Source organism: Sceloporus occidentalis, unplaced genomic scaffold (assembly GCF_023333645.1).
Source record: "Sceloporus occidentalis isolate IW3139 unplaced genomic scaffold, rSceOcc1.0.p SCAF_2, whole genome shotgun sequence".
NCBI classification, from domain to species: Eukaryota; Metazoa; Chordata; class Lepidosauria; order Squamata; family Phrynosomatidae; genus Sceloporus; species Sceloporus occidentalis.
The window spans coordinates 226123413-226193338 of NW_028316982.1; the positions used below are offsets into that span (position 1 = coordinate 226123413).

At 41.0% G+C, this 69926-nt stretch overlaps 2 protein-coding genes across 2 annotated transcripts; one reads left to right on the forward strand and one right to left on the reverse strand.

The window, feature by feature from the left end:
• Positions 1 to 17465: 17465 nt before the first annotated feature.
• CUNH3orf38 (chromosome unknown C3orf38 homolog) lies at positions 17466 to 26632 on the reverse strand. The gene is made up of 3 exons (XM_089512288.1): positions 26408 to 26632; positions 24209 to 24429; positions 17466 to 21944 (listed from the first exon to the last, which is right to left on the reverse strand). Exons 1-3 carry the CDS (start codon positions 26544 to 26546, stop codon positions 21354 to 21356), a joined length of 951 nt encoding a protein of 316 aa, XP_089368414.1. The 5' UTR covers positions 26547 to 26632; the 3' UTR covers positions 17466 to 21353.
• A 4874-nt stretch (positions 26633 to 31506) lies between these two features.
• On the forward strand, positions 31507 to 47165 carry BTLA (B and T lymphocyte associated). Its single transcript, XM_089508152.1, has 5 exons — positions 31507 to 31699; positions 42303 to 42629; positions 44001 to 44168; positions 44524 to 44570; positions 46502 to 47165. The coding sequence occupies exons 1-5, from the start codon at positions 31630 to 31632 to the stop codon at positions 46724 to 46726; spliced, it is 837 nt and encodes a 278-aa protein (XP_089364278.1). The 5' UTR covers positions 31507 to 31629; the 3' UTR covers positions 46727 to 47165.
• The last annotated feature ends 22761 nt before the right edge of the window (positions 47166 to 69926 follow it).

Sequence of the window (69926 nt, forward strand, 5' to 3'; positions counted from 1 at the left end):
GCCGGTCCTACAGTGCTCGCGGGCCGCATCCGGCCCGCGGGCCATAGGTTGCCGACCCCTGCACTAGATGGCTGTCTACACACACATCCCACAGGCAGGTATAGGGCAGATTCAATACGAAATTTGCTTTCTTCATGGAGACAGTCTACGTTTGAACTGGGGATTTGGCCCTGCATCATGGTGACAGGTCATGGTGAGGATTGGGGGAAACTCATGTAAATGACTCTTATAGACATGACCGGAGAGGACTGCAAGCAGGTTGGAGAAAAAAAACTTAATTTTTGTAAATTCCCAGGTTCTACCTCAATAACTAGTGAATGCAAGCATATGGGGGAAAGAGGGGAATACACATTAAGTACAAGTGCTGAGAAAAAATGGGCAACACTAGGCTAATCCATACAAAATCTGTTAATACTATGTCCTACACTGCAGCCTTGATCTAAGTCTCCATATGTTTCCCTAAAATGGAAATTAACCACTCTAGTGTGAAATTGTTGAAAAATCTATCTGCCTGCCTATTGTTGAAAGCTGAGAAATCTATCTTATTCTGCTTATCAGAATATATTCCTTCCCCACTATACAGAGAGTAGCAATCTTGCAGAAAATGACTGGAATTTAGGAAGCAGTGAAATACCTACCACTTCTATTAAGGGTCTTTCTTTAACCCTATGCTAGACAAAGCCTAGAAGTTGTTTAATAATCCCTGTATTGCTATTATGTATTACTTCTGCTACCTGTCAGCCAAGCTCTGTGTGTGTGTGTGTGTGTGTGTGTGTGTGTATTTTAATGCACATATATATCTAGATCATAAGAGGTCCACTATCTGGAGCTTCAGTGGCACCCTAAATATATTGATCAGTTATTCCTTAGAGACAAGGTTTTACATACCACTCCTTTCAGACTATTACTACGCTTGAATTAGAAACTATGCTTCTATTAAAGCAGGCTAAAATAGCATTCCCTTTCTTTGCTACAGCATAATACTGCTGGCTCATATTCAATTTATGATCAACACTAATCTCAAGATCCTTTTTGGCTATTGAGCCATGTATTTGCCATTCTGTATCTGTGCATTTGGTTTTTGGTTTTTGGCCTAAATGTAGAATTTTGTATTTGCCCCTGTTGAATTTAATTTTATTAATTTCTGCACAAATTTTTCAGCAGTACCACAGTACTGAATTCTGTTCCTATCTTCCAATGTATTAGCCACCCCTTCCAGTTTTGTTTCATCTGCAAACTTGATAAGGATTCCCTCCACCCTATCATCCAAGCCACTAATAAAAATGTTGAAAAGTAATGGCCCTAGGACAGAGCTCTGAGGCACACCATTCGAGACCTCCTTCTGGTTTCAAGCACACACATTGATGACAACACTTTGAGCATGGCTTCCCAAACAATTATGGATCCATCTAATGGTGTTCCCATCAATCCCACATTTAATCAGCTAATCAAATATGATGGGAACCGTATCAAATGCTTTGCTGGAATCCAGATAAATGGCATCCTCAGCACTCCCACCATCTACTAAACTAGAGACCTGGTTGAAAAAAAGATATGAGATTAATTTGGCAGAATTTGTTCTTGACAAACCCAAACTGGCTTCTATTGATTATTTCATTATCATCAAGATACCTGTATACAGACTCGGTAGGGCTTACATCTGATTTGACCAGCATGGAACAGCAGTGTGAAAGCATTATTGAAATGTTAAATTTAGATGGGTACAGATAATCTGTTGAATCAAAAGTATATCCATTTCATTTTTACATTTTTATTCATAAATACCACCTGTCCCTTTTAGAAAAAATATATTGGTGTGAACTCATTTTATTTATACTAAGTGGTAGCTTGACATTGCCATCTCCTTTAAAAATAAATTATCACTGTGCCCAGATGGTCCAGACCATTTTAGATTGTTATCCATCCTTCCCATTTCAGGAAGTTAATCAAATGATTAGTAACAGAGCAATTTCAATCCTTTCTAGATGGGAACTTTTTCTTTAACAGTTTTGAGTCTGTAATGATCTTTTCACCTGCAGGTACAGTACTACAATCTTACGCTCCAAAGGTTGGGAAACTCTGTCCCTTCAGATGTTGTAGCTTACAACTCCCATCATGGGATTATGGCAATCACAGTGTACTCTATATCTGCCTATTCAAGATTGAACTCAATCAGCATCATGGAGCAGTGTATAAACTAACAGCATTAGATTATTAGAGACAACATAATTTGCAATTGGAAGCTGTAGGGTGATGAAAATGCCTCTCTGTTGATTCTATTAGTTCTTTCTTCAGCTTTTTGACATCCAGCATTCATTCTTTTAGTCCAGCTCTGGCATGACTCTCCAGTGATTTAGATAACATGTTTTTGATAGTCACTTTTCCCTATGGGGTGCATGTCCTCCAACATTTCACAGATGAACCCCAGGACATATGTAGCCAAGCGACATGAGTGAGTGGCTGAGAGGACAGGAGTTATTAATGAGGAAGAACAGACAAGCTAGAAGAAGCTGTAGCAGTTTGCATTTGCCTAGTCTATAGGGAAGGGGAACCTTCTCCCCTTCTCCCTGCTGAATTGAGTACAACCTACTTTTGCACTTGGAACTCAGGGGCTGTACAGACCACCCCTTTTAGCACCAGACTGGGGCTCCAGCAACCACACACTGCAGCCTCGATCTCACCTTTCCACACTGCAAAAAGAGGCTCCTTTCTGCGTTGTGGAAAGAGCACTGTAGCTACTGGCGCTGTGGCTTTTCGGTGGTCCTTTAGTGCTGCATCATCTAGATGTAACACCAGAGGATCATTGTGATGCCACACGCCATGTGGTGCAGCACGCGGCATCACACTGGCCTGGGGGTAAAGTCAGGGTGGGTCTATAGCATTGAAGTAAGATGAAGAAGGAAAGTGGAAAGAGGAGAAAAAACTGGGACCTTTTAAAGCAGCTGAAAGTGGGATGATAGGAGATTAATTGAGACTGCTACAGTAAAATTCAGATAGTTGGAGGATATGTGGATGTTCATTAGAAGAATCTGATTTCATTACCTCTAGGAACCACAATAGTTCAATAGCAAAACATTCTAGATCCAGGATTTCACTCCTGTGCAGACAAATAACTTGTTTCTGTGGTTACATCCACACTGCAGAAATAATCCTGCATGACCCCACTTTAAGTGCCATAGCTCAATGCTATGGAATTCTGGGAACTGTAGTTTGTTGAGGCACCAGAGCTTGCTTTTGATGATTTCACATTTGTCACTGTTTTATTTTGTTTGTTGCTGTGCCATGATTCTGATATATTCATAAATAAAGAAGAATAACTTCTATTATGAATGGATCCTAATAGATTAATCCAGTTCTTGGTATCAGCTACACAGAGTCTCCTGGTAATGTGGCATGAATCTGAGGTTGATTTCAAAGCTGTTCAGATCCAGACTTAATATTGAGTTTGGTGGAGCCCTTTATGTACAAAATTGTTCTATATGATATTTGCCATCTGCTATTTTTAGGTGCATATTGGAAACAAACCTATTTATGCAAACCTTCCTGATGTTTAGCCTACTATGTATTTTATTTTTATGGATCATGCTGACCTTGTGTGTTGGTGCAGTTTTGTTTTAAACTGTATGTTTCATTCTTTGTGTACACAACTTTGAAATCAATTGTTGTAAATGCTTTATAAATACTCACAAACATGTAAATGTCCCAATGTCAGACTAATCTGGACACAATCTCTAATATATAATGTCTTTTTAAAACTACAGCAAGCAACACTGTTATTATATTTGTGTGTGTGTGTTATGAGTCATTTTTTCAGGAAGATGAAGATCATAAAGATAAATCCATAAGGAATACAGACATTGGAGTTTCTAGTTAGATAAAAAGACAAGGCTGAAAAATAAATTAGTACAGCGACATTTACAAATTAATTTCACACACTTTGTAAAAAGATGTTAAATCTTCTTCAGGGAGAGAAAAGGAAAATGATATATTGTATTAAAATGATATATACAATCCCCCTTCAGCTCGCGAACACTATCAAAGTAACTCCATGCATGTTTACATGAGTTCAATTGTATTCATGGCTTTCTTTCAGTGTGCAGCTTCTATATAATAAATTTGGTTTCACCAGAGATGTTGGCTCAAATAGGAAGACACAGGGAAAGCTTTTTAGAACAGGATACAGTATAAAATTGGCAGAAAAATCACTTTAGACAATGACAGTTCGACTGATCCTTCAGCACACTTTAATTCAGTTGCCTAGATGGGATTATGCTGCAACATCTCCACACAGTGGTTACTGTGGGAATTCCATAAAAACTCTGAAGGGTATAGCAACATTTCTCTTTCAGAAAAAGGGTTGTTTTGTCTTAAATGCATAAGACAGGCTGATTGGAACAGACATCTGATAGTGGGTCTGAATTATTAATAAGATATATGAGCAAATAATAACAAGGGACATTATTGGATTTTTGAGACTGTCTTCTTATGTGTATTTGCTATTTGTTTTAAAACAGATCATAATTCAGTAGTAATTTGATTCAAGTTTTGAAAAGGATCAGAAAACTGGTGAGAGAAAATACCTGATATATACTAGTCTAGACGTAGTCAGCTTCTTTCTTATCATGGTCAGCTGAAGACAACTTGCTGATTGACGCAAAACACAAAATTTGCATCAATACTGCTCTCTCAAACACTCCATATAATGAAACTTACTGGATTTGCAGCTAAATCTTAATTCAGTACTGGAAAGTTAGCAGACTAATTCAAGTTGAGCTGGTCAGGGTGTCCTCCAAGAGAGTAGAATGGATGAAGATTTCAGAAGAAATAGCTAGGGCTCTTCCTCTGCAATCCCCAGGATATATATTACTTGAGGCAGTTGTCTCATTCTCCATAATAGGCCAACCACATCAGTGATCCAGGGCAGGAGAGCCTAATATCTTTGTGTGCTCTTGGGGAAAAGCTTGATGTTCAATAATTAGCAAATAAAGCTTTTCATGAAACTGAGCTAAATATTTATTTCCTCATAATTGCTGATTATGTGCCTAGGTGCTCTCTTTCTGACTAAATCTGCTTAGCTTCAACAGGATAACTGCCTCCTCATCTAACTTCAAAACATTCACTCAGTGATAGGCATTTGGAAGTACTCATTTAGCCCTGAATTGTTGTTGGTTGCAGTACCAAAACACATCCTGTCTGAAAATTTAAGCAACCAACCAACCAGAGGGCACATTCAGACTGATTAAAAAATACCAGAAACTCCCAGATTTTGTTCCTCTTCTTTCCAGTTTTATTTTGGAAATCCATATATGTTTTGTTTATCCCAGAATATTTTCTGTCATCTCCTGATACCATCAACAACTTTGCATACCAGCTCCCCAGATCAGTTTATTTTTAACCCAGTATGAAATTGGGAAAAAACAGTAACAGAATTTGTGACTTTTCAATCAGTCTGGATTTGCTCAAGACATTTTGCTGAGGTACAGTAGCAAATAGCATCCACCACTCAAGTCAAGTTGTAGAATACCCAAAGGTGTTTTGGGACACAGTGAAGAAAATTCCATAGGCACACCTACAGTACCTGTTCTTAACAGTAAAAATATAATACAAATTAAATGACTATTCGCTGTCCTGGGGCAACCTAATGGCTAACTACATGTTAATCCAAATGTTACAGGCATACTAGACATACTGGCAGTAGACAAATCAGTCCATCATGCCAGAACTTTTGTGTATAAAATCTAGCGAGTGACATGGATGGGAGTGTGCATGTCAATCACTCCCACATATTTAGTCTTTGATTTCCAGTCTGCATACTGGATCAAGGAAGTAAAGTTTCAGAAAAGACCAGCATTGTAGAACTTGCTCCTTGAGACTCACCAGAATTCAAGTCAAGAATTCCCTAAGCTTCCAGAAATCTGTCCTCTATGACCTGTTTTAGATTGGCTACTATAAATCTGTACAAGATTCTACAACTGGTACATCTTGGTTTGACTCAGTACCAAACCATTAGCATTCATCCATTCATTTATTTTTAGAATATTATTGGATCATTCCTCCACACACTGAGAGCCTGAGGCAATATTCAAAATCAAAACTATAAAATATACAAACCTTAAAGAGATGAACACTTTTTGCACAATAAAATCTAGAATGGATACTAAAAACAGATGTAGTTTTCATCAATCAGCTCTAACACAAGGTGAATATGGCCCAGCTTTTCTGACAAATGAGTCCCAAAAGGGTGTTAACTGTGCAAAAGGCTCTCTCTCAGGTACCTACCAAACTCACCTCTGTAGTCAGGGGAATGCCCAACTTGCAGGCCAATGTGCATGCCTCAATCCCTTTGCTGTGGCCTTGATACTCCCAAAGCTTCGTGACTGTGGCGATAAGGCAGATTGGAATGTTGGCAACATTTAATCAGCATCAGCCAAAGGGAGTTTAGCCAAGAAAAGGTGGCAGCTACTCTCAGGAGCAGATACAAATAGGCTGAGTGAGGCATGTGTGAGGTAGATAGGGACCAAATAGGGACAGAGTTAGGGGTTTTAACCATCAAGGTGGCTGAGATACACTGCTGAAAAGGGCAGTTGGAAGGGGTTTGCGTACCCAGGTTGGCCCAAAAAGAGGACAAGTATGGAAATTGAATAGGTGTGGCTGGTAAACTCGTAAAATAGCAACAAAGTTTTGAAGCTCAGAGTCTAATCAAATGTCTTATGTGAAACTGTAACCTAGAGACCACTTACAGAATAACAGATACTGTAAATCTTTGTAACTGTTTAAGCAAATAACACTATATCAATTCTGAATACCAACCATAAGAAAGATACTGTAACCAACTATTTTGTAAATAAAGGTGTGGGTTTTTTGGGGTTTTTTTTGGCTCAACATGTGGTCACTTGAGGTATTTTAAGAAACTATTAATCAAATGATACCAGGGATTAATAATACTTTTATTGCTGAAAACACTCAAACTAGTGAGTATTCTGTCTTCCTACAGAGTGGCCCAGAGGCAAAGAAAAGTGTGGGAGCCACTCAAGCAACGGATTCGAGTTCAAGGGTCTTGTCATGCAATTTGGTGCCAAGCAGTGGGATGAAATAAGAAAAAAAAACTAACAAGAGTGAAAATCTCACAGGGCACACCATTAGTTATTGGTGGTAGCTAGGGAGGTAGCCGTCACATATTGGTGGCAGCAGTGGGATCAAAAAGACCCATTGTGCTGCCATCAGAGAAAAATCGTTGGGTGAGTGAGACTCACCGTGGCACCGACCATAATTTTTTTTATTGGCTTGGCAAATTTAGCTCAAAGGGTAAACCAATATTCCTGGAATGGCAGTTTATTCTTTAAACCAACCTGGCACTCCCAACCAAATTAGCCAAAGCCAAAGAAATACAAACCAAAATTAGACTTTTGGTAACTTCTGGAATTCAATTTCAGCTGAAAATATGTTGGTGCAAAATTGCACCCAACTTGCCCACAATGCCTTTAGAAGGTGGAAGATGTAACCTCCAAAGAGAAATGCATAATTCAGGCAGTATCAGACAGGTTATATTGATCTCAAGTCACAGAGGAGCCCATATGTAAGAACTAAAACACTGAACTGGGCGGAAAAGTACATTTAAAGTCAATCAAGATGTTTCAAAATTAGTGTTTGTCTATAAAGCATTTAGGGGAATAAGATACTGAAGAAGATCCATAGGTACAGTTCGTCTAGTGTATACATGATGACACTGAGTGAGATCCCTAGTCCTGTAAGATTTTGTTTCAGGAATTTATAAATTATAGTCATTGCTATTTGATTATAGTGACCTGCCCCAGAGTCACATGTGGTTTAGAGTGGGGTATAGATTTTATAACTAAAGCACTTTTTAGGCATACAAATGCATACATTCACTTCCCCCATTGCAATTACTGGGACTTTAGAATTTATGTGTGTGTCCCTTCAAGTCACCTATTGACTTATGGTGACCCATGAATTTCATAGAGGTTTCTTAGGCAAGGAAAACTCAAAGGTAGTTTTGCCAGCCAGTTCATTGTTCTGAAATATAGCCTACAGCACGTGGTATTCACCAGTGGTCTCCCACCCATGTAGTAAACAGAGCTGATCCTTCTTAGCTTCCAAGGTCAGACTAGATCTGTTCCTCTTGGAGTATTTAGGCTGTGAACTTTATAAAGTTTTCAGCTTCAGTTGTATTGTGTCCTTTATCTGCTTCTGAATTTGTTTAGAATCCCCATGGGTAGTCTTTACATTTTCTACTTCCCAATATTCTCCAGTTTTAAAGTATGTTTAGTGACAAAATCTGATAGGGCATGAGCAAATGTGAGATCTACTGCATCAGTCTCCTGTTTGCCCTCTGCTTCCTTTTACCAAGACTGGAATGCTGCAAAGGAATTATTAGTAGGCCAGCCAGCATTTATTTAAATAAATACATTTAAAATTATTACTGCATAAAAAAAATCATAAGACAGAAACCCATTGTTTGTATTCACAGCACACATTGACTTTTGCATTTGTGTTCCTTTAATGCAAATGGTTTTTGCACTGTTTTGATTAGATTTTAATGGAAAGTCACCATTATGATCTAATTATTTTATTGCTATTGCACTGTTTAATTACCAGAGCGCATTAAGCATGTGCCAGCCTAGGTTTGTTGTTTTTAATTCATCTGCTATAAATATTGCATTCAGCTGAAGTAATTGCCCTCTCATTAGCTACTTCCCTGTATCTTCCTTTCAAAGACCACCAACAACAAGATCATCTAGTAATAGTGCATAGAATTTTAGACAAGGGTGTCTAAACTACTTGGAACCATTTGCGTTACTTAGCTCAAATCTGAGGCAAATTTAACTGCTAGTATAAATGCTTAAGCAGAATGGGAAATCTGAGGATATGCGTAGCCATCTTAGTCTGTAGCAGCAAAACCAACCAAGAGCTTTGGGGTATTCATGTTGTTTAAGCAGGGTGAATATCACTTTTCATAATAACTGGCATATAATATTTTGCATTGTGTGTATTGTACATAATTACAAACACCAAGTGTTACTTTTATCTGGGGTTGCAGGTCCATGCCACATACTTGTAAACAGTCCCAGATTCAGCTCTCTAGTAATAAGGAATGTGACCTATCTCCTTCTGAGAACAGAGCTTGAGAAAGTTTCTTTTTGGATTATAACTCTCCAAATCCCAGCTGGGGCAATTCTGGTCAAAACAGTAACTTTTTCAAGCTCTGTCTGAGATCCTGGACAATGCTGTCAATCAGAGCAAATGATAATGAACAAGATGAAAAAATAGTATGACTCAGAAGGCAGGTTATCTTCACCACCTTAGTTTAGATCAGCATTTCCCAAACGAATGAACTTCCGATGGCCATAAAGGCTGGGGATAATGGGAGGTCCAAAAGAGACAATCTTGGAAAAGGCAGGTCTTGAATGTTTTGGCTCAGAAAAACATTCAGATATCCAGTGGACCCTCTACTGAGGACCTATGCACCTGTGTGTGTATTTCTACATGTGTGCAAAACCTATAAAAATCTTGGCATCTGGTTTAAGTGCAAGGGCTAATTCATAGCATATGTAAGGTAACTGATGTTAAAGCAGAGCTGGGCAACTATAAACAAAGAAGGGGACATTTACCCTTCCTGTGCCCTCAGTGGGCCACAGCAGTGCATTTCAGCATGCCCAAACTGTCTTGATGATACTTCCAGCCACTATTTTATCTATTCTTTTCTATTTTGTAGAGGTTTTCAGGCCTGGGAAAGGAAGGAGAAATGTATTGCCTTTTTAGGAAGCTTTGGGAGATTTGCGGTGGTTTGGGGGTAAAACAATTGGCCTCAAATCAGCCTGAATTTTAAAAAAATGGGTTTTTTAAGGGCTTTCATGGGTGGTTCCACAGGCCACACTTCAGGGGCCCCAAACCACACTTTGCCCACCCATGTTAGAGAATATTTAGCATCTTTCCCTTACTACCAAGTAGAGATGTATGTGTGTGTGTCCATGTGTTGTATCTCTGTGTGTGTCTGTCTCTCTGTGTGTATATCTACAGCTATAACTATACAGTGTACCTTGGAATCCACAGAGCATCAATTCTGAGGCAGGGGGGAACCCATGCATACCAAAATCTATGGATGTTGAAGCCCATGTTGTCCCCAATGGCAGCAAGTGCATGCAGCCATGCTGCCTTTAGGAACAATGGGATTTCAGATGACATCCCATTGTCACTAATGGCAGTGTGGCTGCATGCATGCACTGCCACTGGGGACAATGGGGGCTGTCCCTAATGGCAGTGTGGCAACATGCATGTGCTGCCACTGGGGACAACCAGTGCTTGCTATCCGCAGATGCTCTGTATATATCAGACAAACTGCCTAGACTGAATTGTCAAAAAAATGAGATAAGCTATAAAATGTTTAAATAAAACATTAAATAAAAAATAGATATTTGGATTTAGGTCCTGAAGCCTTGAACCATTCTGGCTAGAGCTGATGACAGCTGTAGTCCAACACAGTTAGGACATTATTACATTATAAAAACAAAGACAAGAGACAGAAACATAGAAGTGGTTTTACGCTTACCTTCCTGCATGCCCACAAAGCACTTCCGCTTTACTGCTAAGGAAAATGATTGCAAAGGTGTGCCTTTTGTCCTGCTCTAAAAATCTATTTGGCAAAAGCCATGCGTTTATGACCAGCACCCTCTGGAGGGAATGTATAAGTACTATGAGGTATTGCGGGAAGGTAAGCATAAAGCTGCTTTTATATCACTCTCTCTCAACATTCTTTTGTAATGCAATAAGGCCCTTAGAAGACACTACTTGGATAGGCTGCTATATATTCTTCAACTGACTCTCTATTTCTTTGATTTTTTGAACTGGATATATATATATATATATATATATATATATATATATATATATATATTAGTCTCACTGTCTTCCCCAGGGAATCTCAGTGATGTGAATCCCAGGCAAATATAGTGAAGAACCAGGCATCAAGACACAGAAAATTTGGACTCATTACAGCTAAAGAATTGCATTGGTTACCTCATTGTATATTTTTATTTAAATCATCTATCAGAGAAAGCTGACACCAACTCACCTTTGGAATTACAAGACTTCAGACAAAAGTCAGATAATTGCCAGACATTATGCCATATCTTGAGCATAAGACAGAAAGTCTCATTCTAGGTTGATGCATTATGAAAACAAGACCAAAAATAAATAAATAAATAAATAAATAAATAAAAAATAAAAAAAAATCAAAGCTATTAGAGAGGATCTTAAACATTCAAGGCAATGCATAAATGTAAACCTCCAGGACAGACTTTTCTCATCATTCCTCTCATTAGAAATTTGAGGCATCATGTAACTGCGATATACCTTTCCCTTTAATGACTACAAATGATGTTACATGAGGAGCAAGTATACACAGAGCATTTAAATTAATGAAAAAATTATCAGAATACTAGAAAAATGTTTATTGATAAATTGCACTGAAGACTACATGAAAAATTGGCACAATGACACTTCACTCCTTGTGGTGCTGCCAGTGGGAAGTAGGTTGCTCAAGGTAAGACTGGGAGGGTGAACTATGTAGGGAAATAAAGAAGGTAATACATTTTCTTAAACAAAGGTTTTCCTAATGCATAATGAGGACCAAAGTGATAGAACAATTAAACAAATTACGTTTTGGGACAGAATATTAAGGACATAAAAGCACTGCAGTTTATTTAATGCAATTATTTCTCACAGTCAAGGATAGTCACTTGAATGGAGAATCATATCAGCATGTTCCCCCAGAACGGAAATAAACTGTGTATGTTTGAATGTTCATGTTGATAAGGCATGAGATCCTTTGTTTTTAAGGAAATGTGAGGATAAGTAAATGGGAGAGGAGGGTTTTCCCCAGAATCACAAACACTTCATTAGATCTGACTTAAGATTTAAAATAATGTTCCCGTTTTCCTCTAGCTGATTTACAGTTCTGAGGATTAACTTCTCAAATGTACCAGGTACACTTTAGTCACTGATTGTCTACTCATTCTGGTCTTTTCATAGAATCATAGAATTGTAGTTGGAAGAGACTGCAAGCGCCATCCAGTCCAACCCCCTGCCAAGCAGGAACTCTCAATCAAAGCATCCCTGACAGATGGCCATCCAGCCTCTGCTTAAAGACCTCCAAAGAGGGTGACTCCACCACTCTTCGAGGGAGTGTGTTCCACTGTCGAACAGCCCTTACTGTCAGGAAGTTCCTCCTAATGTTCAGGTGGAATTTCTTTTCCTGTAGCTTGCATCCATTGTTCCGGGTCCTAGTTTCTGGAGCAGCAGAAAACAAGCTTGTTCCCTCCTCAATATGACATCCCTTCAAATATTTAAACAGGGCTATCATATCCCCTCTTAACCTTCTCTTCTCCAAGCTAAACATCCCCAGCTCCCTAAGTTGTTCCTCATAGGACATGGTTTCCAGACCCTTCACCATTTTAACTGAGGTACTTGGTAGGCTGCTGACATGGTCAGGCAGAAAGCAACTCCTTCACATAAAGTTTTCTCCTGTGATGAGAAAGAATACAGAACTAGAGCTGAGTTTGGATGTGGTCACAAATGAACTACTATTGTGGGAAAACACTACTAAGGTCAGGCCAAAATGTCAAGATTAGTTCAGAAGGGTTTTGTCATTGCCTTCTTCTGAAGCTGAGAGTGTGACTTGCCCAAGGTCACCCAGTTTTCATGGCTGAAGAGATTTGAAACCTGGTCTCAAGAGGCTGCTGTAGTTCAGCACTCAAACGATTCCACCATCACCACTCCACAGTAAATATATTTATATATTTACACAGAAACCTTTCTAAAGATTAAGAAAATGGAATTATAAGGTTAAAATCCAAATTTCCCCTTAAATGCATGTGCTTTGCATAAACCAATTGCTCTTACAGCGTAAACTACCAATTGTTAGGAGAAAAAGGTTGCCTTTACATATAAGCCAAGAGTCTTTCCGTGGGCCAGCAAGGCCATCCCATCATCCTAAGAAAGCAACCAGAAATAACCAATTAGTGTATACCTTTTGTCTGAATGGTTGTTTATGTAAAGTGGGTAATTCTGCCTGTCAAATTCTCATCTTAAAGTCTTGTTTCTTCACTTCAGAAGTCAGAAACATTAACCAGTCCAGGGCACCCACAGCAAGGTGTGGGGGTAAAATTAAAAACCCCACACCTTGATCTATGATTCTATAAAACTGCCAAGTTTCACAGCTCATTAGACTTTATTGAAGCATCAAGAAGCCAATATCTTGTATGACTTCATCATATCCCTCTGTGTGCATGTGGCAGAAGCTTTGCACTGACAACGAGTGGGGAGATAGGGCATGAAAACACCCTGCTGTAGGAGCATTTCAGTGACTGAACATTACATGTTTCCGCACCAAAAGCACACTCACTGAGCACACAAAAAAAGTTCAGTAGAAATGCTCTACTGAACTTCTATATTCATAGCATGATAGAAGCATTCATTTTTGGATTATTTTTGTAAGCAAAATGAAACACTTTTACAATTGTCTCCTATTCCATAATGATGGAACTGCAGCCAAAGGCACTGTGATTCTGACACTATTCCAGTTTACAGCCTCTGTACAATAAGCCTCTCTAACTGTGCTCCATTAAGCATTTATTTGTATTTTGCATGTACTGTTTTCATTTATGAAGCCTTACTGTGATGCACACCATTCCCCAAAGCAGCTAATGTGTATGTCTTGACACGTTTGGGAGCACTCTATGTGGATATGATCTACTGAGTCCAATTTGCCCAAGACACACTATTACCAAAGTTACAAGTTCGCCAATAGTCAGGTATACTGACAGCATGTATGAATTCATTCATGTGCTCTGACAGTATACCTGGTAACACCCCAGAACTGTTTCAAAGGTTTAAGTAGGGAGGCTCAAGATTAGCGCATTATCATTCAAGTATCCTTAAATATGAACTCTGTTACAAGCACAATGTGCATGCAGAACTACTGTAGCATAAGAGGAAAGTACACATAAAATACATTGCAGGCTGTTTTTATTATTCCTAGAAGGGCTCAGTGACAATCACTGTCATTTTAGTGCTTTATCATTTAATTCACTTCTGATTGATAATGCAAGAGGAGGTTCAACTACGCAAGTCTTACTGATCCATTTTTGTCAGATTCTTTGGAAAGCGGGGGGGGGGGGGGGAGCTCAGCCCTTTCAGCCTATTCTGGGAGAGGCTTGATCTCCCTTCTACTCCCTCCAAACCAGGATGCATGAAAGACTATCAAGGGTCTATCTTTTAAGGAAGTTAAATCAAATTTCCATTTTTGCAGAACCCACCTTGTGAATTCATATTGTAGGTGGGCAAACAGCCTTAACATACAGAATAATTCTGTTTTTATTTTTCTGCTATACATCATTTTAGAGGAATAGATGTTAACTACCCTGTAATTGCTAGCCTCCACCATCCTCCTCTTCAAAGTCAACCTTAAACCACTTCTTTCGGTTCTTCAGAAAATTGACTATTTTTGCCACAAAATCAGCAATTTCACATTTGAATTTAAGACTACAGTACATGACTAAATGTCATCTAGACTAGGTCAGTTAGGCTACAGTTCTAAGTCTCCTGTTTGGGGAATATCAGCAACACTCTGAGCCCTCATACTGTTTGAAATGGGAGTAACGCTAATTCCCCTCTAAACTTTCTGATGCCATCCTCCTCTCCGCTCCCATCACCTTGATTCTCCTCCCAGCTTGCGTACTACCCTAATTCCGCCATCTACATAGACGCACCACCTAAAGCCTATAAGTCTTTGTGTAATGTCATCTTCTTTTCTGGGGGGTGGGGGTGGGGAGGGAAGCTAAACAGGTTAACAAGCTACAGTGGAGAACATGGCAAGGCAACTTAAGGCCAAAGGGGCTAGAAGGATGAGGATGTGGAAGGGCCATCTAGAGTAAGCAGCACAATTTGTAGCTGCTTGAGGTGGCCAGATCACTCCTGGGGAGTAAGGCCCACTGATCACTCTAGGACTTATTTCTGAGTAGGCATGGAAAAGATTGTTCCAATATTTAATTTGTTACCTCCTCCTTCCCTCTACCAAACCTAGATCTCATTTGACTTCTTCAGTAATCTGCCCTAAGAGAATAGGGTATTTCCCCCCTAAAATAGCAGGAACCAGTAGTATATTAGCCCTCATTGGCTACAGCTGTTTCCCCCCCAGAAGCCTCCATAAATCAACAGCCAATGGCTTATGAATGAGGACCAGTCCAAGGACCACCATTGTGTAACGCTGTTGTACGCCTCCTTTCATTTTAGACCAGTTTTGATCACATTCGTGTTAAATACTTTTTTTAATAGAAGCAATTCACACACTCAACCATGTGTGCAGTAACTGGATGGCCAAGGCATACACCTGTCTGTGTGACCCAGCGCCAAGTCTGGCACTAGGCTAAACTAAATTAACCTTTCCCGTAAAAAATATTTCCTGCTACTTTTAGCTTAACAAAATTGACTCTTGCTCCAGTTCTTGCTTCATGCTTCGAGCAGCTAAAGAAATATCTTACTTGGAGATGATGTAAAGATAGGGAGACAGGTGCTGAAAGAAAGCAATTCCTCTTTCAATCTCACTGTCAACATGATTGTTAAGATACACCATCAGGTGAAAGGAGAGCAATTCTTTTGCCAGCACAATGCTCTATATTCTAGGCTGAGCTCCTAAGCCTACAGGGATCCTGACTCTCAGAGATGTGTTTGTTAACAAGTCAGTTGAAATTCTGTTGCCAGCCAGCTCTCTCTGACAGCTGCCATGGATAACACTTCCCTGCATGACCCCAGCAACAGTACAGGTTACATTCACATTCACACACACACAATTCGTCACCACCGCCACCACTCCAATCCCAAAATCTCAGCTTGACATTTTTTTTTACCCACTTGAAATAGGGGCAGCTCTTGAAAAACAGCCAGGCTGGGTTCAGATTTTTATCAATGGCACATGAATTGTCTCCAACTGCTTCATCTGTAGAGGTAATCGAGCCCCGGGAAATATCCAGCACTTGCATTATTGATGAACTGACAAGAGCAGCACTTCTTGCCCTGCAAAGGAAAGTGTCTGCTTTTTTCCCATTCTATCTTTTTCACTCTGCTTGTTAGCTCTCCTGTTCTCCTTTTCATTACAATGCATGAATTTAACAAGACTTTGCCCTATGGGCAGATAATACCTCCATCATAAGACACGCACATGCCTTTATTTGTAATAAGAGGCTGCCATTAGGGTACAATTCATTTAAGGGGGGGGGGGATCATCAGTTTCTCTCTCAGTTTATAAAATATCTAAAATTGCAACACATTTTTATCTAAAGCCATTCTCTGTAGGTGTCTTATATGCACATTTCCCAGGTGCATACTTTCAAAACCAGTGCTGCTGTAGATCACACAAGTATTCTATGGCTCTGAGGATATATTTTTTTCTGGCCTAAATGTTTTAGGTTTCATGATCCTGGCCTGAAGATTTCTTCACTATGGCACAGGACAGACCACCCCCAAAGGGCGGCCTGCCGGCAGCCTTTTTCCCTCCAGAGGGACGCCGCAACCTCCAGACTGCGCGGCGTCCATCCGGAGTAAAAAGAGCCCTGAAAAAAAGGGTTCTTTTTGTGCTGCTCAGCGGATGTAATGAGTGCGCCAATGGCGCACTAGTTACGTAAGCAACATGTAACGTGTGGACACCGCGTCACTTGTCATAATGGCGCCATGCTAGGGTTAGGGACCATGCGGTTGCAGCATGGTCCCTAACCGTAAAATCAGCGCCAGCACAGTGCATTTGCAGAGTCTGTACCACACCTGTATGACTAATATATACACTGCAAGAAAAGAAATAGAACCATTATCTCTCTTTGCACCCAATTTTGGGATTCCAAGGAAGAAAACAGACTCCCACACATCATCAGCCAAAAGAGACACTGATGGCATTGTTGCAGACAGAACTTGCCTCATATTCTCATCAAGTTTCCAGAGGGAATTGCACTGGATAGCCCTTGTGGTCTCTTCCAACTCTGATTTTATGATTCTAAGAAAACTACAAGACAGTATGATTACCCTGCACTTATCAGTGGTGGTGGTGGCAACAAGCCTTACAAAGGCTTCTTCAAAACTTGTGTTTACTGTGCACATCAGGCTACAGGCTGTGGTCACTTGCTCCAATGATGCAGCATTAGAACCCAGAGAAAGTAACCCAGCAGCAGAAACTCTTCTTTACGCCACCTATATGACAATTGATCCAAAGGCACCAGTCTTCCACAGGCCAGGAGCGAAAATCTTGTCCTTCTTTTGAGAGCTCATTAGGATAAACAGTCCATAATGCACATGTAATAATGTAAAGTGCCCACTGTAAAATATTAGCAAAGTAGTTGTGCTTCGTGATTTTGTAAGGGGAAGTACAACACACATCATTTGGATGACAATAATCATTGTAATTGAAATCATACAGAAATCCCACAAATTATCCATGTTTTACAAATCATTCTCTCCAATGTTTTGGTTTCCACCTTCCAGCATTCCACAACACTGGTCATAGAGCCAATGGCTGATATAGGTCAAAACAAGGAATAGCTTATCTAGAGCAGCTTCTTCTGTCCTATGATTTTCATAGGATTTTCTCAAGTAAGGAATGCTCAAAGGCAGTTTTGCCAGTTCCTCCTTCTAAAATATAGCCTACCACTACCTGGTATTCACTGGTGGTCTATCAGATTCTAAATCGAGGTATAATAAAAAGTTTGTCCTATGTCTTACCATAAAAAATACTATTTCACATAATTACTATGCTAACTCATATATCCTATTAGGCTCATGGGATTTATTCCCAGGTACATTTATGCAGGTTTGGAAACAACATTGAAATCAAAATGTGTTTGTGTGTAATTTTATGTACAAGCATACATACTTCAAAAATGAGACGTGCTTACCTGCAGTTACTACTAGCTTCATTATAAATCTTCACCACAGGAGAGAAAAATAGTTAAAGTGAGCCAAAAAAAAAGTGTTATGGGGCAAAACAGACAGGCATAATACTTGACGCACTTGTGGAAGCCGCCCTAACCCAGAAAAAGCTGCTCTGACAAGGGCTGCTCCTTTTCGGAGCGCTGTCTGGAACCGCAGCAGCTAGGCAGATTGGGTATGCGCGCATCTGTCTGCCGTGGCTCATGGAAGAGTGGCTCCAGGGCAGCCCCAATCCACCTTTTTTGGGCGATCTGTTTCACCCGCTGCTTTACATTTATAGCTGCATTATTCTTGCATTTTGCACTCTGAATGATCAGCTATTTCTCCCACTGGTTGAAAGTAATCTTATGTCCCTTCCTGGTGAAACTGGAACTAACACATTCCACAAATATTATTACAGAACCATGTTATAAAGCTTCATAGGTGTAGCTTTCTATACAGAAGTGATAAACTTTCCACTTAATGATTACAGATTTGGTTCTTCCTATTCAAAAAGAAGGGTGTGCAAAGTATTGCCGAACCCCCTCTAGCTGTTTTGATGGCCCTGCTTGATGTGCTGCTGCCAAATATTCTGCTGACATTTCTTTCTGAATTTTTGTATCAGAAGTTAGAAATATTAAACTGAGTTATGAGTTTATTAGAATGATGCTGGTGATAGAGCTGTGAAATAGGATTGCTATATTTTCAGTATCACCTCTGTTATTAATTTCTCAGTGGCTTTCTTAAAGCTACCTCCTCTCAGCCTTAGCCCTGTCCTCACTTAGATAATTCTGGCCTATTTTATAAAAAGTTTTGTTAGGATTACAGAAAGGCTGTGTACTCTCTCTGAACTCTCTGAAGGTCTACAGAAATACTAAGTGAGTCTAGATGTGAGGTAAGCTTTGAGATGTACATGCAGTTGTCCATATCATACTTCAACCATCTCATATAAAGATTCAGCCAGGACAAAATTTCCTTGCACATGTATATGAAAATGACAGAAATTACTGAAATGCATAATTTAATAAATCCACATCATTTAAGACCAGAGGTTGACAACTATGGCTGTAAAGATTATGATTTTTGTGCATGTAAAAACAGCAAAGTATAATTATAAATACATTGACCTCATCCAACTTGTTCATGAAATAAAACATATCCATCTTCTTTTGCTTTAATTCTTTCAACTATATGTATGTTTTACCTTTTTGTTTTGTTTTAAGAATACTGCCATTTTTGTTTGGCAATTACCATATATACTTGTGTACAAATTGACCTCATGCATACATCGAGGGAAGGTTTTAGGGTCCAAATCATGGCTTTTCAGATCGGGTTTCAAGTAGAGGGAAAATGGGAAAATGTAAGGAGAAAGAAGAGAATGAGAAGCAAAAGTTGTAAGATCGGGTTGCAAGTGGAGGGAAAATGGGGAATGAAAGGAGAAGGAGAAGGAAAGAAAGGTTTGGAGATCAGGCTGCAGGTGGAGAGAAAATGGTTTGGAGATCAGATTGAGAAGGGAATCACCACACACATCTCTTTCAACAATCACTGCGGAGGCATGGAGAGTGGGGCATCAGGGCTGCTTTTTAAAGCAATATTACTGTTTGTAGTTGTTGTTAACTGCCCTGCAGTCAATCTTAACCCATGGTGACTGTATTGACCCGTATATAATTTGACCCCAGATTTTAGGGTCAATTTCTGGGCATAAATTTCTCAACTTATGCTCGAGTATATATGGTAGTTCTTTTTCTGACAAAGAAATAAATAGGGCCCGCTCTTTGATGTATAATTTCAAAAAACAGAGCTCAACATTTCAATAACGTCTGGACTTTCAAATGTTGCTTACATTTAGGGAATAATAAAATTAAGGTGAATCATAGCTTTAAAGGTTTATTGTTAACTGAAAGGGAAAAAAGAATGTAATCCTAAAACTGTTTTATCCACAATAACCCCAAGCATTAAGAAAAAAATTAGAAATTGCTGAGATGTTTAATGACATAGCTGTCCCAAATAATATTCCCTTTCCCCAGTTTCACTTTTTTTAGTAAAATAGTGGGAGATGCATGTGTGAATAGTCACATAAAGCAGCAACTGTATTGAACAAGTAAAACATGGAAGATCCATAATTTCAACATGGGTGACAGTAGAAGTGAAATCAATCTGTTTCAGAGCTTGTCACACTTCCTTTTTGTTTAATGGAATAGTTATAACTTTAAACAGAGGATCAAAGAAGTTCTTAAAGGCTGTGACTATCTAACAGAGTCACTAATATAATAAAAACCAATCTATAAATTAAATTGTTTTCTTCCACCCTGAGATTTAGGATCTGTGAAAAATTTAGAACAACTTTTTAAAGTAATCTTTTAAATAAATTAAGTAAATAGTAACTATACTGGGATCAATGTCCGTTTTAATTACAGCTTAATTTTTTTAAAAAAACAAAAAATTCTAAGTGACATGTGCATATCAAAAAAGGCAACAGAAACCATTCCTAACTAATAGTACTGGACTAATAGTGTGGTTTGCTACACTAAAAAGTCTTTACAGTGGAGGACATACTCTATGAGAAAATGCCTCCACCAAACTCATAACTAAGACATATGTAGTCTTTGGCAAAAGACAGTCTTGCATTTCTATAGGCCCAGGGTTGGCAAAGCATGGTCCTTAAGATATTATATTCTCCTTCACCACTGACTATGTTGCCTGGGTTGGATTAGGGTGGCCAGGGTGAAAGCTGAGGATGGCTCCTGTACCTTTAATGGTTGTGTAGAAGAGAGTAATTTCTGCAGATGCTGCCTGTTACCTGGATATGTTACCAAACATACCCGGTGAAATTTTTTCTTTTAAATAACCATTAAAGTAGCCCACTTCAGTTTTCAATGTGAAAACCCCGGAGTGGATGAAGTTGCAATGCATTAGCATCTAAAGTGCCATAAATTGCCCACCTCTGAAGTAGAGGCCTCTCCCTTCAAATCTCAAATTCCTCCCAGTCCAACGAAGAGAACCAGAAGTTAGCAAAATGTTTCTTCTTCAGTTGTTCATCTTTCTCATTTGGGTTTGCTTATTTCCATCTAGCCCCTAGTCTCTCAACAGTGAGGGAAATAAGGTCAAGAGAAAAAATGTGTGGGTAAATGAAGAGAATTTGAGCATTCCCTGGCCTTTTCTCATTTCTTACATTTGGACTAGGAAACAATATGACAGAACGAGCCAGTTCACCAATCATCAGCTGCCACTCCCTAATTTAGAAAATTCTTTTACTTTGTCACCCAGTCAGAAAATCTGACTCAAGAAACACAAGCAAACAACTTATTTGAATGCTCAAGTTTGCTCATTTGCTGTATTTTCAAAGGGACACAAACTTTCCTCCTTCAGTTTTGCAAACAAAGTGCTCAGAATTTTTGAGGTTCAATCAAGGCAACATCCTTGGGCACATAGAATTCCTGGAGTTCCTCTTGCTCATATTTTATGCAAGGTCTTTCTATTTCAGTCCCAGGTTCCATGGCATTCTGACCAACAATCTTTAGATTCACAAACTTGATTTTCCATGTATTTTCCCTAAACGGGCAGCGGATGAGTCCGAAGATTTGTTCAAAGACTCCTAAACAGCAAGTGTTTCTATGAACGGTGCCAGCTACTGCCACAACAACTAACCCATGTTGTGAAACTGCGCACCTCAGGCCACCAGCATTCAAATTGGGGTTCAGAAAAAGGTATTCTTCTCTCACCAAGGACAATAAGCGAAGGCTCACCAATTCTGCACCCAAGTACTCTTCTATGTTTTGTTCTGAAGTATTGTAACAAAACTTTAGTACTGCGTCATCCCAAAAGTGTTGTGGTCCCCATTCATCTTGTGATTGTCCAATCAATGGGTTCTGAGAGTTCAGAATTTCAAAGAACCATTGACAAAACTCCTCTCCCAGACTGTAGCACTCCTTGTCAGGTTCTTGTTTATCTCCTTGTTTTCCTTCTCCTTGAGGCTGCTGCAAAACAAAGTAATAACAATATAATAATAAAGATTTATTTATAGCCCGCCCAATCACGAAGAATCCGGGCGGGTTACAACAATAAAATACATCAATTACAATAGAGTTAAAAATCAAACCCTAGACCTACCGCCCCCCCATACCCAGTAGAGATTTTTAAGTAGAAAAAAGATACTGGTAGGTGCTTTTACATGGGATGCCAAGTAAAACAGGTGTGATCTCTGAAGAATGGGATAATGCACAGCTAGATTGAGTGATGTACCTAAATGTGCTAAGAATACAAAAAAGTGTTCAGTTTTCCAAATGTGTCAATATTGCCTCTTTTGACATCAACAAAACCCATTACAAAAGATATTAAAAATTCTCCAAAAGATAATTCCCAAAAACAAAGTTAAAAAAAGTTAACTTTATGAAAAATGTCCTTTTAATTTTGAAGTATGCCGGAGGGTGGTTGTTCAAGGAACATGATACACAGCTGTATGTGACTCCTGAAACCTTTCATTACTGTCTACTCAGTGCGGTAATAATGAGTCGCTGATTAGTACTATGAGTGTGCTAGGAAAAAATATTTTTTCATTTGCTTGAATAACATTAGAATCACAGAATCAGAGAGTTTGAAGAGATCACAACTGTCATCCAGTCCAATCCCATGCTCCAGACTGGAATAATTAGTTTAATATTTTATTCGGTGTAATTAGTTTTACCTTTTTGTTAATTCTCTCATAATTTCAACAAGAATAGACTTCTGCTCCAGATAACTTCCTTTTTTTTACCCTAATACTCCTTTCCTGTCCAAAAAAGGAGAGCAGGCACTTTAGGACTCCCTCTGCCCCAAGGAATCAGATTTATTAAATTCCAGATGCACTGGAAAAAGAATTTCCATTTGCTAGACAACGAAAAAGAAACTGTATAGAGAGCTGACTGAGATCAACTTAATTTTTCCATAGCTGAGAGAACACCCAGATTACTTTTCTAAAGACTAAATCTATATTTTCACAGGCCTCCTGTGATATTGAGTTTTCCCCTTATCTAGGCAGCACCAGCAGCCTTCTTTCCAGGTAACAAATTATGTGATGAGATTAAGTTGCATTTTAACTGGGTTCAGCCTCACAGCAGTGGTGAGAGAGTCCAGTGAGATGGCCAGCTGGACAGAAGTGCAAGCCTTTTTCAGCACAGGCTATAAAACACTTCAAGTGACCATGAGGCGGGAAAACTCTAACAAAGGGAAGCATGGGGGTGGTAGGAGGAAAGCGCTCCTGTTCCATCTGGGGAAGTGTTCACTCTGAGCTACCACCCCCCAAAACACCAAGGACTACAAATCCCATTTGATCTGTAAGTATAACAGAGAATGTATCAGTCACATCAGGGACTTTTATTTTACCGACTTGATTGAAATGATACAATCTGTTCTGTAATTTGTAACTGCTACGTTTGCTTAGGTGGCTCTTCACAAAGAAAGATACCTTTTGATAATGGAGATTTGTTGCTTAGACCAATGCATTTTCTTTAAAAGTAATTCTCCATCTCTCACATGCCTTCATGTAACTTTTACTAGGTTTACTTCCTCAGCAGATTTGGGAGAAAGAAATCTGTGCAATGTTGGAGATGGAAAGTAACCCCTAAAGTAAGTAACTTCCTTGAGTTACTAGGGAAATTGTTGTTGTTGTTGTTGTGTGCCTTCAAGCAGGGAGAGTCAAATCAGTAGATGGTGGCAGCTCAGTTCATCTAGGTGGTCTCAAGGGCTCCCATCCAATGCAGGCAGAAGCAAGAGGGGAATTCAAGAACCCTCACATGGAGGCAGCAGCAGGATTCAAGAGCCTTCACAATTCCCAGTATGTGTCAGGTTCCCACAAAGATCACTCACAGAAACTTCTGCCTTATTTAGAAATGAACCATTCTACCATATCCAAAGTACAGTGCGTCGCATCATACGTGGGCGCCTTTTACGTGGCTTTCAGCTTATGCTGAAAGCCCCGCACCATTTCCTAAATGGCACATGCACCACACTGCAAACGGGGAACGGATCCCCACATAAGGCAAGGGACCACTGCATTAAGAATGTGAGAGAGACAGACAGGAAGGCATATTTTTAGTCCTGTGGTTCTGCTGTACAAAAATGCTACATGACACGCTTCTAATTGAAGAATATGTCAGAAGCAGAACAATTTGAACAGTTAATTTAATATGTGAACAAGCAACTATAATTGTAAAAAGAAATAATCTTTTGGATTTCTAAGTACCATGAAACAGTTAAGTCTTACCTCTACGTTGGGCTCAGAACATTTTTCATCCGAGGCACAATTTTTCAGCTGTCCGCACCAGTACTGTTTTGCACGACTAACAAGTTGGTGTTTTTCAGAAGAAGGAGGCACTACAACTCCTTTTGTTGCCAAGTACTTGAAGATTACCTCTCGAAATACTTTCTTTCTCTTCAGCAGCTCTTCGGCACTTTGGCTGTATAGTAAGATGGCATGTATGGCTTCTGAAAATGAAGTCAGAAAGAGAAACGTTGCTTGAACTCAACATTACACAGGAGAATTTGCCATTTCCTTGAGTGTACACTGGGCACTTGGTATACACTGGAATTTGGTTCCAGGACCCCCATTGATACCAAAATCCGTGGATGTTCAAGTCCCATTAAATACAAAGGAATAGTAAAATGGTATCCCTTATATAAAATGGCAAATGCAAGGTTTGCTTTTTGGAACTTATATACTTTTAAAATAATTTGAAATTGTGGATGCTTGAATCTGTGGATAAAAAAAATCTGTGGATATGGAGGGCTGACTGTATATGTAATTCATTTGAAAAACCTCAAAGAACATTTTTTGATTATTATCATTTGCCACCACTGCCCTAGCTTAATCTAAAGTGAGTTTTAACAGGTAGTAGAGGGTTATCTCAATACAGGAGGAAGTAAAAAATGATGATAGGGATTCTGGCTTGAATGGTTTAGTAACTCTGGAATGAAATCCAGTGGCATTTGTCCTACTAAAGACATACAGAGAACCTCTTTTCCCAGTGTGTACCACAGACCTATGTCTCATGGTTTCTGATGGGAAGGTATTCCATATGCTATTTACAGTCAATGACACATATCCCAGGAAAACCCTTAACTGGGTTTTCAATCAAGAACTAATTGGCCTTTCCCCTCTAAGGATCATTACCATATATCCTTGACTATAAGTCGACCTCATGTATAAATCGAGGGCAGATTTGGGGGCCAAAATGATGGACTTTGATATGGCCTGTGGATAAACCGAGGGTAAAATTTAGGGGCATGTAACAAAGGATGTAAAGAATGAAGCAAAGTAAAACAATGCCAGAGAACAGAATTCCAGCAGTCAAGTGTGAAGTCTGAACCTATTTAGATGTGTTTTTTTTACACAAAAACAAAACAAAACCAACCCGCCACATCTAAAAGGAGGACTGTCTTCTCCTGAGGCTGAGAGAGTGTGACTCGGTGGGGTTTCCATGGCAGAGCTGGGACTCAAACCCTGCTCTCCGGAGTCATAGTCTGCCATTCCAGCCACTGCATCCAAAAGGGTGTATGTGACTGCGTTGTCAACTGTAACTGTAAAGTCTGAATATACGTATGTGTACATATCTATATCTACCTTATCTACATCACACACAGACATACACACACACACACACACACACACACAAACCACATCCAAAAGAAGGTGTGTCTTCGCCTGAGGCTGAGAGTGTGACTCTGTGGCTATCCATGATATGAGATTGGTTTTGTTTTGTGTTTGTTTGTGAGGTGTGTGACTGTGCTGTCAATTGTATGGGTGAAGCCCGAATATGTGTGTGAGTATCTCTATATATCTATCTACATACATACATACATACATCTGAAAGGACTGCCTTCCCCTGAGGCTGGGAAAGAGTGTTTCCATGGCTGAGCCGGGACTCGAACCCTGCTCTCCGGAGTCATAGCTCAACACCCCAAGCGCTGCATCCAAAAGCTTCATTCAAAGGAGATTTTTAAAACAACAGCAACCCTGGAATATATGGAACTGTTTGATGCAAAGGAGAATGACAAAAGGGAAGATTTGCAAGGAAAGACTCCAGAGAAGAAGGAAGGGAGTACTCTGCGTGCAGCATTTGTGTTTTAACTGTATATGAGATTAGTTTTGTTGTGTCTTTGTGAGGTGTGTGGTTGTGCTGTCAATTGTCCAGTCTGAGCATATGTATGTGTGTGTGTGTATCCATACCTATCTATCCATCTATTTATCTATCTGAATATACATGCGTGTGTGTACATATCTACATCTATCCAGCTATCTATACACACACACATATATATGTACACAACAAATAAGCCACATCCGAAAGGAGGCCTCAGGCCTGCCTCCTCCCCTGAGGCTGAGAGAGTGTGACCCGGTGGCTTGAGCTGGGGCTCTGCTGCAAGGCCTGCATTTTCTCGCCTCTGCTCTGCTCTGCTCTCTCACCGTTGCGGTTGCCGGGCTCCACGAGGCGGTTGGTGACCGTGTCGGTGAGGGCGAGCAAGTCGGAGGTGTGGAGCAGCTCCAGGAGCTCCCGGCAGCCCTCTCGCTCGCGCTCGTTCATCCCCGCCCAGGCAGACGCCATGGCAGCGGCGGCGGTGGCGCCAGCGATTGAGACGATGGAGGAGGAGATGGAGGGGCGGCGCTCTTCTTCTGCTTCTTCCTCCTCCTCCGGCGGCGGCGGCGGCTGCTGGTACTTCCGGCGCCGGACGGGAAGCCTCGCCCCCTTGGCCCCGCCCCCCCCCGCGCAGCCACTGGAAACCTTGGCAACCGAGCAAGGCGCGACGACACAGAAAAAGAGAAAGCGCGCGTGCAACGCTACTTCCGGTTTTCTCTGCGCAATTGTCAGAGCCTTCCCCTTCACTTCCGCCCAGAACGTTTACCGCTCCCTCGTTCGCCACCGCGCGCGAGGAGTACGTCTGGAAAAAAGTCCGGCTAGGAAACAGGGGACCGAGCTGTATAGTTCCGCCGAGTTCCTAAAACTGCACCTATTATCATAGAATGGTAGAGTTGGAAGAGACCGCAAGGCCATCCAGTCCAGCCCCATTCTGCCATGCAGGAACTCTCAATCAAAGCATCCCCATTGACAGATGGCCATCCAGCCTCTGCTTAAAGACCTCCAAGGAGGGAGACTCTATCACCCTCCGAGGAAGGAGTGCGTTCCACTATCGAACAGCCCTTACTGTCAGGAAGTTCCTCCTAATGTTGAGGCGGAATCTCTTTTTCTGCAGCTTGCATCCATTGTTCTGGGTCCTAGTCTCTGGAACAGCAGAAAACAAGCTTGTTCCCTCCTCAGTATGACATCCCTTCAAGTATTTAAACAGGGCTCTGTCATATCACCTCTGAACCTTCTCCATCCCCAGCTCCCTAAGTCGTCCTCATAGGGCATAGTTTCCAGACCCTTCACCATTTTAGTCACCCTCCGGTTTGACATTCCCTTTTTTAAACAGCCGCAGCTCAGTGCTATGGAATTCTGGGAATTGTAGTTTTGTAGTAGACATTTAAAGCCTTCTGTTTCAGAGAGCTCTGGCGCCACCACAAACACACTGCAGAAACAATAACTGCCCTGCCTCAATGCTAGGGAATCCAGGGAATTGTAGTTTCTTGTGGCACAACAGAAGGCTAAATGTCTCAGAAAAAAAATACAGTTCCCAGGATTCCCTAGCAGGGAGAGCCAGGACAGTTAAAGCGGTCTCAAAGCGGGCTGTTTCTGCAGTGTGTCTGGGACCTACAGTTCCCAGAATTGGCGTAGCAGTGAACTGTGGCGGTTAAAGCAGCATCAACCTGGATTATTTCTGCAGTGTGGATGCAACCTAAGGCGCCCCTGCGCTCTCTTTGGTTACAGTTCAAAGGGAAGGAAGAGCTGGGCATCTTTGGTCCGCTCCTAAAACTAAAAGATGCCCCTTTCCCATCTCTCTGTGTTTCCAGAAAGCATTGTGTGAAAGCTTTAGTGTTCACTTCATCTATAGCAAATATGACTTTATGCTTCCCATTTGACATTATTTACATTGTTTTCTCCATTGATATACACAAACAAAACCCTGCCAACAGGATACAGGACTTGTACCTTGCTGCCAAAGTTTACCTGCCATAATAGTTTTGTTAACTTTTAGGTTATTTTACTATAAGGCTAAGGGTCATTCCAGGTATAGGCCTGTTTCGTCCAGCACTGTTTTTTCTTAAGACCTGTGTAAATCAAAAAGGACAAGACACGATGAGCACAATAGCACTCCTTTGATTATTCTCCCAGCAACTGATGTTAAGAAGCTTTTTTAAATGACCTTGTTCCTTTTGCTATCTGCATGAAGTTGGTGGTGAAAAATGCCTTTAGGATGTACTGAAGTAGACTGAAGTAAGCCTTGGAAAGATATGAAGGGAGGCAGTCAAGCTTAATGACAGACAAAAGGCTAGAGCAGGCAAATCAACCTCTGGGAGAACCAAGATGTCTGCTTTCTAAATATAGGCCCGTTACAGGCGGGCCTAAAAGTGCGCACTCTGCGCGTGCTAGGGTTACAAAGGGGCGTCCTTTCCAGATGCCCCCAATCTTAGGATGCGCGGAGCGCGCACAAAATGGCGGCGGCCGTTCCACACAGCCACCTCCATTACTACATCCTGACCACACCACCTCTAAACGGGGCGGCACGGTTGTGACGTAGTGGGGCCGCGCTAGGGCGCCTAGTGTGCCCTTTCCGCGGCCCCGGAAGGAGCTCCGTTTCAGAGCTCCTTCCAACTTTGCGTTGCTGGGCGCAGCTTTTGGATGGCTGCGCCCAGTGACACAGAGGAGCAAGGGGCCAAGCAACCCCTTTCTCCTCCTCCCCGCCGCCGCGGGGTGTCCTTGGGGCTTGAAGCCCCAAGGACACCCCTTTCCAGGCCTCGGGGAAGCGGCCTTTTGCCGTTTCCCTGCGGCCTGGAAAGCGGCGGATTGGGGCCTCAGCGGCTGCCGCTCTAGCCACTGAGGCCCCGATCCGCCGGGGAAAGGGGCTGGTGCAGGCCGCCGCTTTTCGGCGGCCTGTAACGTGCCAGAGTTTCCAAACTTATATTTGCAACGGGTGTTTGCTACTCATTGGTAACAAGGAGGATTTGTGTGGCTGCTAAAGCTATACCCAGAGTTGGCCACCAGGGGTCAGCCTTTACTATTAAAAGGACAGTTGTTTGTTTACCTTTTTGTGCTCCTGAATCTTCTGTTTGCTTTTAATATTAGTTCGTTTCTTTTAGGTTTACAAAGGAAAGTTTCATTTCATTTATTTCTCATTTTCTCATAGTTCCATGAAATGCTTAACAATCACTTTTGAATATGTTAGTTTTATTTCAGGGTCATTCAGACAACAACATTAGAAATTTTTCTCCTTATTTATCGGTATGGTTTAGGAAATGCCAGCCAAGACTGGGAAACTACGCAAACGTGGTTTATGCCGCTTATTGGTAGATGCTAGATGTGGAGATGTGAAGGTCCAGAAAAAAACTGGAAAAGAAAATGGGAGAAAAGCCTTTTCCCCTCCATTTTCTTCTAAAATGTGGTGATCCACATTACCATATGCAACAGTGCTATTCAGTGCTATTCAAACTGACATAAGCTATCAAGTGCCAGGCTGCCAGGGGGAATAAAACAGCTGCAGCTATTGGCACAAGTATGGTACTGGTCCCTTGCGCAGTGAGTGTAATGCCAGCTTAAGATGGTGTAAGAAGCATTGATGAACATTATCAGATTGTTGTAATTCCTAGTCTTGGTTTCCTTTTCTCAGTTCTCTTTCTGGGAACGAGTGCTTTATGTCTGCTTAGTCCTGTGGAGGGATAGAGGAGAATACGTGATTTTCTTTGTTTTAGTACTCTTAATAGTTTCTTCTGTTCTTACTGCTTTTTCTTTTTTCCTTTTTGCTCAGTTCTCATATACTAGCAGAGACCAGTGTGGTGTAGTGGTTTCAGTGTTGGAATCTGATTGTGGAGACCATGGTTCAAATCCCAGCTTGGCCTTGGAAACCCACTAGGTGACCTTGGGCAAGTCACACTCTCTCTGCCTCAAAGGATGGCAGTGACATGCCTCCTCTGAACAAACCTTGGCAAAGTCCAACATTCAAACCTTGCTACCAACCAAACACTAAAGCTATGAAAAAAAATGTTAGTCTTTAAGATGTCCGAAGATTCTTTGGCTGTTTTATTGCAACAGATTAACATATCTGTGTGTGTATGTGTGTGTACCTTCAAGTCACCTGTCAACCTATGTCGACCTCACAAATTTTACAGAGTATTTATTTATTTAAGGAATTTATATCCTGCTTTTCTCTCAAAATGGGATTCTAGGGTTTTTCTTAGGAAAGGAATACTCAGAGGTGGTTTTCCTAGTTCTTTCCTCTGAAATGTAGCTTATACTACCTGGTATTCATTGGTGGTCTCCCATCCTGGCTGACCCTGGTTAGCTTCCAAGTGGAATTGATGCCTTGGGGTATTCAGGCCCTTTATTAACACAGCTACCTTTATGGTAATGATACTATAGTTGTAGGGTTGTAAGGATAGTGTTATAGCCAACCACCTATAGATGGCATTGTTTTGCAAATAATGCTTCTAAGGAGTTTTACTTTCTTGTGTGTCACATCTATTATGCCCTAGATTCAATTTCAAAATGCTCTCTAACCCTGAGTTTTAGAAAACACATTTAATCATCTGAAAATACATTTGATTATTTGTTGAGCTTTGCTTATCTTGAGATGATAAAATATGATTTCCTCAGCTCGATTTTTAGAACAGAGTGAGGCAAGAGCCATTTATGGGCCTCTTAATGCCCTGATCTTACAGACTCTTGTTTTAATTGTTGTTTTGATTGTGTATATATAAATGCTCTCATATCCCTGCTATTCATGTCATGCTTAAACACCATTGAAATCAATATGCTGTTTTATACCTTATGTAGATGCAAAAATAAAGATGTACATTTTAAATTAAATTAAATTAAGCATTTTTTCTATGTAAAATTCTTTCCAAGAAGTATATGTTTCACCTATGTCCCCTTGCTTCTTAAACACACACTCTCACAACAGAAGAAACTAAAAATAACCTAAGTAAAAAGGAGTTTGTGCAAAATGTGATGCCTAGACTAAATGAAGCTCTAAAATTAATTCTCTTGATCTATTTGCAGTACAGGCTTACTATTCCAGTATAAATAATAATAATAAAACTAAGTTCACTATTAGTAGTGCTATAAAAATCGAAAACATCACAAGAAGACATTGCAAAATAACAAAACTTTCTATCTAAATTTTCAAATTTTATTTTTGAAAAAGCAAACATTTATCTCCTTTTATTTTGAGCATTTTTTAAAATTAAATTCAGCAGTTTCTCTTGAGAGATGGAAAAGTACAAAAATGCAAAATAGCACATTACTTCAGTTTGGCTTTTGAAAACAAGAAGCAGAAGACACTTTGCGACACTGCAGGAAGATCTCTGATGAACAAAGCAGATCTGTGGGTGGGACAGAGGTTTTTTTCCTACTCCCTCCCTCATTTCTTGGTACTTGTCTACCCTCTTAAGATGTCTTTTAAAAAGCACACCCTTCTCCTTATGAACCATTGCAAGCTAATTGAGGAAGGTGCTTAAAAGGCAAGAGAAAATCATTCCATACCAATAGTATCTCTTTCATTTCCATGAAGATCATGAAGTGAAGACATCTACAGGCCATGAACACAGGCAGTTTGGCACTGGATTTTTTCTTTTTGATGATGGTGGTGGACAAGCCATGGGTGTATGGTAAGATGCTCTAATTAAAAATAAATCTGTTTATCAGAAAGACAGTAAAATGTGCATGAAAGCCTCTTTCTAGATGTTGCATAGTAGACAAGATATGGCTGTAAGACCAAGATATGGCTTCAGCCAAGAAGAAATAGTGAAATATGAGACAGAGCTTAGTTAAAGACATGCGTCAGCCTTGGAGTATGTAGTACTTGGGCTCAATGTTGAAAAAGAAGTCAATAAAGAAAAGACCACTGTGAAGAGGTACAGTGCAGTTTCTTCACTGAATAACCACACCAGTCCAGGCTTGGGTTAGGAGTCTCTGGGGGCTTCTGTGTCTGTAGTGCTCCCTGGTTCCAGCTGTTGGCTTTGATATGTTGTTGGTGATGGTGACAAGATTACTGTTGTTATCCCGTCCTTCTCATCATCAACACCTTTTCTTTATTATGTTTATGAAAATCTCATCATCAAATGTAGGGTCCATGCATGAGACCTCTGGATTAGAATTCATCAGAAGTACCATAAATCTGGCATTTGAGTTGGGGAGGAGGGTTTCATCCCACCACTGCAGGATAAGGCACACCCCACCCTGCATATCGATGACAAGTTGCCATTGTCAAGAAGTGTGATTTGATTCCTTTAAGCATAAATCAAGACAATGGTTTTCGGCCCTACTGTAGCATTTAATGTAAACAGCAATGATGGTATGGCTGTGTTACCATGAACCACTGTTGTTATGAATTAGCTTAATGCTTATCATAAATATATTTCCTCTTTACGTGGAGGCTCTGTTTTTTGCAATGCATTTCTATTTGACTCCATTATTTACCATTTCCTCTCAATACACATGTAGGCAGGTTTGATATACACCATGCAGGTTTCCTGAGACAATTCGTATTCAGCATTGTATTGTGATACTCTCAAACGTCCTCTGAACAAATCCTGCCAATAAAACCCCAAATCTGCAGGTACAAGGTTTGACTGTAAAATGGTGTCCCTTATATAAAATAGCAAAGTCAAGGTTTGCTTTTGGAGGTTTATATCTTTTTGGAATATTTTCAAGCCGTAGGGTCACCATAAGTCAGAAACAACTTGAAGACATATGGCAATCCTCTCCCAGGCCATAGTGAACGATACAGGGGCCCACTTTAGTTACTGAAATTTAACCTGCAGTTAATTCAATGGATAGTTAGCACCCATAACCTACTGAATATAAAACAGTAGCCTTGTTATCAGGTCCTAGACAGGGCTATGAAATTCCAGTATTCAAAAATCCTTTGGACTAGACCCCATCAGCTGTCTTCAAGCAACCAGGTTTATTATCAAAATATATGGTATAGTAATTCATTCAAATAAACAAGAAAAATTGTTCTAGATTCTACATTTGTCTTGGGCTTCTGACACACTGCAGAATTAATGCAGATTGATACCTCTTTAACTGGCATGGCTCCATCTTATGGAATCATGGCATTTGTAGTTTCTTGTGGCAACAGAGCTCTCTGACAGATAAGGCTAGATATCTTACAAAGCTACAGATCCACGAATTGCACAGCATTAAGCCATGACAGTTAAAATGATGTAAAACTGCATTAATTCTGCAGTGTACATGCAGCCTGGACCTACAACATCATAAGACAATTTTTATTAAGAGCAACAGAAATAATGGAACCAATAATTGGAAATATTGATCTGGATAATGAAAGTATGAAGTAAAGGTCAACCCTTCTTACCCATTCTGTAAGGAAGAGAAAGAGAAAGAAAGGATGGCAGGAAAGAGTCTCAGGCCCATGTTAAGCAAGGTGAAGCAAAGGTCACACTTATCCATGTTTAGGGATTTCAGCCCTAACTTGCCAGCTTGCTGTGACAACATCTTTGTTGTTGCTGCTATGTGCCTTCATATCAGTTCTGATTTATGGCACATTTTAAACAATGTCTTTTATATTTTTAATCTATTTGTTTGGTTATTTTGGCATGGGCAATTCTGAGAACTACCATTTGGGATAATGGGGCTTGCCATCTGTGGATGCTATGGCTTCTTAGAAAGGGAAGAGCAGTCAGTCCCACCTCCATTGTGCTTGGGCTCCACTGGCTGGTGAAAGCCCCTCTCTCCTTCCATGTTCCAATTGCCATTGCTGCTGCTTTTTTGAGGAGAACAGCCAGAAACTGCTGAACTTAACTTCCCAGCCACCATTCCCCTTTCCTTGTGTGTCATCTCTTATTGAGACTGTAAGCCTGAGAGGAGGGAACTCTCAAACTAACTAACTGAAAACCATTATAGGAAACTTTGTGGTTGGATTGAGGCATATAAATACAACAGCTGGCCAAATAGATTCAGTTTTCTGTGCAAACTTTTGTAAAAAGTCCCAGATTTTTCGTAACATAAAGTTTACTCTTTTTTAAAACTTAAAGTTACAATATCACACTAGTGGTATAGTGGTGCATTTTGAAATGCAGGTGCTGATGCACAATAGCCTGCACATCCACACCCTAAAGAAAGTTCCAGTATAGACAATTGGGTTCATAATGAATGACCACCAGTTTTAGTAATTTTTATCTTCACCTTTTAACAGTCTTTCATAATGAGTCTTATGAGTCTCATTCAAGGCCAGATCACCTCAAAATGTTTTACATTTCAACAGGCTTAGCTTACAACTGTGTATTGTATCCAAACAACCCCAACCATACACCCAGCTACTGTAAGAACCGCAGCAAAGCTCAGAGGAAACACAGATGTGGGGCAGCTACATCACCATTCCTCCAGATCGAAAATTCCACCAGCTGTGATTCCACTATAACACTTAAGCACTTGTTCTCCAATCTCAGCCACATACATGATTCCACTTCCATTTTCTGTAGCTGCAGCTGCCTTTGGTTAGCAGATGTTGGGGTTTTTTTTCAAACAACAGCTTCCTCCAGTTCATGTCTCTTACTGACTGCAGTAGGGTATCAGGATATTAGATGGGCCCTAAATGAGCTGCAATTGCTGGGACCCACAGCTTTTAAGCCTGAGATGGGCAACACGCATGCATTTGTCTCTGTGTGTACCCCTCACACCCCTGATTTGTGCCTCTCTGGGATCCTGATTTCTGAAGAATTTGCAGTGTCCACTGACCCCACTAATACCACTGAAACCATGGTAGCATCCTCCATCACCTGGAACCTGCGAGGGTGTATGATGCAGGTAGATGTTCTCACAATCTCACATAAAAGCTGGCTCCCAATTTTGTTGGGAACTACAGTAACATGTAGGGCCTGTATTCCTGCCACCACCACACACAGACACTGCATTTCCAGGGGTAGCTCTTATTTTAAAAGAAAAGATTCCCCTTAATACCTAAGATTTCTTTCTGGGAGAGAATGGATGTTAACTTCAGTAGAATACAACTTTCAGCATTGTCATTAAACTGATGCTGCTTAAGGAGAGCTGATTGTTGGCCATTCGTAATTCCAACACTAACATTAAGGAGCCTGGTTATGATTAAAACAGTGAAAATGACTAAAGCCAAGCATTTTGTCCTCAGTCATATTAACTAAGCGTTAGGGCTCTGTAAAGAATTCTTCCCCTCTTCCTATAGCAAGGAGTTCAGAGAAAGCATGGCCTAATCCCCAGTTCTAATGTGAACTGTCCAAGTGAAGTTCAGCCAGTTTAGCACCAAACCCATCATATACCCCCATCCCTTAAAAAAAATTTTTTTTTAAAACTCACTTTTTGCTTCAGATCATTCCAGGTGATGTGGCTCCTGCTGTTGTGATGCTGGATGGTTGTTTACAATGTGTCCTGCTGTGCTGCCTGGCATGGCTGCCACTGTGACAAATCACTCGCTCTGACGTCAGAGGATACTGGGTGGCACAGGAGTATTCATGTTCAAACAATCAACCAGCATTGCAACAGAAGGCCCCAGGTAATGGGGGCATGGTGGGGCAGCCCCAGCACCAGAACACATAGCCTAGGACTCTGGGAGACCTGTGTTCAAGTCCCTGCTCATCTATGGAAACCCCCTGTGTTATCTTGTGCAGATCACACTCTCTCAGCCTTAGAGGAAGGCAATGGCAAACCCCTTCTGAACACCAGGGGGCCCTGGTGGCGCAGTGGTTAAATGCCTGTACTGCAGCCATTTACTCGAAACCACAAGGTTGTGAGTTCAAGACCAGCAAAATGGCCCAAGCTCGACTCAGGCTTGCATCCTTCCGAGGTCGCTAAAATGAGTACCCAGACTGTTGGGGGCAAATTAGCTTACTTGCTAATTAGCTTACTTGCTGTTCACCGCTATGATCTTTGGAATAGCGGTATATAAATAAAAAAATGTGAGAAAATTTCATGATAATTTCACTTTATGATTGTCGTTAAGTCAGAAATGACTTGAGGGCACACAATTACAACTACAGCATATTAGTTAGCCATTCCATTCCAGCCAGTTAAACATATCTTGCAGGAAAAATGCTCAGGGACAGACACTCCTCAAAGGAGCTTAGACATGGCATCCCTCAAGGCACCATTCTGTCCCCGATGCTATTTAACATATATATGAAGCCACTGGGAGAAATCATCTGTAGACATGGAGTGGGGTGTTATCTGTACACTGATGACACCCAAATATACTTCTCCATGCCTCGGTCAACAGCTTTGATGACAGATGGCATCTCTCGGCGCGCTAATTTTAATTTTTTTTAACTCAACAACTCTACACAAGTGGCATCGGGCTAGAAACAGAAATTGAAACATAACCTTGCCTGTAAGTATAAGATAGCAGCCAGGACATTCCTATAAAGTTGTATTCCCAGTAGATTGAGCTCGCTTCCACAGACTGGTGAAAAGGCCAAGTCATCAGGGGCCTTAACATTGGTGTTTACCAGAGAATTTTTTGAGGAGGATGCCCACAGTCCTGTTTCAGTCATTACTAAAGATTTACAGTATGGATGCCGAGGGATCTGCTGCAGTCACCTGCAACGCTTGTGGAATGTTTGTCTTCTTGCCTACAGAAGTGGAGAACTTCACATGCACCAAGTGCAAGTTGGTAGCACTCTTGGAGGAGAAAGTGCAGCAGCTGGAGTCCAGATTAGCTACACTTCAGCATATTAGGGAACAAGAGGATTTTCTGGACACAACAGAACTAACGATCTTCAATGAGTACCACGCTGAGGAAGATGCTAGGGTGGAGAAGGTCACTTCCCATGCACAGGAGGCAGACAGCTGGAGGAATGTCACACAGAGAAGTAAGCCAAGAAGGGATTGTTCTGGGAGCTTGCAGCTAGAGAATTGATTCGAAGCTCTTTCCCTTATCAAGGAGGATGAAGAAGAGCAGAATGGACAGACTTCAGGGACAGAGCAGGGGAGCCTGAGAGTTCCACCCGAGAGAACAGTTGCTGCTAAGCCTCGGAGGAGGCGTGTGGTCGTAGTGGGGGACTCCTTGCTGAGGGGTACAGAAGCAGTGATTTGTAGGCCTGACAAGATGTCTCGAGAGGTGTGTTGTCTCCCAGGGGCAAAGATCCGTGATGTGACAGAGAGGCTGACAAGACTGGTCAAGCCTACTGACCAATACCCCTTCCTTTTGGTCCACATGGCCTTCAGAACATCAAAAGGGATTACGAGGCGCTTGGTAGGAAGCTGAAAGGAATGGATGCACAAGTTGTCATCTCGTCTCTTCTGCCAGTTGAATGGCATGGTCCTGTAAGGGAGAGGAAAATAGCGGATGTGAACAACTGGCGTCTCAGATGGTGCCGCCGAGAACCAATTGGATTCTTCGATCATGGGTTGCGGTTCCATGTGGAGGGACTTCTTGCAACGGACGGGTTGCATCTCACGCCAGTTGGAAGAAATGTTTTTGCCAACAGTCTCAAGGACTTGATCAGGAGGGCTTTAAACTGAGTTCGGAGGGGAAGGGAGACAATATTAAGGAATGCGAAAATAGTCAAACTGACATAGAGGAAACAAGAAAAAAAGTGCAAGGACCTAACAGTGGGAGGCAAAAAAACTTGCACAGGCAGCAAGTAAAAGGGACCCATGGTCTGCGATGTCTCTACACTAATGCACAGAGCATGGGAAATAAGCAAGATGAACTCGAACTCCTAGTACAACAAACCAAATATGATATAATAGGCATCACCAAAGCCTGGTGGGATGATTCTCATAATTGGAATGTGGAAATAGAGGGGTATAACGTTTTTAAGAGAAATAGGCCAAACAAGAAAGGAGGAGGAATAGCACTGTATGTCAGAGATATTTACACCAGTGAAGAGATCCAGGACATCAATCATGGAAGCCAGGTGGAGAGCATCTGGATAAAAATTAAAGGGGAGGGAAACAACAAGGATGTTATGGTGGGAGTCTATTACAGACCTCCAAGTCAGACTGAGGAATTGGATGATGCCTTTCTAGAACAGATGACCACACATTCAGAAAGGAGAAATGTAGTAGTGATGGGCGACTTCAACTATCCTGATATTTTCTGGAAGTCAAACTCAGCAAAATCCTCAAGGTCTAGCAAATTCCTCACTTGCCTGGAAGACAATTTCATTGCCCAAAAGGTGGAAGAGGCAACAAGGGGATCAGCTATTTCAGATCTGATCCTAACCAACAAGGATGACTTGGTTAATGCAGTGCAAGTGGTGGGATCATTAGGTGGAAGTGACCATTGTTCTCCTGGAGTTTGTAATACAGTAGAAAGGAGAAGTCAGGCATAGTCAGACACACATTCTAGACTTTAGGAGAGCAAATTTCAGTAAACTTAGAAAAGTATTGAGGGCGATCCCATGGTCAGAAATACTAAAAGATAAAGGAGTTCAGGATGGATGGGACTTTCTCAAAAGGGAGATACTGAAGGTACAATTCAAAACAGTTCCAGTGAGAAAGAAAAATGGGAGGTGTCTTAAGAAACCAGGATGGATGACTAAGGAACTTTCAACCGAGCTAAGTTTTAAACGGAGCAGGTATAAGAAATGGAAAAAGGGGGAAATCGCGAAAAAGGAATTCAAAGAAAGGCATTTGTAGGGGTAAAGTCAGAAAAGCTAAAGCGCAGAATGAACTCAGGCTTGCTAGAGAGGTTAAGAACAACAAAAAGGGCTTTTTTTGGTTATGTCGGCAGCAAAAGTAAGAAGAAGGAAATGGTAGGGCCACTGCGTCGAGAAGATGGCAAAATGTTAACAGAAGACAGAGAAAAGGCAGAATTACTCAATGCCTTATTTGCCGCTATCTTCTCAGAAAAGGAAAAGGGTGCTCAACCTGAGGATAAAGGAGCAGAGGACAGAATAGGGGAATTTCAGCACAGAATAAGTAAAGAGATAGTAGAGGAATACCTTGTTAATCTAAATGAATTTAAGTCTCCAGGACCAGATGAACTCCATCCAAGGATAATAAAAGAACTGGCAAATGTAATATTGGAGCCATTGGCAATAATCTTTGAAAACTCCTGGAAAACAGGAGAAATCCCAGCAGACTGGAGGAGGGCAAACGTTGTTCCCATCTTCAAAAAGGGAAAAAAGAGGAACCCAACAATTATCGTCCAGTTAGTCTGACATCAATACCAGGAAAGATTCTAGAGCAGATAATTAAACACAGAGTCTGTGAACATCTAGATGGCAATTCCATAATCAAAAAAACTCAACATGGGTTTCAGAGAAACAAGTCATGCCAGACAAATCTAATCTCTTTCTTTGATAAAATTACCAGCTTGGTAGATGAAGGGAATGCTGTGGATATAGTATATCTTGATTTCAGTAAGGCCTTTGACAAGGTTTCCCATGACATTCTTGCAAACAAGCTTGTAAAATGTGGGCTAGACAAAGGAACTGTTAAATGGATCTGTAATTGGTTGACCGGCCGAACCCAAAGGGTGCTCAACAATGGCTCCTTGTCATCCTGGAGAGAAGTGACCAGTGGGGTCCCACAGGGCTCTGTCCTGGGCCCAGTGCTATTCAACATCTTTATCAATGACCTGGATGACAGAATTGGGAGCATACTTATCAAATTTGCAGATGGCACCAAATTAGGAGGAATAGCTAATACCCCAGAGGACAGGATCAAAATTCAAAATGACCTGAATAGACTAGAAAGCTGGGCCAAAGCTAACAAAATGAAATTCAACACGGAGAAATGTAAGGTATTGCACTTAGGGTGGAAAAATAAAATGCACAAATATAGGATTGGGGACAACTGGCTAAATGAAACTACATGTGAAAGGGATCTAGGAGTCCAAGTAGACCACAAGTTGAACATGAGTGAACAGTGTGATGCGGCAGCTAAAAAGGCCAATGCAATTTTAGGCTGCATCAATAAAAGTATAGTGACTAGATCAAGAGAAGTAATAGTGCCACTGTATTCTGCTTTGGTCAGGCCCCACCTGGAATATTGTGTCCAGTTCTGGGTGCCACAATTCAAAAAGGACATTGAGAAACTGGAGCGTGTCCAAAGGAGGGCAACTAAAATGGTGAAGGGTCTGGAAACCATGTCCTATGAGGAACGACTTAGGGAGCTGGGGATGTTTAGCCTGGAGAAAAGAAGGTTAAGAGGTGATGTGATAGCCCTGTTTAAATATTTGAAGGGATGTCATGTTGAGGAGGGAGCAAGCTTATTTTCTGCTGCTCCAGAGAACAGAACCCGGAACAATGGATGCAGGCTACAGGAAAAGAGATTCCACCTCAACATTAGGAGGAACTTCCTGACAGTAAGGGCTGTTCGACAGTGGAACGCATTCCCTCGGAAGGTGATAGAGTCTCCTTCCTTGGAGGTCTTTAAACAGAGGCTGGATGGCCATCTGTCGGGGATGCTTTGATTTGGATTTCCTGCATGGCAGGGAGTTGGACTGGATGGCCCTGGTGGTCTCTTCCAACTCTACGATTCTATGATTCTCCTCTCAATCAGTGTCTTGAAGCAGTAATGGTCTGGGTGAGGGAAAACAAGCTCAAGTTAAATCCAGACAAAACGGAGGTACTTGCAGTAGGGGCCCCCAAACCAGGTATTGGGTTGCAACCTCCAGTCCTAAATGAGGTCACGCTCTCCTCAAAGGACTGTGTTCGTAGTCTGGGGGTGCTCTTAGATCCCTCGCTTCACATGACAAGCCCAGGAGCTGATACACCAGCTGTGCCCTTTCCTAGAAGTAAGGGACCTAGAAACTGGGGTACATGCACTGGTAACTTCAAGAAAGCACTAAAGACAGATCTCTTCCAGCAGGCTTATCCATTTGATGCACCATAACTGAACCTGGGTAACACCCTATCTTCCATTAATCATATATAGGTATGGATTTGTATGTATTTATTGCATTTGCTTTGTCAATTAATTGATGTAATTTTGTATAACTTTGTGCTTGCTGTAATGGTGATTTTATCTGATGTACTCCTGGCTCGATCCATGGGGAGAGGCGAGAAATATAAATAAAGATGTTATTATTATTATTAACTTCATGACTAGATTTATGTAATGCACTCTACATGGGGCTACCCTTGTGCCTAGTCCAGAAACTCCAATTAGTACAAAACATGGCAGGCAAGTTAGTTACTGGAAATTCTAGGAGTGACCGGATAACACCTATCCTAAAGTCATTCCACTGGCTGCCTATTAGTTTCCAGCCACAGTACAAGGTGTTGGTTATTACGTTTAAAGCCCTACATGGCTTGGATCCAACCTATTTAAGAGATTGTATACTTCGATACAATCCACCCCGCACACTCCAGTCCTCTGGGAGGAATTTATTGCAGTCTTTAAAGACCAGATTAACTGCAGCCCCCCAGAGGACCTTTTCTGCAACTGTTCCCAGACTATGGAACAACCTGCCGGACGAGATCCATCAAATTGCCAACTTAGACAGCTTCAAAAAAGCTGTCAAAATGGATCTCTTCCGGCAGGCTTTTCCCGAATAAATTCCCCAGCCACAGATTGATTACCCCCTCACACCATGTATTTACTACCACCCTGCCTATTTTTATAATAAATTGATTTTAAAAACTTTTAATTGTAATATATTTAATTCTTTTTTAAGGTGGGATATTATAATTTTATGTACCGTATATACTCAATTATAAGTCGAGCTCATGTATAAGTCGCAGGCAAGTTTGGGGGCAAAAATTGTGGATTTTGATATGGCCCGTGGATAAGTCGAGGGCAAAATTTAGGGGCATATAGCAAAGGATCAAAAGGATGAAGCAAACCAAAACAATGTCAAAAAAAACCCTACAAAATTCCAGCTATGATTTTTGTGCTCATTCTTATCACTGGATGGATAAGAGAATAGAGAGGATTGGTGCTTCCAGAACAGATTACACTCTTGTCTTTCACCAGGGGATGATTCCTCCTTTTAAATAAGAGTTTTGATACAATACTTACATTGACCCATGGATAAGTCCATTCAGGTTTTTGGGGTCATTTTTTTTATCTAAATTTCTAGATTTATACATGGGTATATACAGTATTATATTGTATGTGGATGTTTTAGTGTGAGCCACTCTGATTGTCTTGCTACAGAAGAGCGGGATATAAATAAAAGTTTTATTATTATTTATTATTTATATGGATTCATGAATAAAAAAACATTGAGTAGAGCTATGAATGATATTGCATAGTCACTGCATACAGTATTGAAATATATGAGGTATGCAAAACATAAGTTTTGTCCATCTTCTCTTTCAGTGGTTCAGGCTGATAACTGCACTATTGCTGTTACTGTCCAGAGGAATACCAAGTACTACAGCAAATCCGGTGATTCAACTTCTATAGAGTGCCCTGTGACGTACTGTCAAAAGAAGCCCAATGTGCATTGGCATATATACAATACAATGCTCAAGAAATTCTTCTCTTTAAGTCTTGGACCAAATCACACAACTTCATGGAGAACTGGAAACATTTTTGTTTTGAATTTTCAACCTATTAATAAAAATGATAGCGGAACGTATCGTTGTGAAGCAAATGTGGCTAACAGCACCATCGCAGGCCATGCAATAGAGGTTATTGTTCAAGGTAGGCATCATAAGTGATCTATCCTTTCTGTCCCACCCCCATCAGATATGTGTTTGATGAAGATGAGGGAGAGGGTCTTCTCTGGCTGCTCCCAATTTGTGGAATTACCTCCCACAGGAACCTTAGTTGGCCCCATGCCTTCTCTCTTTCCACCAGTAGGCAAATCACATTTTATTCAGGCAGGCTTTTGTCTTTTAGGTAACAGTGGCAAAAGGATTTTTCAGTGGGGTATATTATGTTTTTATTTTCTTACAATGCTTTAATGTGTTTTCAATATTTGTAATTTAGTGTTTTAAGAAAACTGTTTAATGTTTATTTAACTTTTGAATCTATATTTTTATCCATCCATCCATCCATCCATCCATCCATCCATCCATCCATCCATTGTACTGAGTACTTGATGTGAGCTGCCTTCAGTCCCATGGGGTATCAAAGAAACAAAAAAATGATGCCTTTTATGCTATCACTGTTTGCAACATATTTAAGGAAGCTGGTTGAGGGGAAATAGGGCCTATGGTTAGAAAACTGGGTAGAAATAACGTAAAAGGAACAGAGAGTATATTGGCAATTCAAGCTGCATCTACAGTCCAGAATTAATGCAGTTTGACACTGCTTCAACTGCCATGGCTCCATGCTATGGAATTCTGTGATTTGTACTTTTATGAGAAATGAGAGCTCTGGTACCACAACAGGCTACAAATCCCAGGATTCCATAGGATGAAACCATGCCAGTTTAAGTGCTCTCAAACTGCACTAAATGCCATACTCCGAAGCCTCCGGGAAGGTGACATAAAATAGCCATCTGTTCAGCCCCTGAACGTACTTTGACTAAGAGTCATGTTGATCAGAATTTAGAACTGAAATTAGTCTCACTCTCTTTTCACTCTTTTTGTGTGAGCAGACATATTCTGAGGAAGACATTATCCTCTATGTGTAAAGAGTTTCCTCTGTAGTAAAATGTCTTCTTTTCAGACCATCAGGGGAGCGGCAATGGAAGGGGCTTCTTTCCTCAAAAATTCAGACTGAACCTGTCCTGAACACCTGAATAGGGCTTATGTTTCAGTTCTGTTTTCTGCAAAACTGTATGGATTCAATCAAGGAACATCTTGACTCACCTTCTCAGGTCAAAGTTTCATGATGGCTGAAGGCTTTCTTTATTTTGCAAAGAAATGAAAGTAGTTGTAGGGACTAATTGGTGCACGTCACTGGGATCTAAAAGCAGCTTGGGAAGAACCCTCTGAGGTTCTTTTCACTCTTAACAAAAAAAACAGAACAAAAACTAGAGTGTATTTAAGTCTACAGTGTATTTAAGGTCAACAATATCACTATTCCATGGAATTTCAATAGTCATTTGATTCACTGTCTGTGTAGATTACAGCAACATCACTGTATTTGATGACGCTAGAAATACTACAGAAGATCGTGAAGCATCTGAAAAGAACAAGATGTTGATTATTTATATCCTGTCATCCCTGGGAGCACTGGGCCTCTTCATTTTCTGCTGCTTTGGCGTGCTGCAATCTAAACGGGGGCTTCAAGGTGAACTTTTTGGTCTTCAGTCTTCCATTTTCTACTCTCTTCCCTGTGATGAGAAATTCATTTATCTGATCCCTGTCTTTCAGATTATTTTAGATAACGTACATAACTATGTTCTCATAACTCTCCAGAGGTTTATTTATTTAGTATTTATGAAACTCATAGTCTTGGAGAAATCCAATTTATTTCTAATATGCATTGCCTGCCTCTTATTATCTTGATAATTCAGCCTACCAACAAAATTTAGCCTGATCCCAGTTTTATGAGTCAAAAGATTCCCAGAGCCTGGTTCATTCTTTTACAGCTAATGTGGAAAAGCTGTTCCAACAATATAATGTGTTTTTCTTTTTGTTTTTAGGGGGAAACAAGACAGTTTCATCAACCTTAGAGGAAGAAATAAAAGAGGTAGGTTTGTTTATTGAAACATCTATTTATTTTTGACTATGATTATTCTCAATTCCCAGTGCTTAGGCATGAATATAGTTGTTTATTCCTTTTGAGTGACACCAATGACTGTTTAACACATAGAGTGGCTCTTTTTGCCCTTGCTGCAAAAAAGATTAGAAAGAGAGAGTTAAATAAAATTGCCATACATTTCCCTGAAGACACAAAGTATTAATTAGATTTTATGATGATATTGTGTAAGTTTACTAACATCCAGGAAAGATGTCCTTTTTTCCCTTTTGTCCTTTATATCAGTTAACTATTTTAACTCCTTTTTGTCCTTTGTATTGTGTGCATTTTGTTTTAAATGTTTTACACTTTTTGATAAGCTCATTTTGTCAGGGCCTTTGGCTAGTACAGAAAACATTAACTTGACTTGACTACCATATTTTCCAGTGTATAAGGCAACTGGGCGTATAAGACGACCCCCAAGCCGCATGCAGGCAGTGTCCCTGGCCTCCTATAGGCCGAGTTAAGGGGGTCTGGCGCCCACATGCGCCAGTTTGAGAGGGCCTCTGTGGAGGCCTGGAAAGCGGGTGTCAGAAGTTGCAATAGGGCCTCTCGCAGTCCAGCACGCCACGGAAGGAGCGGAGTATCCCAGGCGGCAGCGGAGGCAGCGAGGCATAAGGGGCCGGCTCTTTCTCTCAGCCCGACCATCCCTCTTCCTCTGGACTGGCTCTGGAGCCGCTTCTCCGCCACCTTTTCCAGCAATGGCAGTGAGAGAGAGCCCAGCCGTGGTGCCTGCCAGGATAGGAACCCTCAAGGACCCCGGAGACAGAGAGGTGGCTACACCATTTACCATTCACCATTCACCTGTCTCTATGGAGGCTGCCAAACACAACCTGGCATATAAGACAGGGGTAAAAAGGGAGAGAGAGGCAGGCTAGCTCCAACAGACCTGCCTGGAAGAAGAAGAGCCCTCCCTCCGGTCCATTTGCCTTGGTCCAGGCCTCAGAGGGAGAGAAGAACTGCTGGACCTGATCCCCTTCCCCCCTCACCATTCCCTTCTCCTTTTGTGCCGTGTCTTTTAGATTGTAAGCCTGAGGGCAGGGAACCATCTATTATCCCCTCTGTTGTAAACCGCTCGGATTCCCAGTGATTGGGCGGTATATAAATAAATCCTATTATTGTTATCTTATACGCTGGAAAATACGGTAGTTGTTTATAGAGCCAGCAACCACACAGAAGCAAGTACGTGAAAATCTCTCAATCTTAATTTCACTGAATTTCTCTGAATCCCATCTGCATTGTCTTCCCATCCTGGTTCCATCCTGGATTGTGCAACTTGGTAGTTTGTTCTTCACATCAAAATCTATGCTATCTTTGTACAAATTTTTCCTAATATGTGCATTTATTTCTGCAGTTTCCCTGATTTCTGTAACTAAATCATATTTGTGTGTGTTTTTCACTTACTGTATGTATATTTTAACCATTCATGTTTTGATGTATGTGCATTGTTTTATATGAATTTATTTTTTTTTCCTCTGAAATCTCACAAATGTACAGATGCTAGAGGCAAGTTACACATTGTCTTGTAACAAGACTCTGGAGAAGTGAGAAGGGCACTTTTGTCAAAACTGAGAGTATCTACATTGTACATTTATAGCACTATAATACAATTTCATCTGCCATCGCTCCATCCTGGGATTTGTAGTTTGGAAAGGTACTTTGAATTCTCTAGTGCACTCCTCCTAAACTACATCATTAGAGCCATAGGTTGGGAACCACTGCTCCAGAGGGCCACATGACTCACATTCCTGCATTGCATCTTACTGGTAGGAGTAGACACATTCCTCTCTCTCTGTCTGATCAATAGCTATAAGAATGTCAAATGCTGCAATGATACTAGCAGCCATGTGTCAAATGATGAATTTGTTCCTCCCTTGCAACAGCTTCCCAGTGGCAGTGCTGTTGACAGCAGACAAATCAACTGCAAGAAGCCCAACATGGTAACATCAAAACCTGCACATGACAAATCTGTCACCAACCAGCTCTTATCTGCAAACCAGGATACCCTTGTTTATGCAACACTGAACCATAGAGAACATTTTGAGAAAAGTGAGCCCTTTGTGGAAACTGAGTTTACTGAATATGCTGCAATTGTGTTGAAGAACTAAATGTAGATGTCTCCTTATTGGTTCCCATAATATTATGTCTTCTGTTGTGACTCAACCAGGTTTCTCAAAAGCACCAATCTGTTTCGTATATGCTTTTATGCTTATCAGACAATATGTTTCCACTAGTATTCATTTTTCTGGTATCATCATCAATCATTTAAATTAGTCTCATTCTGTTTGACAAGATTGCATCTATTCTAATTTCATAAACTTCCATTCAGGCTCTTGTTAGCACAAACTTTGATCTAATCAAAACATAATAGTCTTGGACAACATAGATAGTCCAGTATTTTTTTTACCCAAATCCCTTCTACTAAACAGACAAACGAATATCACAAATGTATCTAATAAGGTTTAGCATATGTCACAATGGACTGATAAACTATCATTCTGAGAAACAACAACTTCTGTCATTTTTGTTGGCAGTTCCAGTTCACTACGAGGTAATGAGAGACTCTCAGTGTACAGAAATGATTGCATTTCCTATTTGCTGGAAATAAACAAATCTTTATTCATTGTTTTCAGCCTGAATAAATTGCATTGCTTACTGGTGTTATTCCTAGGAAATCAAAATAGAGATGACAAAAATTGTAAATTAATGGACAAAAGAACTATAGTCCCATAGAAACAAGGAATACACATGAGAATACAGACATGGTTGGAGAATACATGGGGCCTATACTACTCATTGTAATTACAGTTGTTAAAGTAGCTTTCAGCATGGTTTATATGTATATTTTTACACTGAGATGTCAAGACTGACCTAAATTTCCCATAATTCTTCTACCAACTGAAACTTTCCAGGTTATTGATAGGAGTGCAGTAGGATGCCAAGGGCTAACTCCCTTCTACTGTTACTATGTGTTAAATTTAAGAAAGAACTTATACACTCAGTTGGGCCCCTTTACAAGCCAGACCCTTCTATTCTAAATTATGGAAATAATATTCAAAAATATTCCAAACAAATTCAATAAAATATAATTACAATATAAATGTTTTTAAAATCATTGAAATATATGCTTTAGAGCCGTGATGGTAAGCCTATGGCACATGTGCCAGAGATGGCACACAACACCATTTCCCCCAGCACATGGCGGGGGAAGAGGAGGAAGAGTCGTGCACCTGTTATTCCTCCTTTCTGACCCTTCCCAGCCCCCAGCTGCCTCTTTGGAAGCAGCTGAAGGCTAGGAACAGCACTGAGAGATGAGGAGGAAGAGGCACATACCTGTTCCTCCTCCTTTCCGACCCTTCCCAGCCTCCAGTTGGTTCTTTGGAGGCAGCTGAAGACCGAGAACGGTGAAGGGAGAGGAGGAGGAAGAGGTGCATGCCTGTTCCTCTTCTTCCTCCCATGCTGCTAGGCCTTCTGCTATCTCTGGAGAGGCAGCTGAAGGTCTGGGAGGGCAGGGGAAGAAGTCTTGACCCAGAAGCCCCATCCCCAGGGAGCAGAAGTCCCGCCCCCAGAGTGTGGGAATCCCACCCTTGGCACCAGGTAACATCTGGTGTTGGAAGACCTTTTAGTTTGGGCACTCGGCCTCTAAAAGTTTTTCCATCAGTGCTTTAGAGTGACAAGAAACTCTGATGCAAAGAATCTTGAATTGCTGAGTTGCTATTTTGTTCTTCCATCATATTTTGATGAACAATTTGCCTTACTATGTTGATTCCAGTGTCTACATTTGCTGTATTTATTGTTCTGTCTAACCTAAAAGCTGTTATTATACTCTCAAACAAATTCAGTGAATCATTGAGACCTCCCCATTTGTGGGATCACTATTCAACTAATGATTCAGTGAGTGTACTCTATTGGGACTAAGCATTCTGTGTCACTAATCTGGAAAAATAAGCTCACCTACCTTTATTTCATCAACAGGATTATAGTTTCTTCTGAAGTCAGATTGAATGTGTGGGTGGCAACATATATAATTTCAAATGGCTATGAAATAATCCCACAAACCATCTCTGCAAGGCCACAAAACTGTCCTACAAATTTCCCAGTGCTACCAATCACACACTTACACAAATGTTATATCTATACATGACTGTTTAGCATGCCTCTCTCCACGTGGCATGAAAGGGGAACTCTATCCTTCCCACTGTCATGTTCTATGTTGCCAGATCCCTTTGAAATAGCTTTTAAAAGTATCATTATTGGCATAATTAAACCCATTCTGTTTATTATAAATATATGCAGGAGGACATCTATGAAAAATTGTGGAGCTGCATAATAATCTGGGTTTCAGAATGGATGATGGTATAATATGATGACCTGTGAATCATGCCACCATGACTCCCAGCATATGCCATTAGTACATGCTGCTGTAACAACCATGGGAGGTATAACAGAATACATATTGAGGTATTAGAAAAGAGCTGGACTACTATGCTCCAAATGGTATTAGCAATTCCCAATGGCCCCAGGAAACACAGATAATGGTGATAAATTGGTCTAGCAAAATCTGGTGGGTCACATTGGTCCACCCTTGCTTTAGAATCTAATTCGTTGTCCCCATATGGCTATAAAGGGCTAGTTAGTTGACATATCTGCTGCTTTGGTTTCTTACCATTCCTCATTTTTTTTCTCGTCTTAAATCTAACCTTAAATCTGATTTGCTCTTGTGACACCAGGTTTGCCCTTCAGTTGAACCATTGGACTTCCATCACTCACTTTGCTTTTTTACACTTAAAATCCCTTCCAGGATCTCATTCTTGGTCCCAAGATGGTACTTAAAAATGGACAAGCAAATGTAATGATTGTTTGGTTCAGGAGATTATTGCATTGGCTGTCTTTTCCCGATCTGGGCACAGGCTGAGACTGTACTGGGACAGTGTCTTATCGCACAGTTCCGTGCCCAGATCATTATCATCCTATGCCAGATCAGACTTCTCCCATAATTAGCTAAAATGCTTCTTTTCCATTCTTAGTAAAGTAACGGGAGACATTCGAATTGGGTACAGGATGGTAACAATCTTGGCATGGAGCTGTGTGATAACACATGGTTCCAGCCCAGTCTCAGCCCATGCCCAGATTGGGAAACAAAGCAGTGAGATAATCTTGTCAGTCTGGTATTGTGTGACCAATCTTCCTTATTAATTTTTAATTGAAAACATCCAGACAGAGTTATAGAAAATAAAGCCAGTAAACATTTATTGTATAATATCTTAAACATATGGACTGACACTGGTTTCATGTACAGTATGCTATAACACCACATTTTAAATAAAGGACCCAAACAGACAGGCCAAAATAAAGCTGCTTCTGGTCACTTTGGAGGTATGCTGTTGAAATGATACATACATCCTAAAATGCTGGAAGTCACTCCAAAACCACGCTCCAGTCCTAAAGACTGGCGCAGCTTTTGGACTCTTAAGATGTGTGTCATTTAAACAGCATACCTCCAAAGTGACCCGAAGTAGCTTTATTTTGGCGTGTCTATTTGAGACCAAAGTAACACTTCTGTCTGACCTTCTTCCACATTCTCAGTTCCCTTCACATCAAAGTTCCTGTTCAGAGTTTATCAGTTCCTCTATTCCAAACTGGCCCTATCTAACAGTTTGATAAGCCTCTGCTTTTATAGTTTCTTCCAAAGGCCCTTCACCATATTCTTAAGGCTCTGATTTGGTGATTTTACTCAGGCTTGCCAAGCTCCTCTCTTTCACACTCCTGCACACCTGAATTTTTTCCCCAGTCTTAAACTTTTTCCAATTTATCCCAAGTTTTTAGAATTATTTTTAAAGTTTGCATGAAAATATATAAACACTTCTGTACCCTCTTCTGAAGATAAGCATTTCTGCGCATAGTGTTGCCTCCTATACAAACTGTTGCAAGCATTTTCCAAGGAAAATGTGTTTTAACATTTTAAAACAAACACACACATACATTCATGAAAATAATGTTAAAATGTGTCAGAGTAGGGCTTTTACATTTTACATTTCTTTATTTTCATATAGTTTTATTACACTTTTCCAATCTATTATCCAAAGCAATTTACCACAGATATGTTAGCGCAACTGCTGGGGTCCAATAACCACTGTCAGCGACTTCAACGCGTCCTGGGGTTAAATCAGACCCTTGGAGCAGAGCTGGCAAATTCCAGAAGCTGAAGCGTGGCTCCAAAGTCCAATTTGGGATGACAGCAACTGGATGTCTTCCAGGAACTGAAGCAATGCAGGAACCTCCGGGGACACACAGCAAACCGATGCTGTAGCTTCTTCTGATAAACCACCAGAGAAACAAAATCCCCAAAGTGCTCTTTATTAACAGTGCTATTATACAAAACCAGATCTCTAAAACTCCAAAACATACCAATCCAACTCCTACTTCAAACCCACACCACACACTTGCAACCCCTGGGCTTATATAGTCTCCAGACCATGTGGTCTCCCAAGCCCAGTGAGTTCAGGTGTGTAACCATGTCATGTGTCTCCTGTGCAATCTAGACACATGGGCGGGTTATAGACCACCCATTTGGGGCGGTCTGGACCCGCCCCCTTCCCTGGTGTATCGGGGCCTCAACGTGTAGAGCGGCAGCCGCTGAGGCCCCGATCTGCCGCTTTTCAAGCTGCGGGGAAGCAGCAAAATGCCGCTTCCCCGCAGCCTGAAAAGGGGTGTCCCTGGGGCTTCAAGCCCCAAGGACACCCCGCAGCGGCGGGGAGAAGAGAAAGGGGCCACTTGGCCCCTTTCTCTTTTAGTCCGCTGGGCGCAGCCGTCTGAAGGCTGCGCCCAGCGGACTAAACCAGGAAGGAGCTCTGAAACGGAGCTCCTTCCTGCTCCGTGTTCAGGGCGCACTAAGCGCCCTGGTGCGGAGCAAGGACGTCACGTCCGCGCTGCCCCGTCTAGAGGCGGCGCGGCCATGACATCCTCACGGCGGCGGCCTTATGGAAGGGCCGCCGCCGTTTAGTGCGTGACGAGCACGCACTAGGGTTAGGGCGGTGCAGAAGCACCGCCCTTTTGTAACCCTAGTGCGTGCTCGTCACGCACTAAAGTGCCGGTTTGTAACCGGCCATGGTTTCATCAGCCATGGCTATGTGCACTTGGGCACTGAAGTGTCCTTGAGACAATGAGCTTCAGCTGAGCTTGATCAGCCTTGCCACTCTGCTGAATGCTCATGGCCAAACACACACACATCAAGCATTTCCCTGTGTGCTGTGTTTTAACCCTTCAAATCCCTGACAAGATAATCCAAGAAACCAAACCTAAACAACAATAATATCAACAACAGTAAAACCAAGTAGAAGTATCATAAAACCAGCAGAAACACTCAAGCAAGGCTTACCTAGAGCATAATGTCAAGTAGCATAGATGTAATTGCACCACTCCAAGAAAGTCTGTCCCCAGTCTCCATCTGCCTTATACAGAGTTGGGCAAAGTGTGGCCTGGGACCTCCCAAGACTATTTCATATCCCTCAACCCCTCCAGACTCCAAACACCCATTTTCTTGCCCGAAGAAAAGGATGAATTGCCCAGAAACTTACAGGAGTGGTTATTCACCTTTAAATAAGTTGCAGGAACTCAATTAACTGCTTAACCCTAACCCTATTTTCAAAACCAGAAGTAAATGTCCAGCTACTTTGGGGTGGGCAAACTGGTTGATTTCATTTTTGAGAGGATGTCTTCTAGTCCATGGCTTGGGTCAAGACTACCTGAAAGACCATAACCCCCTCTGTGAGCCTGCCTGACTTTTAAGATCTTCATGTGAGAACTTTCTATCTCATCACTATCACAGGTGCATTTGGTGTGGGCACAGGAGAAAGATGCTCCCAAGTTGTGGAATTTCCTCCCATGGGAGGCTTGGTTGGCCCCATCTGCTCTCTTTCCACCAGCTGTCAAAGACCTTTTTAGTTAGTTAGACTCTTAACTTAGGGCCTGTAGAGATCAGCCCAAAAGGCCGGCCTGTGGGCAGAGTCAGGGAGCAGCATCCTAATGACACTTGCCCTAACTCCCCCTCCAGAGTGCCATGATGGTGCCCACCACTCCAGACCAAGCCATCATGACGCACCTCTGGCACTACGTCCAAATGATGCAGCGCCAAAGAGGTGCCATAGACTTGTGCCACTACAGCTATGCTGCCCTTGAGAGGGCACAAAAAGGAGTCACTTTTTGCCACTTCTTTTTGTGCCCTCCGAAGGTTGGATCGAGGCTGCGGCATGAGGTTGCCGTGGCCCCGATCTGGCCAGGAAAGGGGCAGCTACAGACAGCCCCTTTGGGGCAGTCTGTACAGCCCCTCTCTGATGAAAGCATCTATTAATGGTTTGTTTTTTCCCTTCTTTTGTTTTAATGTGTTTTTAATTTATTTTAATTTAATTTTTAAATAGAATTGTTTTATTTTTAAAGTTTTGTATGAAAAAGATTTTATCTGTACTTTGTTTAAATTTGTAAACAAATTAAGTTGCCTTAAGTACTATACTGGAAGAAAGGTAATATATAAATTAGATAGACAGACAGACAGACAGACAGAGGTCCAATGTGCAGAAAATTGGCTCCCAGATTTTCCAGTTTTCCACCCTATTCTTAGTCCCTAAGATTTTTTTTATTAATGAGAGAGGGAATGCCAGTCACAGGATACTACTTTGACAAGTGCTTGGAAAAGCTACTTTCTGGATTACAATGCTAACAGTCTTCCAGCCTTTGGTTGTTGTTGTTGCGTGGCTTCAAGTAATTCTGACTTCTGGTGAGCCTAAGAGAAAACTATCATGCTGTTTTCTGAGCAAGATTTATTCAAAGGGGGCTTGCCATGGCCTTTGTCTGAGGCTGAGAGAGTGTGACTTGCCAAAGAGATTTCCATGATCAATGCCTGGGAAATTCTGAGAGTGATAGTCCAAAATGGTAACTTTTCCAAGCTCTCATCTTGACTGACTGTCAGATGATTTTTGGTAATCAGATGAAACTAAACTGTTTGCAGTCATTTCAGACTGCTTTCAACTGAAAGTGCACATAGTTTCTCTGAGGAAGTAGACACGCTAAACTAGAACATCAGTTTTGATGAACTCAACATGCTACGCTTTTTAGAAAAGACACGGTGCATAAGAAAAACAGGAAGTGCTTCAAAATCTTATCATGAACTGCAGTTCATGCAGAGGAAAGTGCTCCACAGAGATAAAAGTAGGTTGTAAAGTTAAAAAAGGATGTGAAACTGCATGCATCTGAAATCAGATATAGTTTTAGGTGGAAATAATTGTAGGACAAGGCCTGGTGATAAGTGCAAACAAATATTCTGATGCCATCTTGAGTTGGTTATGTCTAAATGGCTGTTCATGCTCGTATAGGTTAATCACTGACTGATAACAGTGGAAGTTAAACTCATCTCCATTGTTGAACAATTACTAAATGATGGATGCAGGAGGAAATGATGGCTCTTCAAGGGGTGGGTTGACAGATGGACATGACACAAGGACATAATAATTTGCTTCCCTTCCCTTTAAAAAATAGTGGTCTCTTTTATGCCTTATGGGTGCTGATTATGATGTACTCCTTACATTTCTGTACCTTCCTTCAAGACATCCCAGGTGGCTTTTATTCTTCATTCTATCTATAGTACTTCATTTGTAGTAAGTACTAATTGTTATTGATATATATTTAAATTCATGTTATATTTAGAAAATAGGCATTGTCAAGGTTTTGACTTGTTTTTTGAAGATAAGGAACCACAAACCAAGTAAGAAGAGCTCCGCCACTGAGGAAGACCTTGGTCAAAATACATTTGGCTGTGAACAGATTGTGAATTGGTATTACATAGAAGCCAACTGACTTCCTTCCTATCAAGGATTTTACTTGAGTCATCTTTAAGAAGAGCTTTTGCATCTTTTCAGACTTCATATGTTCCCCTTCCACTAAGCATTGCTTCTTTCTTATAGAATTTAATGGCTTATATATTTTCCCTTCCCTTTCCTAGTGACTGTATTAAATTCAATAATTGTGGTTTATTAATTTAAAAAAAATCTTTTAATATATATTTTAAAAAATATATATTTAGGGATATATTTCATTCATCCTAACTTCAGTTATTCAATTTAAACATATCCCTCCCCCTTCATCTTCACAATAACCCTGAAAGATATGTTAGGTTAAGAGACACTAATCTTTTGAGGATTTTGGATTTTGTTGTATTTAGCAGGCAGAAGTTACTGTATTTTCTGGCATATAAGACTACTTTTTAACCCAGGAAAATCTTCTCAAAAGTCAGGAGTCATCTTATACGCCGGGTGTCATATTATAGGGCAGGTGCTGAAACTTCCGAGCTAGACTGGAGAATCTGCGGTCGCCGCATATGGTGGGGGTGCTCAAAAACGGCCGCAGCCGCATCCTCGCCGTATGCGGTGATCATATGAAAGCAGCTACTGCTCTGATAGTCTTGGAGACAGGAAGGGCTGGGCAGGCAGGGAGAGCTGATCAATCCAAGCAGGCTTTATATACAACAAGGTTTCCTGCTAAGTACCTGAATGTCATAAGCATTTGAATTTCAATTACCATATTGAAATCAAATCTGATGGGTTTTTTTAAAAAATTTTATTTGGTGTGCATTGGAAGAGGGATAGTCTTATACGGTGAGTACATCCCATACTCTATATTTTAACTGGAAAAGTTGGGGGTCGTCTTATATGCCCAGTCGTCTTATACACTGGAAAATACATAAGTAAACAAACTTCACTTTATGGCTGATTGCAGATTTTGAATCTGGATCTCTCAGCCTGACACTCTTACCAGAAAAATGTTTACACAGTGATGTAGATAAGTGACATGACATTTCCACTTAAAATCTGAATTTATACAATCCAGGAACAGTTCTAGACTTTTAAAGCCCTGCATGGTGTGGCCCCTCCTTATTTATCTGAACTTCTTTCTCCTTACATTCCCACTCATACCCTCCGTTCTGGTGGTCAAGGTCTGCTGTCCCAGCCTAGGATCTCCACTGCCCCATCCTGGATTTGTCCCTTCTCACTTACTGCCCCTCACTCCTGGAACCTTCTTCCCCCACAAACATGGCTCATCACTTCCTTGACCAGTTTCAGTACTGAGTTGAAGACTATATTGTTCAGGGAAGCGTTCCCAGGCATTGTGTGATTGTTTATCTGATTGTAATCTGATAGTTGATTTGATATTTGATGTTTTTAATTAGCTGTCTGCTTATTTCATATAATGCTATCTTGTATTATTATCTATTATCTATCTATTATATATTTCTCCATGTCCCGATCAGCAGCTATGACAACAGATGGCATTTCTCCCCTCAGTCAGTGTCTTGAAGCGGTAATGGGCTGGATGAGGGAAAACAAACTCAAGCTGAATCCAGACAAAACAGAGGTACTTACAGTAGGGGCCCCCAAACCAGGTATAGGGTTGCAACCTCCAGTCCTAGATGGGGTCACGCTCTCCACAAAGGAATGTGTTCACAGTCTGGGGGTGCTCCTAGACCCGTCGCTTCACATGAGAAATCTGGTGAATGCAACGATCAGGAGCGCCTGTTGTCAGCTCCGGCTGATAGGCCAGCTGCACCCTTTCCTGGAAGTAAAGGACCTAGAAACTGTTGTACATTCACTGGTAACTTCACAACTTGATTTCTGTAATGTGCTCTACATGGGGCTACCCTTGTGCCTAGTCCGGAAACTTCAACTAGTGCAAAATATGGCAGCCAGGCCGGTCACCGGAAAAACTAGGAGTGATCGAATAACGCCCATCCTAAAATATCTTCACTGGCTGCCTATTAGTTTCCGTGCACAGTACAAGGTGTTGGTTATAACCTTTAAAGCCCTACCTGGCTTGGGTCCAACCTATTTGAGGGATCACCTGCTCCCATATAATCCGCCCCGCACCCTCAGGTCCTCTGGGAGGAATCTATTGCCTCCTTTAAAAACCAGACTAACTGCTACCTCCCAGAGGGCCTTCTCTGAAATTGCTCCTGAACTATGGAACGGTCTGCCAGACGAGATCCCTCAAATTGCCAGCTTAGACAGTTTTAAAAAAGCTGTCAAGACGAATCTCCTCCGGCAGGCCTTTCCTGAATAAAGTGCCTGGACACAGAATGACAGCCCCCCACATCATGTATCAGCCCACCGCTCTGTCCTCGTTATATTTTTTATTGTGTTTTTAATGTTTTAATTGTAACTTGTTTAATCCTGTTTTAAGGGGGGGAATTTGGGACATAAATTTGTAAATGTGGATTTTAACGTGTTGTAAGCCACTTTGATTGTCTTGTCACAGAAAAGCAGGATATAAATAAAAGTTTTATTATTATTTATTATTATTTTATTGTTTTATATGTATTTTGTTATTATCCAGAATGTACGCCATTGGCAGGTTTCATTTTTATCAATTTTATTGATTGTATGTACAGCGCTGTGTAAATCTGCAGCGCTATATAAATAAAGTATAGTAATAATAACAATAATTCTACACAATGAGGAGGGTGCGGCCTCCACCTCTCCAACTAGGCCTAAATGCACCTATGAATCACTTGTGTAGCTTACTCTATATAGCTAGCAATCATATTTGAATCACAGCTTGAAAATGTGATTGATTTATTTATGTATTTATTTTAGACCACAACACCCAGTATCTCCCAGCTAGTATGGCTTTAGCCTGTGTTTGCTGTGGGAATTTTGGGAATTGTGTTTCCAGAAAGCAGGGGGGGCAGTTTGTTTGATTGTTTTCAAAAAAGCGCAAATCAAAATTAAATATGAGAGAACAATACTATATTTAATAACTGCCGCCAGAATTATATTAGCTCAATACTGGAAAAGCCAAATAATACCTGATTTGGATCTTTGGTGGGCAAAAATCCATGAATTTCGAGAGATGGACATTCTCACTGGCCGTTTATCTAATAAAGACGCTACACTAATAGAGAAAGAGTGGGACCAGATAATGAAAAATTGCAGGTTAAAGACATAAGAATGCAGACACGATAACTTATAAGCAACTTATTTGTAATATAACATTTAAGAAATTGTACGATTTGGGGGAATATACTTCGAGGTAACAAGAAGTAAAAAGAGAAACTGATATATATAAAAAAGAGAGAATATTGAAATGTATGGGTATAGTGTTTGGGAATTGTTTTTAAAGTGACTTTGGAAGTACTGATCTGTGAACTTCAATATATTTTCTGATACTATGTAGTAACCTGAAGCTTTTTTTATTGTTTTTGTATATAAAATGTTTTTATAAATATATATTTTTTTAAAAGCCAGGGTTTTTTTTTTTGTTTAAATCAGTTTTTTGCATTAATGTTTTAATGAAAAAAAAAATTCTGTTTATATATTAATGCTGTGAAACATTGGAGATTATCGCACTGTGTTCTGAGAACGTTCCTATCATCACGTGATGAGAACGTTCCTGGAACAGATATTACTGCATTAGTAAACTAGAACGTGATCAGAACGTGATCAGAACTGCATTTTACCGCACAGCGATTCCTGAAACCGTTCCGAGAACATATTCCACCAAGGCCGCCTCCGTCTCCTGATTGGCTGAAAGAATGACAGGCAGGGAGGCAGTGAAGCAGGCAGGCGAGCGACTGCAGTGAGGGAAGGGGTGTGTGTGAGAGAGAGAGGGGGGAAAGGAGGAGGGAGGGAAGGGAGGGAAGAAGGAGGGATCGGGAGGAAGGCAGGGAGAAAGAGAAATGAGGAGAGATGAGCCTTGCAAGTTACATCCCAAACCTCCTTTGCAAGGCTGGGAAGAAGGAGGAGCTCCATGCAGGTCTCTTCAAGCCGAAGAAAAGCAAGTTGCCAGGGAGGGGACTGGGCCAAGGGCAGAGCCCCGGCAGCCATAGCAGCTCTTTAAACCGGTTAGAAAAGAAGAGTCCTCTGCTGTCATCCCAATTCCCCATTTTGGCTGCTTGTCAGCCTTTTGCCTCCTGTGTGTGTGCGCATGTAATGTGTGCCTTCATAGAATCATAGAATCATAGAGTTGGAAGAGACCACAAGGGCCATCCAGTCCAACCCCATTCTGCCATGCAGGAAATCACAATCAAAGCATCCCCAACAGATGGCCATCCAGCCTCTGCTTAAAGACCTCCAAGGAAGGAGACTCCACTACACTCTGAGGAAAGAGTGTGTTCCACTGTCGAACAGCCCTTACTCTCAGGAAGTTCCTCCTAATATTGAAGTGGGATCTCTTTTCCTGGAGCTTGCATCCATTGCTCCGGGTCCTAGTCTCTGGAGCAGCAGAAAACAAGCTTGCTCCCTCATCAATGTGACATCCCTTCAAATATTTAAACAGGGCTATCATATCACCTCTTAATCTTCTCTTCTCCAGGCTAAACATCCCCAGCTACCTAAGTCGTTCCTTGTAGGGCATGGTTTCCAGACCTTTCACCATTTTAGTCGCCCTCCTTTGGACACGCTTCTTTTTGAATTGTGGTGCCCAGAACTGGACACAATATTCCAGGTGGGGCCTGTGAGCTTCCCTCCCCGCTTTAATTCTTGTCTGGCTCTTTGCTATGGAATTCTGGGAGTTGTTTGCTTGCTTTTGTGTGTTGCCCAAACAGAGGAGCTTTTGTGGGTTCCTTCCTGGAGGGAAGGAGGAGAAGGTCCTGGGCATCCCTGCCATCCTTGCCTCCTGCAGGCTGCCAGCACAGGAGCCCCGCTGGACATGACACAAGAGGCCCCCGCAGAAGCAGCCAGACCCTCTCCCTCTTGCTCTCTGCTCTGGCCCCCCTGTTTCCCTCTCTCTTTCTCTCTCTTTCCCTTCTTTCCTCTTCTCTCACTTGTCCCAACTTTCCTCCCGTCCCTCCCTCCTTCTTTCCCCCCTCACACACACACACCTTCCCTCACTGCAGTCGCTCGCCTGCCTGCCTCCCTCCCTGCCTGTCATTCTTTCAGCCAATCAGGAGACGGAGGAATGAGAGAACGGATTTGAGAACAGATAAGAATATCGCACACACCTCTGTTGAAACGTTCTCATCACGTTTCAGCTCTCTGGGAACACATTCATATCTGTACCCTCCTGGAACACATTTGGAACACATTTAAACGTTCTGAGAACCCGATTGGAACACATACGTGCGGTATACTCAAATGCGTTCCGTTCTCATCACGTGATGAGAACGGTCTCAGAACGCAGTGCGATAATCTCCAATATTTTATGTATTAGAAAGCTTGATCAACCATGTTTTAATGCTTTCTAACATTAACAATCCAGAGTTATTAAGTGTTGATATATTTTACATCTTTCAATAAAACTTGGGGAATTATGTTAACAAGTCTGTAGTCTATGTATAGGACTACACCAATATAGGACTAAATCAGAAAATTAAGTAACAAAATTCAGTTCAGATGTTATGGCCACTACCTTAATCAAAAATTGTTCTTTAAAAGGTTCTCTTTTAAAGCAAGTTGCTGTGGCTGAACATGTTAATTGAAGGATTTGTTTTTGAATGGCATTTTTGCATTATAAAATAAAGCAATTAAAAAGAAGCAAGTGACACTGGCTACTAGTCCAGCAATGAACAACTGCCAACAAACAGTTTATGTTAAAATGTATTAATTCAAACAGTTATTGTTGTTACAGTACAAGGGTTGGAAAAAAGTGATAATAACCAGACTTTAAACAATATATAAACCTTGGTTTAAACCAACCTAGTTTAAACCAGGTAACCCTGCTCAAAAAGTTACACTTCCAAGTTCTGAATTGAATCAAACTGATCAGGTGAATATAGGGACACTGCCAGAGTTCCTGCTCTTCCTTCTATAATGTTGGTACAAACAATGTACACTGGCTTTATGTTAATCAGTGCTGAGTGGAGATGGGAATGTGACTTATGTTGAAGATGAATTGCTCTTCCTAGAGGCTCCCCCTGCCCCACATTTTAGTTCCTGGTCTTCAAGGAGTCTGAAAAGGTTCAGGGCCACACACACACACACAAACCCGCTCATTCGCCTCTGGCATAAGCCAATGTATTGTTCTTTAATGGACTTTATGGTTCATAGGCAATCTTGCTTTAGAAGATGGGCATTAGGATGAAAATAGAAAATAAGTAAAACTGAATTTATATTGAATTTAACTGATAATTCACTAGGTCAAAAACAGGTCACATGGCATGAAACATTTTTAATTATTGAAAGTGGAAGACAAACACACAAAATTGAAATACTCTTTTCTCACTACAGGACACCTTTCCCAGATCTCATAACCGACCCATTGCAAAGAAAAATAATAATCCTCAGATCCTCTTTTTAATACTGTATTTTAAAATAGCAGTACTCATTTTTACCATATTGCATTGCAGAGAAAATTATGCTACATCACCTGTTTTATCTGGGGATTTTCCATCTGACATATGACAGGTGGTATGAGAGCATCCCCCCCACTTAGGTGGAGGCTGGTCTAAGAGACGACCCATGGTGTTTTCAGAAATACACCAAATATGTCTTTTAACTATTCCATGGACACTGTTTTTACTCAGATTACAGGAAGAATGAAGATCAGTAGTCAAGAAAAGGAAAGATGGAGGGAAATCCTCAGCACCATAAAGAAGAAGAAAAACCCTGCCTCAAAATTCCCAGCACACCAATTTACTGTTATATGTATTAGAGGATGAAGCTACAAAATAATGTTCAGAATGTTTTACTCAACAAAATAAACATGCTGTAATACTGTTGGACATAGATTCCAAAACCAGACTTCTGGTTTCAGAATATGTCATTGTAATCTCCCACTGTTTATGCTGCTGCTGTTGTTTTGACCTCTGGGAGATTCAAAACCTAATTTCTCTACAGAAATATCATTATACCTTTCTCTCTCTCTCTCTCTCTCTCTCTCTCTCTCTCTCTCTCTCTCTCTGTGTGTGTGTGTGTGTGTGTGTGTGTGTGTGTGTGTATGTGTATATATACACACACACCACTCAATCCTGATAATCTGCTATGTTTCATTGCTTACTTCTGAAACCAATCCATGCACAATATGTCTAAATATGGGAAGATGATATCTACTACCTTTATAAGTATGGGTAAATGATGTGATGTTGAGATGTTTTTGCTAAAACAGGAAAAGTGTGGACTTTTTCCAGCCCTTGGCCAAATTAGGGTTGCCATATTTTAGACCCATTAATCTGGACATCTAATTTTCATATTTTGTCAATTATTACAATTATCAGTGTTAGTTTTTATTCCATGTGTGCATATTCAGCACATCAATAGTGGTTTTTCCCCACAACTGCTACATTTAACTATTTGTACAATTTTGTAGTAATTACTCTTCTGAGAGAAATGGTATAGAGAAGATCCATTGCTTTTTGTGTATAACCTTTTCAAGGAGGTCTACAGAATAGACTTCAGTTAGACTTTCCACTAAAAGCTAGACTTTTTTGCAGAGTTATAATATTTACCAATGGGAACAAGTCCCAAATGTCAGTCATAGATGTGAGACTTCACTCATGGGATAAACAGGAGCAGGGGCAGACTTGTTTCTCCCAAAACAGACAGATTAATGACCGAATATTTTGTCCTATAGTTCTGTTCCTACGAAGGCTAAGATTTTTTTTTCTTTACTTTTTTAAATGAAAGATTGAAATCTGCACCAACTAATGATCCAAACAATCTCTAGGTGGCATGCCCGGAAACTGTGTGACAGGTGGTCAACAGGGTGCTAAGTCTACTCCAGGTTTTTTGGTTATAATTTTTATAGTAATTTTTTTCTTTAAAAATTGAGTTAAACAGAAGAAGCTGGAGTTGAGCTCATTGGATATTTAATTCACCCTTATTCTGATAAAGCCTTTAATTTTACTGAATCACTCACTGACATATTCTTCCCAAATTGCAATTGGCATCAAATAAGCAAAAGATTTTGATTGGGACAGTATACAAAATCTGCTACCTCACCTTGCTTAAATCGTTCTCATTTCTCTAGTTACTCAGGGATAAACAAATGAGAACTGTATGTAGGATACTGAATGGGATCAGAGAAGAGGTGAAGGTACAACTAAGCTCTTTCCTCCTCCTTTTGACAAACTGGAGAAAATCCTTTTTCTGTAGCTATAATTTTCACTCAGAGGAAATCTCCCAGATCAGAGCTCAAAGGTCAGACGGGAGACATTCCAAGGAATCTATAGGCAGTTAAGGAAATGATCTTGTTGACTCATTGGGCAGTGCCTTTCCCTTCTACAGTTCACTATGAAACAATGTCTGGCCATGGTATTAGTAACAAGAGGAGTTGTTTTCATTTTCAAGGTATGGGTGGGCATACATTACCACCATGATAACTATGTTATCGTTTAGTCATAGCTTCCATGTAGGACATGCAATACACTGGACTTCTGTTTCAACTTGCCAGACATTTACACAGAAAAGTCACTTTAGAACCAGGGCAATTCATGTGCATTCTCAAATTGCAGAAAGAGAAAGGTGTCTTTCTCCCCCTTATTCTGCATCTGCAGTACGGTATTTCTGGTGTGGCTGGATGTATTGTATTGGTAAATATATTCCCTATTCATCTGCTCACCCTTACGTATAAAGGGCTAAAACTGGGGAGGCGCGTATACCTATATAACCTGCCGATAGATGTTAATGTGTATCCGGGGGCATTCTAGACCTTTATGTGTCAAACTGAACAGGACTCTATAATTGGGACTGGATGAACATGGTTGAAAAGATGCTGCACTCCCTGTCATTTGAATGACTTGAGAGATCATGAATGGAGGCATGGTTTACCCCATCTGCAAGTATCCTCAAATGACATCATTCATTTTTGTAAATGAAAGTAAAGATTCATACTTAGGGACACCACTGGAATAAAAAGCATCAACCCTACCAGGAAAGTTATGGTACTCCTACAACATGATAAAAGACTGCAGTGTTAGGAACTACCTGTAATATTTTTATAGACGCTATTTTCGTAAATGTATTTTATGGAGAATAATGAGTAGTTACTAATGATGTTCCTGGATCACCTTCAATATGCAGAGACATACTGCCTTTACAGAGCTCAGAAATGTTACTATATATAATGCAGGTCCCAGAATCCTGCAGCCAGCAATGACTGTATGCCTCTGGCTTACATTGCTGGGTAACATAAATTTGTAAATTCTAAAATGTGCATGCCTTGCTTATAGCTTCTCATAGGCATCTGGTTAGCCACAGTGGCAACAAAATGCTATACTACACTGACATTTTGTCTGGTCCACTACAACTCTTATTATTTGTGGAAACTGTAGAAAAAATGGCTTTGCTTTATCTACACTTCCCACATTCTGTGCCAAAATAATCCAACACACTCTCAAGATTTCCATGACTATTACCCTCAAACAGTTTAACTAAGTAGAGAAAACAATTACTGCACCAGCTAAAAACTCCAGAGTTTATGACTTGGCCTCTAGTTTTTTTTATGCCTTGAGTTATAAAATATTATTAGACATTTCTTTACAAGTTATAAAATATTTTCCATAATTCATAATATGCACATACGCAGAAATCCAAGAAGCACAAATACATTATGCATAAAAATCCCTGAGAACCTGTGTTTAAAGATGCAGGTCTTTGCTATGTTATGAAATACAAAATAAAAATTGCCCGTTGATTTCTTATGTTGTCTAATTTTGCAAGTGTCTACATAGGAAAACAAACAGAAGTGGGTTAGACAAATAAGGTACAGAAAAAAGCTTGACTATTTGTAGAAATGATTCTCTGTATAAATTCTTCAGTGAAAGCCCAACTATGCTGTGAAATGATCATAAGGGATATTTTCAAACTCTGTGAATGGACAACAAAATGACAAATGTGGTTTATATATAAGGGTATGCGGTTTGTATATAAGGGTAAAATGACTCAGACTGGGAACAAAGAAAACGTTCTAACTTCACTTATATTGATAAGGTCTGAAATGGAAGTGGAGATGAAAGTTTTCAGCATTTCTGACAGCTGAAGAAAAGGAAAATTGATGCAAGAGTTTGTTAGAGGAAAGAGTAACAATACAATTATCAGTATCGTGGCGCTTCCATATCCAGAATGTCCCTCGCCTATGTTACCAGACTTGCTTGGGAATGGAAGCATTCATCCAGTACATAGTTGAATTTTTTTTCTTTGTATATGGTGATAAGGGCCTAAAAATATGACCCTGAAGGGGTGGCTTGTTGCCACCCCTTTGAACTCCAAGTTGGGGCTGTGATAACTGCACGTCATATCCCCAATTCGGCTTTTTGCCAGCACAAAAAGAAGTGGCAAAATGCCACTCCTGTTTTAATCGCCAAAAAGCCTGTTTGTCTGCTGTGGTGACAACTTTGTGGCGACCCTACAGTGTGCAGCATATAAATGCCATGCCACCGGAATGCCACAAACCTGCCAACCATGTGGGTGGGATGATGCCAGTTTGGGGGTGGTGTCAGAGTGTCTGGCATCCAAATACCATGCTTTGATGCCACCCCAAAACCAGTGCAAAGGGGTGCTCTGTTTCGCCCCTAAGATAATCATTTGGTAGTTGGCAATTTGGTTTGGGGAGTTTCTTTCCTGTTCATCCCCCAGATCTTTTCCTGCTGGATAATACAAAGTAAATTGGTAATTTGGACTGTGGACATTACTACGCAAGGCTCTGAAAGTGGAATTAAAGCTGAATTATAGTGTCTGTTTCCACTAATTGTTGTACAATATTGGTCCGATTTAAATGGGCCTTTACGCCGCCCCTGTCACATGCTAGGGGTTGGCCGAGGATGTAGCATACATACCAGCCTCACCCCTAGCATGTGACGGGGGTGTCAAAATGGTGGCGCCATGTATACATGGGCACCGCCATTGTGACAAGATGGACACTTAGCGTCCGCACATCCTGGCGCCTTTGTGATGCCCCAAGTACGTCATTGGCACCTTGTGGCGCCACAAAGGCACCACAAGAAGAAACCACTTTTTGCAGGTTCTTTTTGTTCCGTGATGGAGCTGCGCGGTTTGTCCACTGCGGCTCCCTCGTGGAGCAAACCAGGGCGGCAGCAGACCGCCCTTTTTGGGCGGTCTGTATCCCGCCATTGTTACTCTTCTGCACACATCCTGTTGTCTGAGTGTTAATGTAGTGCTACTTTTCTTTAATGGAAAATACCTGTGAATAACTGGCATTGGCCCGAGATAAATGCCAGGAAGTGCCGTCATGGGGCCAATAGTAGGGTTAGGAAGAGTACAGCAACTGCACGCTCCCTAACCCTACTACTTGTGGATGCCACCATGATTACACAGCCCCACCCCCACAGGGCACGTATCCATGACATGTCCTGTGCAACACGTCCAAATGGCATGTCACACAGGACATGTCACCGAGCCTCTGGAGGGAGTTTATGGCTCCTTTTTGGCGCACTTTTCATTGGAACTGCAGGGAGCTGCAGTAAGAAGTGCTTTTAAAATGTTGTGTTTGCACTAATATGAATCTCATGAATAAAGTGCTAAACCACCCTCGTGCAGTAATATCCTTTGTCTTAGGACTTTACCACATGGCCATTTGTCAGGGATGCTTTGATTGTGAGTTCCTGCATGGCAGGGGGGTAGATTGGATGGCCCTTATGGTTTCTTCCAACTCTACCCAGCATGCCTTCTGGTTTATTTTATTTTCATTTTCGGGGTGCAGTTCTGGAGCTCTGCTACTGCAATTGAATTTGTGGCTTTAAAAAGAGAAGAAATGGGGGGAGGGGATCAGGCTGCATAGGAATAGTGAGGGGGAGGAGATGGAGAGAGGAGAGGATGCTGACACTACATGACTACCAATAACACTACTGCCCCGGCATTAACATTATGCACCTGGGGACTTGTGCGACTGGGAGCTCATTGATAAGTTTCCCCAGCATTGAAAAGGGTTGCCCTAATCATCATCAGGAGATTCAGCACCTATGGGCAGTGAGCGATAAGTATTGCCAAAGCCACACTTTTCTGGATCTAATTGTGGTTTAAAAGCCACATGTAGTAATCTCCTTAAACAAGGAGTGGTGTTTGGTGGCTTCCACATCAGTACCTAGAATAGAGTCAACATTTAGATAGTTCCTTTTAAAGTCCAAATTAAAACTCTGAGCAGATTCACCACCCCAAAGACATGGAAATCACGAGAAACCACTGGTGAGATAACACTTTCCAGCATTACTTAGTTGGCTAAGGTTGATGAGGAGGCCAGACAACCTTTCTCCAAGCACAGGTAGAGTGACAGATAGAAATAATAATAAAAAAGAGGTCTGAAGTTTCATAGCTAATTTTCAACTGAGTGTGAGAATTAAAGGATATATCTGAGGTTCAGCCATTTGTAGAGGGATCTAATAGAGTGAAGAGTGAACTAAATATTACTATAAAGGAACTCAGTGATAATTCTTCATATAAGAAATTTTGGTTGCAGCACTATACAAACTTATGGGAAAGTCCCATTGAACTAACTGGGGCTTACTTATGAATAGATATTAATATGTTTCTCTTATTAATGTCCAGATCTCTCCTTAGCAATAAGTGTCACTGAGCTCAAAATGTTTTACTTCTGAGTAGATATGTAGGATATGGAATAGAGAAAATACTGGGAGTTGCAGTTCAGCAACATCTGGAAGGCTTCATTTTGGGCCGCCCATTATAAAGTATGTAAATTAAATATGTTTTTTTTTTAAAAAAAGAAAAAGAAAAAAACCAGCCATCAAAATGAATGTGACATCAAACTACTTGTGTATGAACCAAAGAACATTGGTTGTCAAATCTGATATATTCATTCCATTGTCCTCAGTGGGAGGATTTTTCCCATGACTCACTAACCTTCTAAAAATGGAAACACTAATGCTCAGAAAGAAAGAAAAAGTGCAAAAGATTAGAAACAGCGAACTTAATTTTTTTGGAAATTAATCCTCCTTTGCCAATTGCAAGTTTTGATCTTTTAAGTCCCCATAAGACTTTGATAGTTATTTCTTCATGTTTCATGTATGAATTCGAAAGAAGTATGCTCTATGCACCATTACATACTTGAAATAAATCCTATTAAACTTAGTGACACATTTGGGTAAACATACATAGAGTTTGGGCTGCATCACAGCTTCAGAAGGGAAACCAAACTAAGCACATATCTCCCATGAACTTTCACAGCTGGAGACAGTTAAAATGTTGGCAAAGTCGTCTTCATTCTCGGTTGGGAAGAAAATAATCTAAGCAATGTCAATGTGAAATTATGCTATTCAGTAGGTCTCTTTATGTTTGCCTTTCTGAATTTTCTGTAACTATGAATGGCTTCAAAAAAGAAGCACAAACATTACCCGTATCAGGACTGAAGCCTTTGACAATTTTAAAATCGTTCTGCTAAGAAACAACTCTGGAACACAGTCATTCTCAAAGTTTGTGCCAGGGCATGACCAGTGTGCCATGAGAAAAAGAAAACAATCCAAGGCCTTTCTGAACTGACATGCCAGCTATAAAAGAAACTGCCCACTATTTCTGTGACTTACCAGACATTTGGATTTTTATTGATTGATAATAATAATAATAATTTGTTTTATTTATATACCGCTATTCCAAAGATCAAGTAAGCTAATTAGCAAGTAAGCTGATTGGTTGGTTTGTTATTTTTGACTTTGAAGATAGCTCCCAGTTGAGATAAAGGGAGGGTGGCTCAGCTTTCTAAAGGAATAAATGGAGCCTACAACAAAGTGTTGCAGTGTGGAGGGCTACAATACAGAATTCCAGCCAGCAAACTATGCTACCTTCCTTCATATTCCATCTCCTCCTCTATATGTTCACATCTCTCAACATTCAGTCAGCATCCCACGTGCACTGAGCCTCCGCAGGCCTCAAATGGCAGCATTCATAGCATTATAGAGCTGGAAGACACCACGAGGGCCATCCTGTCCAACTCCCTGCCATGAGGGAATACGTAATGGCTAGATGGCCATTCCTGATAGATGGCCATCTAGCCCCTGTTGGAAAATATCCAAAGAAAGATGCTCTATCACACTCCAGTGCAGCATATTCCACTGTTGAACAACTCTTACCATCAGGAAGTTCTTCCTAAGGTTTATGTGGAATCTCTTTTCCTGCAATTTGAACCCATTGCTCAATCTCCTAGGCTGAATCTGCTACATGTGGTTCCATGCTATCAGATTTGTAATTCGTTGCAGCACCATAGTTCTGTTGTATTAAAACCAACTCCACTCTGCCTAATAGCTGGGCCATCTCTACCTTCTGGCTACAAATAATTCCACACTAGAGAGTGGTTTGATGATAATCTGCCAGTATGAACTATTGTGTATGCATATGTGCCTTCAAGTCACCTGTTGACTTATGGCAAGCCCATATATTTCATAGGGCTTTTTTAGTCAAGGGATACGCAAAGATGATTTTGCCGATTCCTTCCTCTATGGTACCTCATATTTGTTTGTGGTCTCCCACCAAAGTACTAACCATGCCTGACCCAGCTTAGCTTCCAAAATCAGATAGGATCTGGTTGCTTTAGGATATTTAGGTTTGTGTACCCGCGGGCCGCAGGTTGCCTACCCCTTGTGTAACTAAACTACAGTGGAACCTCGCCATACGTGGGGGATCCGTTCCGGATCCTGCCGCGTATGGCGATTTCCGCCTATGCTCGAGCCCCATTGTAAACAATGGGGCTCGTGCGCGGCGGCGCGGCGGCATGGGCGTGCGCGGGGCACAACGGGCGCACGCGCCCATTCAATTGAATGGGACGCGCCGCCCCTTCCGCCCCGCGGCTTGAGCGCGTATGCTCAAGGCTGCGTATGGCGAGCATGCATATGGCAAGGTTCCACTGTATGTTTAGCGCATAGTGGGATTGTTGAAAGCTTTAAAGCAGCAACCGTGTAGTTCTCCAGATGTTGGTTTGTAATTCTCATTACCTCCCACCATTGCCTATGAAAGCAATTGCTGCCGAGAGATGCTCAGTGCATAGTTTCTGTTAGTAAAACATACTCAGTTTCAACAAAAGCATACTGTAAAACAAACTGGGTCCATTTGAAATTACTACCTTTTAATGAGAAATTTAAACAGTTGTGGAAACTATTAGTGGTTAAGAAAAGTAAAATCAGCTTGCACAGTGTTTCTGTCACTAGGATGCAATAAGGGTACATACAGGGAGGTAATGTTTCATGGCATATTCCCCTTTGGCCCCTATCCCAGTTGTGTCTGCCTCCTGTAGAATCCTGGGATTTGCAGTTGGAGGGTCATTTAGAATTCTCAGTCAGAGAGCTCTTGGACCTTACTAAACTAAAAACCCCAGAATTTCACAGATTGTTGCCATGAAAGTTAAAGTGCTATAACAATTCTATAAATAGTT

What these genes read in the sequence shown, in the direction of transcription:
- CUNH3orf38 (XM_089512288.1), bottom strand. Translation starts at nt 26,546, where the DNA reads ATGGCGTCTGCCTGGGCGGGGATGAACGAGCGCGAGCGAGAGGGCTGC. An exon ending in GGAGCCCGGCAACCGCAACG is followed by an intron (nt 24,430 to 26,407) that starts GTGAGAGAGCAG and finishes CTTCATTTTCAG; the next exon opens with AAGCCATACATGCCATCTTA. An exon ending in GTTCTGAGCCCAACGTAGAG is followed by an intron (nt 21,945 to 24,208) that starts GTAAGACTTAAC and finishes TTTGTTTTGCAG; the next exon opens with CAGCCTCAAGGAGAAGGAAA.
- BTLA (XM_089508152.1), top strand. Translation starts at nt 31,630, where the DNA reads ATGAACACAGGCAGTTTGGCACTGGATTTTTTCTTTTTGATGATGGTG. An exon ending in AATAGAGGTTATTGTTCAAG is followed by an intron (nt 42,630 to 44,000) that starts GTAGGCATCATA and finishes CTGTCTGTGTAG; the next exon opens with ATTACAGCAACATCACTGTA. An exon ending in ATCTAAACGGGGGCTTCAAG is followed by an intron (nt 44,169 to 44,523) that starts GTGAACTTTTTG and finishes TTTTGTTTTTAG; the next exon opens with GGGGAAACAAGACAGTTTCA.